Source organism: Mercenaria mercenaria, chromosome 5 (assembly GCF_021730395.1).
Source record: "Mercenaria mercenaria strain notata chromosome 5, MADL_Memer_1, whole genome shotgun sequence".
NCBI lineage: Eukaryota > Metazoa > Mollusca > Bivalvia > Venerida > Veneridae > Mercenaria > Mercenaria mercenaria.
Genome location: NC_069365.1, coordinates 96,805,997 through 96,878,085, shown reverse-complemented (window position 1 = coordinate 96,878,085; position 72,089 = coordinate 96,805,997). Strand labels below are relative to the sequence as shown.

General features: G+C 34.8%; 2 protein-coding genes, 1 long non-coding RNA gene and 1 pseudogene across 3 annotated transcripts; 3 read left to right on the top strand and 1 right to left on the bottom strand.

Moving 5' to 3' along the window:
* Positions 1-4,005, top strand: part of LOC128557230 (perlucin-like protein) — a 6,736-nt pseudogene extending 2,731 nt beyond the window's left edge.
* A 31,160-nt stretch (positions 4,006-35,165) lies between these two features.
* Positions 35,166-39,867, top strand: LOC123559262 (para-nitrobenzyl esterase-like). Its single transcript, XM_045351062.2, has 4 exons — positions 35,166-35,890; positions 36,241-36,559; positions 37,799-37,870; positions 39,130-39,867. The coding sequence occupies exons 1-4, from the start codon at positions 35,231-35,233 to the stop codon at positions 39,741-39,743; spliced, it is 1,665 nt and encodes a 554-aa protein (XP_045206997.2). The 5' UTR covers positions 35,166-35,230; the 3' UTR covers positions 39,744-39,867.
* Positions 39,868-41,090: 1,223 nt separating this feature from the next.
* On the bottom strand, positions 41,091-63,463 carry LOC123558699 (deleted in malignant brain tumors 1 protein-like). Its single transcript, XM_053544795.1, has 14 exons — positions 63,237-63,463; positions 62,453-62,552; positions 61,749-61,864; positions 61,014-61,169; positions 60,388-60,463; positions 59,356-59,462; positions 58,629-58,757; positions 57,554-57,671; positions 56,098-56,207; positions 44,416-44,565; positions 43,860-43,962; positions 43,093-43,217; positions 42,229-42,375; positions 41,091-41,647 (listed from the first exon to the last, which is right to left on the bottom strand). The coding sequence occupies exons 1-14, from the start codon at positions 63,295-63,297 to the stop codon at positions 41,091-41,093; spliced, it is 2,055 nt and encodes a 684-aa protein (XP_053400770.1). The 5' UTR covers positions 63,298-63,463.
* On the top strand, positions 46,449-50,173 carry LOC123543001 (uncharacterized). Its single transcript, XR_008371141.1, has 3 exons — positions 46,449-46,547; positions 48,804-48,893; positions 49,954-50,173. It is a non-coding gene; the product is annotated as an uncharacterized LOC123543001 (long non-coding RNA).
* Positions 63,464-72,089: the final 8,626 nt, after the last annotated feature.

The window sequence follows — 72,089 nt, the reverse complement described above, 5'->3', positions numbered from 1 at the left end:
TGTTCTCCGCAAGTAACTGCCAACTTCCCCACATGAATTATCAGAGGTGGAGGACTAATGAGTTCAGACATAATGTCGTTTATCAAATAGTCACGGAGAACATACGCCTCGCCCGAGGATCGAACTCGCGACCCTGCGATCCGTAGACCAACGCTCTTACCTACTGAGCTAAGCGGGCGGGCTATAAACCGGTTTAAGCTCCCCAGTGGTGTTTTTGCCACTGACCGTTCCAAGGCGGTGCCCCACTGTGTTCTTTTGTTTGTCCGTTTTGTCCTTGTGTGTTGACTTTGTGTGCGCGCGTGTGTGTATGCTTATTGTTCATCTTGTCCTTATGTGTTGGCTTTGAGTGTGTGTGTTTGTGTTGTTCGTTTTGTCCTGATGTGTAAGCTTTGTGTGTGTGTGTGTGTGTGTGTGTGGTGCACGCGTTTGCGTGCTGGGGGGTTCGTTTTGAGGAGGCTGCGCTTTTGGTGCGTGGCATTCCCTGTTTGATATTTCTCTTTGTTTTTTTGTAAATCATATACTAGTAGTACCTTGTTTGTTTGTTTGTATGTTTGGTTTGGGTTTAACGCCGTTTTTCAACAATATTTCAGTCATATAACGGCGGGCAGTTAACCTAACCAGTGTTCCTAGATTCTGTACCAGTACAAACCTGTTCTCCGCAAGTAACTGCCAACTTCTCGACATGAATCAGATGTGGATGACTAATGATTTCAGACACAATGTCATTTATCAAATAGTCACGGAGAACATACGCCCGCCCGAGGATCGAACTCACGACCCCGCGATCCGTAGACAAACGAGCTAAATGGGCGGGCTTTGTATGTTAATCCAATAATCGCGAATTAACTTGATGTTTGCTATTTCGCGTGATATTAACTCAAGCTGTCTTGAAAAAAGATCAAATTTAACGGAAAGAGTATTTAATACATATATACAAGAAAAGTGAGTAAAGTCTTGTGACAGTTTGCCAACGACATCTAGGTCACGTCGATTGTTTGACGAATGCTCCTTCATCTAAATGATTGTCTTTGTTATCGAAGATTGTTTGCAAAGGAGTAATATAAGTCAGTGTTGATGAAAAACCTAAATTATCTGTAAACTTTAACACCCATGAAAATTGAAAACAAAAACAAAAAACATTTGAGTCACGCCCTGAGAAAAACAAAATAGTGCGTTTGCAACAAGCATGGATCCAGACCAGCATGCGCATCCGCGAAGTCTGGTCAGGATCCATACTGTTAGCTTTCAAATCCTATTGGAGTTGGAGAAACTGTTAGCGAACAGCATTGTTCCTGGTCATACTACGCGGATGCGCGTGCTGGTCTGGACCCATGCTGGTCGCAAACGCACTATGTTGGTTTTTTCATGATGCAGCTCACTTTGCTACCGGAATGGTTATCTTCTACAATTACTTCAGTTTTCTTAACCCCCCCCCCCCCCCACCCAAACAAAACAACAGATTTACGAGAAAATGGGCATCTTTTGCTATATATTTAGGTCTTACATGAATGTTTTTACTTTCACAGAATTAGTGGTCACTTTTTCTTGTCGTCGACCACTGTGTCCATATTGAAAAATTTAGAACGGTTTACAACCTTAGCTAAACACTGAATGTTTCCATCCACATTAAGTTGTTACTAACACCGGAATCTGATATTTGTGTCAGTAATAGAATAATTGTAAAGAACCGCATGTATTTTGGAAAAAAGAATACTTTTTGATAAAAAAAAAAACAACACCACATATTTCACTCAATGTAGAGACGTTTCAGCTTTAAGCCATTTTTAGGCAAACATGAAGATATTCTACTGTAATCAGATTATAAATGAATCGGAAACTTGTTACACATTTATTGATCGTTCCTTCATTCCAAATATCTTAAGTTTGCACCGGGCTGGATGATGATATGGCACCCAATGGTAAAATCACTTTTCCAGTTAATCTATTTTAGTAACCTGAACAGGAATCTATATCTTCACCCTGTACTACTATCGTGACCAGTTCATAAATATTTGAATCAATCACATTTTCCCTTTATTTCAGCTTATGTGTAAGTGGCACAACAGCGATCTGATCACCATTGAGACACAAGGAGAACAGGATTGGTTTAGAAATCAGGCTCTGAAATTTAATTGTGAGTAGTGTGTTAAAAATCAAAGAATGTCTAAGCAAACGCCTTAATTTGCTCACATACATTGTAGCGCGATGGAAGAGGAATTTACCCGAATTTCAAATATAAAAGTTAAGGGTAAGTTAAGGTCAGGGTAGATTTCTCGGAAGCACAGCGCACCAAAAACATAGCCCTAGAGCCACGCATTTACATATTAGGCCCACAACAAAAAGAAGCTGTAATGAAAAAAATATTTCAGACGGGCTGCTTCAAACATCCAACAAGTATATATTAAATTATGCTAAATATTGATGGAGGGGAAGGAAACGGCAAGGGGCGAAATGGGGTCGGGGGTGGGGGTCAGGGGGAGGAATCCGAAGGGGTAAGTTGAACAAGGACAAATATACAAGGGAATGCCATGTTCTTTAAAAACAGTCGCACTACAGTGTAAACCACAACAGCGCAGACACTCATGTACCAAAGAAAAACACACAACTACGATCAACTAAATAACATAGAAAAACGAACAAGCAACACATAAGAAAACAGTAGGGCACCCTTATAGACTCACAAGCATACAAACGCACCCACACACGTAGGAAAAAACAATCAAGCACCGTCTTGGGATTCGGCTGCCAAAACAAAGGGGTGTCACGAAAACTTACTAAAAGTAAAGGGAGAGAGGATGCAAATGCAAGGGAAAAGAGAGGACAATAGGGGGAGTGGGGCGGAGGAAAAACGCTTACAACAAACAAGAAAACATACGCAACAGACAATACAAGACAGACAAAACAAAATAAATATTTACTGAAATTTGAATGGGTATGTTTGAAACTTACCTTCTTAAATTAGAATTTTGATGTGTTTGCAATTGCAAATATCCAGCTGGAAATGCGTTTGAAATATATCACTTTCCATTCTAAATTTCTATAATGAACTTGTCCGTCTCCAGTTTGGACATCACCATTAACTTTTAAAAGGGGTGCTTACAAAAAATGTACTGGCTGAATAGCGAACAGTGCAGATCGTATCCAGCATGGTGAGGAATAAACATCAGCGGCATATTTGATCATAAATATTTCATTACATACTAAGTGATAGAGTAAATGAACTGTAGTGAAAATGGAATAATTGATTTTGATGACAAAAGTAACTGCAAATTTCATGATAATGAAAAATGTCAAGCAAATAAACGTGATGTTACCTTTATATCTATATGCATTACTTACTAAAATAAGAAATAGTTGAAGAAAAAAGAAACCCGATAATTGACTTCTTTCACAATGGTGCAAGTTTACTGAATAGTACATAAGGGGATAAAAACAAATTATTGTGTGTTATGTATACGCTGTTACCAAGGTCACGGTCTATGTGCGATATTTGAATATGCGATTACTGTTGTCGTAGGGTAAAATGTAAACATATTTTCTCAATGGTCCTATAACCAACGACAGAATACATGCAATGTAACCAACGACAGAATACATGCGGTGTAACCAACGACAGAATATATGTGGTATAACCAGCGACAGATTGAAGAAAAATGAACGAAGCATGGATTTCAGTGACACCTTTATGAACAATTGAAATTTACCTGTGATTAAGTATTACTTGTCGTTGTACATTTTGTTTCAGACACAGAGAATGATGATGGTTTCTGGCTTGGTGCCACCGACTGGGAGAGTCGAGATACCTGGATTTGGGAACCAACAAACAGCCAATGACATATACAGCTTGGGGTGGTGCTCCTGCTCCTCAACCAAACAACAGAAACGGCAGTGAATACTGTCTAGCTGCATTGAAAATATTTGATTTTTTGTGGAGTGATGAGTTTTGCAACTGGCAAAGAGTTGGATATGTATGTGAGATGGCGTAAGTAGTAATCTGTATTTACATCTCTTAAATGAACATAGTTTGTTATCTATGTACACAGATGGGAACTGAAAAACGTGGTCTCTTAATGAAAGTTGCCTCCTCATAGACATGGCCTTTTGGGCAAGTTTGACTGTATAAACAAGGTTTACTGTCACTATATAAAAGTACAGTGCCACTTCAATACGGAGTTATAAGAGATGACAAACAATTACCATTATCACAGAACAAATCTGAAATCTCACAGCTAATCGGATATTATATACTGCTTTCTTTTAAACTATGCTTTTACTAAAACTATGATAGTAAAGCAGTTACTATAACGCATGACTTCAGAATTGGTAAATAATGTGAAACAAATTTCGCTTTTATCAAATAAGTGAATAGAATTAGCAGCGGTATTCCAGGCGAGATAAAAATGTACGTCACTATTGAACTTTAGTAAGAATTATTCATTTTCATGCTTACAACATTAATTATGAAAATATTTCTACGTAACATTTATAATTATGGGACTTGGTAGAAAAAGTAATTTGTAACAGGCTCTTTTGTTCGTGCGTTCTCATAACACGTGCTCAAAACTAGTTTTGCATTAGAATGATATTACAATTACTGCATGAGGAAAGTGGGTTGACAGTTTACGTTAAAAGGAATTTGTAATAGTACATGTGCCCTTACGGGTTTTTAGCATGATAGTGTAAGATAACAAATTTTAACAAATTATATATATGTGTCTTTGTTTTACTTAAAAGTAATCTTGCATAGAACCTTTTTCAGCATGATGTAAGCGTTTTATGTAGTAGAGATGGTACCAAAAAGTTCATAATAAAAGATATTGGCGAATTAAACTTTCTTGCAGGGCCTTAGCACAACTTTAATACTTGTCAGTGTTAGCCATGAGAAAAGTGTGCATATTGTATATCGAATACAAAGAGTTTTAAAAAATTGTAATTCATATTTTGTCTGCATGTTCAATTGTTGGGAAAAGGACCTGTTTAGTTTTTCTTCACTTTCCGTCACTGTTTATGATAGGCTTCAATTTATTGATCAATTTGTTCCACTTAGATTTTCTTGGGTAGGTACCATCTCTATACTATAGATGTTGTTGCAAGTTTGCAATTACATGTGTTGTCTACTTATTTGAGTAATTAAGATGATACTTTAATATAGAATGTATACAGGTGTGTTAAGAACGTTATAAAGTTATAGTTTTACAACGGTTTGTTCCCTTCCATCGATCAAAGGTTTATTTTTTTGTTTTATGAATTCTACAAACCACATGAAAATTGTGTAACGCAAGTACAGATGAAAATAAAATAAACGATCGTATTGTCAACCATTTAATAACATTTCCAAGATTGAATAATTCGATTGAATAATTCTTTTTATAACTGCTCAGTATTGTAATACATATAAATCGTTTTTCATTCCAGGGAATCAACAGCACCAATTGTCGGATAGGAAGTAGCTACCAGCTGTCGGATTGCAAGTAGCTCTCCTCCTTGTGCAATGTATATATTTAAAATCAATAAAGGTTTCCATAGCCGGATAAAGTGTTTCTTTTGTTATCTTAATATATTGATTATATTTGTCTAAAATATTTTTAAAATGATTCGTAGGCCAACTCGGAATTTCAACAACCGTTTTGAATTGCGAGAAAAAAAATTGCTGTGTCCCCTAAAATGAGTATGATGTTCTCTCTTCTATGAGTTAGGACTTAAGAAGGCTTCAGCTTGTCAGGCGTTAAATAGGGGTAACAACATGATAGGAAATTGGGTTCGGTTTTAATCTACAGAGACAAGAAAGATGTGTCCAGTTCTATCTATTTTATAATAATAATAACAATAATAATAACTTTATTTTAAGAAGGTGACATATTTAGAGTACATAGTATACATACAACTTATTTCCAATATGGCCTTCTACATAAATGTTAAAACACAGGTCTAATGTACACTTTTATAATTTCATATGATAACAGACAGTTTGACTAATTTATAATATAAAATAAATGTTAAGGTAGAAAATCTTATTTGACCGGAATGGGTCAAGTAAAGATCTGGTCAAGCTCCAGATTGGGTCAAGTTCTAAAGTGGGTTAAACTTTATGATAGATAAACTATAAAAATGGGTAAAGATATAGGATTTGTGACAGGTTAAAAGTTTATTTAACTTAATCGGGTCTGAACCGCCATATGAGGGTACATTTACAGCGTAGTAGCCCGTTTAAGCCTTCTAGTATTTTTTTTTATTTAACGTCGCACCGACACATGATAGGTCATATGGCGACTTTCCAGCTTTAATGGTGGAGGAAGACCCCAGGTGCCCCTTCGTGCATTATTTCATGACGAGCGGGCACCTGGGTAGAACCACCGACCTTCGTAAGCCAGCTGGATGGCTTCCTCACATGAAGAATTCAACGCCCCGAGTGAGGCTCGAACCCACATCGATGAGAGGCAAGTGGTTTGAAGTCAGCAACCTTAACCACTCGGCCACGGAGGCCCCCCAAAAGATGTTGAGTGGACTTAAATAGAATGAGAGCGGTGCAAGAATACACAACGTGCATGATAGCGCGGTCTACTTGGAACTCGTATAGCTCGATAAAACAAGTGAGTTAAAAGCTGTAATTGGTCTCAAAATGAAGCTAAGACATTATATGATCTATACCAATCGGTGATACAGATTGCCAGACAGAATTATGCGTGAAAATGGCGAAAACACTGGGACAACATCTGGATCACGAGACGCTTGTTAAAAAAGGTAAACAAAGAAAGTACAGCGCCCCGCCATTTTGTATGAAACAAAAACAATGTTCATAGCAATATCTACGATTAATTGGTCGTTAAGCTTCAACCTCATAATTGTTAAACTATTTACATACCGCTCTTTATATGAAATACGGAGATTCAATTACATGCAACCTAGCATTGTGGGCCTTACTGGATCCCGTAATTACTTGAGACAAATAACATAAAGTACAGGTACTCCCAATCCACAATAGCTGATTCAATTAAGCTGACTGAATTCAGCTGATAATTGTTTGTTCAGTCAAGATGGAACACAAGACAGTCATTGTTATGATTTAATGTTCCAAATCTGTATTGAGCGACCTGTGGAGTTTCCACTTTTTCTATTTTGTAAATAGTTAGCCGACAGCAAAAACGTTGATTAATCGGAAAACCACATAAGATAACTTAAACATGCATACTGTATCTTGCAGTCAAGGTTGTTTCAACATTTCAGACATATAAAGCTTTTCTTATCTTCAATGATGGACTAATTTGTCCTAATATCACAAAAAAATATTGATCATTACTCGTGGCAGCAGTTTGATTGGATATTGCTTTGTTCTCAGAGCTTCAAAAACAAGGATAAATATCAAACAGGGAATGCCACGTTCCAAACACGCAGCCTCCCTGAAAAGAAGATGAACACACTTCTAACACACGCACACGCACACACACACATAGCAAACAAGCGAGGATAAAACAAAAAACACAAAGGAACACGTGACCGCCTTGGAACGGTCAGTGGCAAAAACACCACTGGGAAGCTTAGAACGGTTTATGGTGCGCACCCAACCTCACACTTGCCCAAACCATGTTCCAAAGTCACGGGATGGTGAATCTCTAACACACGAAATGGAAACAAACGGCATTGCATGTAAAACACAAAAATGCTCCTGTATATGTAAAAAGCAAACCTTAAGAATAAAAAACATTTGTACTCAGTGCATTTGCAGAAGACAGAGCATCAAGAGATTCACCCTTAAGGGCCTGACGAAACAGACCAGACTTTGGAAATAATTTGTAGCTGTCATTTTGAAACAATTAGAAAATGATCAGAAAATACCATTCGGTTTACTACAAATAGTAATACTCATGCGACTTTAATCATTAAGCAATTACTTTTGTGAAGTTTGTGAACTTACTATAGTGTGGGTAACAGACAGCTCAAAATAAAATGTACAGGATCCTTCAACATGCACGGTTTGATTGAGTCTGTTTATGATAGGTGATGAAAAGAAAAACACACCTCACGCCCCCTAGTGTTGGCTTAAGAGGAATTCTATAACAGTGAAAATGAATATGATCCATCAACCAACCAGAAAATATAACAACACTGAGTCCAAACATTCAAAACAATCTGATATAAGTCGTTGGTACTGTAAACAATTAATTCGTTTTATTCAAAAAAGGCATATTTCATGTACCTAAATTTATAAAAGAAGCCACTATTAAGCCATTTCGTTTTCATGACATTTTCAAATCTTTATTTTTCCCGTAATATGTGCTACAATGTATCGGGGAGCATCCCAAAGTAACGCTTACATAAAACGAAAAACAGGACAAAAAGTTCATATTAAAAAAGACAAGGACAAATATTAAACAGGGAATACCATGTTCCAAAAACGCAGCCCCCCAAATACGACGCACAGAGCACGCAGACGTGCAGTCATGCATGATTGGAAGAAGGCATTGCAACAACATTTTAATCTATATAATGTATATTATAAATATGAAATATACTTCTGGTCTTTAATTTTTATTACCATTATTGCAAATACGTAAAATGCATAATCAGTTTAGTATGAAAGTGAACATCAGACACAAGGGATGTAATCTGCAAGCTCCATAAACAGTGAATGCTGAATATGGTGTCCTTCCTTCTCTTCCGAAATTGGAATTTAGGATATTATGAGTATACCTTTCCAATTGACTATCCAGTTTACACTCTTTTCTGCCAGAGTATTTTTCCCAAACAATGTCGCTATTCAGCAAATTTTAAACGTGGACTTGGTTTGAAGGGACACATCCAAGCATCACATGCCCATTTAGCATAAAATCTCTGACTGCCATTGTATCTATATACATTGTACTAAAAATTTGCAAAATCCGAGTAGAAATCTGAATTCAGTATAATCCAGGAAGTAAACTTAGATAAGCTCTTTGTGATTTCCTAAATGAAGAGCATCAAGGGGAGGTAATAAAAATAGCAAAAATGCCCCAAATCATAAAATTTGGCCCAAATCTACAAGAATGTGTCTGAATGACCCACTACGATTTATGATTCTTTTTGAAATATCATCTTCCCTTTATATAAACAAATATACTTTTCTGCTGAGACCTGTGCACGTTTCAAGATGCAGAGCACAATATAAACATATGTTTTGCTCCATAAATATATATTTTCTTGCAGATAAAGTCTAGATCATACAAGAATCAAATAAATTTTTAGAAATATTAGTTCGGTATGAAACCTTGTTCATTTGCCTTTAAAATTTGCAAGTACGAAAATAAAGGACACTTTCTAGTACTTTCCAGATAACAAAATAGGCATGCACCCCTACTTTTTTGAAAATTCAGCAAGTTGAGGATTTGCATCCGCGTTTCCATGGTAACCGGGACATATATTGAAAAAAGGAAAAACAGGATTTTCTTAATTTTGTACCCTCTTCAAGAAAAAATTGGTTTAAAGGAAATCTGTGACTATGAGTTTCCAACTTTTTTTGGTTCTTACAGAGAATTGGTCTTCACTTCTTTATATTTGAAATCATCTTTCAAGTTGCAAAGTATCTACACATGGTTCAATCGTTTAGTTTTCTGTGGGGCGATATTTCAAATTACATTGGTCATTTTCTTTCAAAGATAATAGAATTTATCAATGGAGAATTTACTCCAATGACTACAGTTCTAACCGACAAAATAGTAATTATTTTTCCTTTTGTTTAGTTAGATATCGTATCCATCAAATGCTGTATATTTCTAGATCAATTATTGTTTTCATTCCCCTAAACAGGTCTATTCAGTTAGTCCTCATCATCCTCTATGTAGCATATTTTATGCTACAAGATGCGCAGGCTGGTCTGGATCCATGCTGGTCACAAAGCCACTATGTTGGTTTTCCCATAGCGCGGCTCAAAACTGTCGTGTCAAAGATTAAGCATGATCTTCTACTGTTCTCAGGAAATATTTGGGAACCATGGTGTGTAGTGCATAATTAAACCTAAAGTGTACAAGGTGTCATTAATTGATTTACTCTTCTTGTTAATTGTTTGAATTACTGTGTCTGTGTTTCGGGCATATATGTCTTTTGTTTACATACAAAGCCGCGGAGTTCTGTTCATGGAGGATTCATTCTCGAAATTTGGAAATTTTCATTTACTCTTGATTTGTTTGGTATATACAAATGGTTAGTTCGTTTTTTAAGAAACGAAAGTACTTTCTACACTAACATTAACTTCAAATAATTCAACTGCTGGATTAACAATTAAAAATGGAAAATGAAAAATACGAACAATTCATGTTTATTGTAATGTTGTATTCTACTCTCGTTGATTATGCTAAGTCTGATAACACCATCGAGGCGCGCAAAATTTACTCGAGCCGAATACAGCATTCTAGTTCATGCTACTATTACAATACCGGTACCCTATTGTATCATATGCTACATATTTGCTATAAAATATGTTGAAATTGAACTAGTGAACTGCCTACTTCAAATGGGAGGTATGTAATATCAGAGAAAACTGTTAATAAGTGAATACGTAAATTGGTCAGGCAGACTCGTCCTGGCAGGCCAAAAACAGAAGTAACGTGATAGAGCACGTCTGCTTAATGAAGCAGCCAGATACACGGTGTCCGAAATAGCATCTTTTGTTTGCCTGATGGTAGCCTCGCATGCTAACCGAGGAGTATAAGGCCAATAGGGTTAAATGTGCTAATAGAATGCTGAAAAGGTTCTCAAATTTAGATGATCGTACAATGTCACAGCTTCTAACAAGAAATGAGACCTGGATATTTGTTTATGAGCCACAGCAGATAGTGGCTGCGAAGAGGTGACCATAGACCTGTAATTGCATAAAGAACTATAAGTGTCATAAAGATTTTGCTTGCTTTTCCATCTTCTTAAACTCAAGGGTATTGTTGTACAAATTCTCACTCCGTCAGGAAAGACAGTCACTGGAAAGTTTTGTAGAGAAAATCTGAAAGCTGTTCAACGAAATTACAGGAAAAGCATCCAAGAGCTGGTTTTCGCGGTCTCTAATTGATACATCACAGCACTGAGGCTCACAAAAATGCCATCATTCAAAGGTTTCTGAGAGAGGTAAAGTAGGTACAAATCAATCATCCGGTTTATTTACCAGATCTAAGTACGTGTAGCTGTTTTCCTCTTTTCAAGGCTGAATAATATGATGGCTTGGCACAAATATTCATCAAACAAAAGTATTTCAGTTACTTAAGACCATACCAAGGGGACACTACTCTTTAGTACTTATTTGACTTTATGGACGCGTTGTCATGGATAAGCTGAATGCATTTCTAACTCTTATGTGTCTAATCATTCTTATAGAATTCTCTGTAAGTATTTTAATTTGATAGACTTTACCTGTGGAATTCTAATTGTTAGGGAATGCTAAATTTCATTTAATGAAACGCAAAGAAATAAATATCGTATGTACGAGGGGCGTTCAATATGTAATGTTACTTCGTATGTAGTTCCGTAACCGCTGGATATAGATGCGGTTTTCGGCACATTATAGAGCAATTCATTGGGAGCACAATGCTTTAAATATTATAAAAATCGGCAGGTTCAAAGTAAAGATATAATTATTTGAGTGAGGTATAATCAGGTAGACCATAATTATAATCTAGGTTTGTCCTAGGCATCCAGAGTCTCAGAAAAATAAAATAACTTGTAAAATTACAAAATTCTATCATTTTTCTACGAGGTACAGCAATCTGTGATGAGTTTGTGCTTCTTTTAAACTATTTATTGCATTTTCAATTTTACAATACAACTAAAAAAAATCTAAACTCGAAGTTGATTCCATTTGGAATGTTTGTTTAGAGCGATTAAGTTGTAGGAATTAGTTTCACAATCGAGAATTAAGATACTAGTATCAACTTGAAATACAAGAATTTTTTAAAAGATGATTATTGCGCCTGACAAAATTGCAGAGGCTTATTGTACTCACCTTATCATTTTTCGAATAAAAATATACACACTCAATTTAATACTGTTATAAACTTTTTTATTTTAGTTTTCCAATGTTTTTGTGAAGATCATGATTTGTTTTATCTGTTTAAACTGAAAGTTGAACTATAGTTCTAGTTGTTGAATAGCAGAATCAATGAATTGCATATTACAATCTCAATATTTTGGACATAAAATTGTCCAGTATACCTGAGTACACTTCACTCAAATGATTATATTTTTACTTTGAATCTACCGAATTTTATAATTTATATAGCATTGTGTTCCCATTAAATTGCTCTATAATGTACCGAAATCCGCATCTAAAAATAACAAGCGGTTACGGAACTACATACGGAGTAACATTACATATTGAACGCCCCTCGTACATGTGTATATGCTTACCTTTTGTCGTGATATAAACGATAACGTTTTCTTATTCCTTCTTTTATTTCACGTTTATATAATTCCACCAAAGCCGTGACCAGGAGGCTGAGTTATGTTGCATGTTTCATAACCAATCTGCGATTTTTTCCAGAATGTAACTGTAATTGACTTTTCATGTTATTTTCAAATCCAATGGTTGTACTTTCCTTAAACACCTAAATAAAATAAAAGCTCTGTTCTGCTCTGTTATATTCTGTTCCCTTTTTTCTTATTATTATAAACGTTATCATTTTATATTCTTGGACTGAATGGCCAATTGTTGGTACATTTTGATTATGTAGTTCTGTAATTTAACACCAAGTAAGTTACAAAAAGTCTTTAATTTAAGAAATCCGCAATGTTTTAGTTTCATGATTAACTTTCACGTTAAATGGAAGCAAGAAGATTTTACCTTATCAAAGTTTTAAATAGGTTACCACAATGTCCATAAAGGTAAAAACACACACGTGTGCTAATAAGTTGTCATATTTGAGAATACATAATTTTATTTTATAAAGAGAAAGAAAATTGTAAATGTTAGTGATTTTCATTATATACTCAGTGTAAGTGCTGATGATACCAAACAATTGGGAGCCAGAAGAATAAACATATTTACATCAAACTGATAGGGAGATATTGATGTGTATCATTCCTACTAAACAATTCACAAATTAAAATAATTATTTGAAATTAACCATTGACAATTGTTTCCCTACATAATCAAATGCTAAAAGTTGTATCAATCGGGAAACCAATATTGATTATCGCGGACAACCTACTGTGGTATGCCAGTTCGAATATATCGAAAGCTGCGGATGCTGAGGAGATGTAAAGGTCTCATCAGTTTAGTTCTGCAGTTAAAGAAAGGGCATTCCTGGATATCAGACAGGATTATCCCCTGTTTTTGCCAATGCTTAAAAAATCTTCTTTCTACCCGGGGTGTATTATGGCGTGCTGTAATTCATGATTCAATGCGTACATTCATACGCAAGTATGATTAAAACAGTGTTTATACTTTACTTCTTCTATCAGTTGAAGAATATGACATGGAAGAAAAAATCGTGAACTTATATTCAACATAGTTTGTCTGCTAGCCTAAGACAAGGTCACTTAAGGCGAGGGGGGTGGGGGTGGGGAAGCATTTCATTGTTCAAGAAAGAAGGGCGCAGGCATATTCCTGGAGCATATATCAAAAGTCTTTATAGATTTTGAGCTTGACATTTTCGATATTTACATTGGTGTTTAAATAGTTTTGCGAATCAGACTTTACTCCGAACGATAGAACCCGTAATTAAGAAATTTTAAAATGAAACGATTCATTATTAAGGTATTAGATCACTAATAGAGAACCTCCTTTTTGAAGAGTATTCAATTCCTACCATAAATCTACTTTTACTGCAATTCTTAGGGGGGCGTAGGTTCAAGCCCTATTGGGACCAAATTTTTTTTACTTATTTTCCTTTTTTACTACTAAGTTTTTACTTCTTTCAAGACTTATTATTGATGTTTTGTACAAAAATGGAAAAATATAAATCTTATAAGCAATTTCTTGGTGTTCAAAGAGAATTTTCTACTAAAACAGAAGGGGTAGAGTTACAAATCTTTAAAAATTTTGAGTTACTCACGGTGAAAGTTCTCCATTTTGCTTTCACTCTTAGATTATATATTGTGGAAGAAATTTAGGTAGGTTTTACATCTTCCCTAAGGTTATTTTTAAATGGAGTAAGCAAAATTCAAAACAGAAACACATCATTCCACCTTATTTTTTCAATGTTGAAGTATGAATTCTGTCTCATTAAATCCGTTTACTTGAGGCACCATAGAGAAAATGATATTGACATTTTTATATTGTGTTTTATAATTGTTTATCAATAGTTTGATGTTTCTTCTATTGAAATTAATGGTAAAATGAGTTCTCTGCAAACGTTTTGGATAGTGGCTATCACTTTGAAATTTGTCTCGACTTTAGCTTGAGGAGATACCATAAGTTATTCAAAAAATTTTAAAAACGGTATGGTAAAAGTTGTTTAAAATTTGCAAAATAGTGCAAAACACAGTTACCTTTCAGAATATTCCAAGCAAAGGCCATTTTGTAAACATTACTATTAGTGACCTAATACCTTAAACGAACAATTATTCTTACACAATATCTATATCTCGTACATGTATTAATTTTTTGAAAAGTTCAACGTTTAACATTTAAGAGATACTCCGGTATTTTAATAAAAAGATAACTTAGTCTAATTAATTTATTTTATTTTACAAAATTATTAAAAGGAAGCTCAAAGAGGTCATTTTTACTGTAACCGTTCTATTTTCCTGGACTCAAAACAGTGTCAACCTAAGCTAATCCTGTTAAAATATCTGTGAAAAGATCCTTTGAAAGCAAAGAATGCAACCAAGAAGAATAATAGCAGACTCGGTTTGATTGAGTCTGTTTATGAGAGGTAATGAAATGTGCAACACCTCTCACGCACTTAAGATGCACTTAAAGAGCAATTCTCAAGTTTGCGTTAAGTTTCACACAGCATGAACCTTCCAACAATGCTATATCTAAAAGGGACAGATATTTCAATAGGGTGGTTACTACCCGTAGGGTTCGTAGACTGGGTATATTAAGTTTACTGGCAAGTTAGATCAACTAAAGACCAATTAAAACAAAATCATAAATATTGTAGTCTATTGAGTAAATCAAAAGATAGGGATCCACTAGGGAACCCACGGGTTCTGACTGAAGACGGCCGTCTGTAACTCAGTTTTTACGAGATCCTTTTGTAGGGTTATGACAGAATGTGGCTGTCTGTACCCCTATACTTTAGAGATAGAAAACTAAGTATCTAATAACAAGGATCCACTTGGGAACCTCCCTTAAGGTTGTGGCAGAAAATTGCTGTAAGAAACCCCGAACAAACATACTAGACGTAGGGTTTAAGTTGCTGCCCAACACCAAGTTATTTTCCAAGGTATTTATATAAATTTTCAAAGACGATCGGACTGCTTTGAAATTAGCATTATAAAAGATTTATAAACAGAAACAGTTCCTCTAACATCATAAATACAAATCTCTTTTATCCTAAAGATACATTAAATTGCTGTAAGAATTAATGTATTTTGACAGTCTATTAAATACGTAATTTTAACGTTTGTGAATAAAAGGGAACAAATTTATGCAATAAGAGTTACTGTATTTCTAATTAGCCTAAAGAAAAGTCAAAACCGTTTGATTACTATTGTGCCCGCTTTTTTCACTATTTTTGAAGTTGCGAATACATATGACAAATCGTCCGATCAAGAATTCGCTGTTGCTCATTGCAGACCTGGAGCGGTCCTTCGCGCATGCCTGGAAGTGATTATCAATTGAAGCGCATGGCAAAAATACGCAAATTATTGCATGTCCGCACGCATTTAGTGTATTATATGTATGATATACGGACTAAAGGTTAGGTTTAGTATAACTATGGTTACAAAATATATACATCAAATATTTTATAATTCAAACAGCCATCCAGCTGGCTTACGGAAGGCCGTCGGTTCTACCTAGGTGCCCGCCCGTGATAACATAATGCACAGAGGGGCACCTTGGGGTTTCCCCCCACCATCAAAGCTGGAAAGACCTGTAATTGTGTCGGTGCGGCGTTAAACCCAATAGAAAAAATATCATTCAAATTGCTTGAATCCGGTATATACCGGAGTGTGTAACACTGGTGCTCCAGGTCTACACAGTGAGTCACAGCTTCGAGAACTATGTTGACTTTCTATAACTATCTGACTGGTTCTAAAGATAGCTACGTAACAAATTTATAAACAAAAATAGTGTTCATTAATATCATAATTACAAATTCTTTCTATCTTGAAGATACATTATTTTAGAGTAAAAAAAACATTATTCCAATACTCTGACGAATTTACTGAGATAGGAACACAATATGAACGTCACTAAAAAGGGAGATAATTAATGCAACTGTAGTGTAATAGAGTAAAGGTCAGAGTTAGTCAAAATTGTTTCATTTAAAACATGTTCTTTCAAGAGAAAATAAATACAATTTCCATTCTAAATCAATGCATAACTATTTATTCTTTACTTCAGTATTTATTTATAATCGACATCCAGTCAATTGAAACGTGTACTTATATCAGCCCGCCGATTCTCCACAAAGCGTGGTCCTGGTACCGTGTGCCTCGTAGAATGGCACACATTTTTGCGCTTTTTGTGGTATGCGACAAGGTGGTGAATTCTGGTATCAATAGATTTTTTGGAACTATATATATTGTTAGAACAATGTACCGTCCAAAACCTGGAATGTCGATTTTTTCAGAATTAATCTCTGGTTCATTAACTGGAGCTCCGTTCAGTCGTAAGCCTTCAGTACCATAACACTCACTGATGTACACGACGACTGTGTTGAGGTACATGTAGATTGGAAGTGTAAACGAGAATTCACTTTCGCATTGGGTCAGGGCTGGTAATGCTACAACAGCAGGATCACCTATTTTAAAGAGATCAGATTGTGAAGTTTCATACTGGGTGACGAGGATACCCTGATCTGCAACTATTGATTGCAACGTACTATTTTTCTTCTGTTGTACGTAAAATTGACGATATTCCCCTCGATCTATACTTAATGTTTGTAAGATGTCCCCTGTTTCATCTCGAATCGTTACTCGAGTGTTATCATAAGCGCCAGATATACGATAAACGAACTCGTCACTGGGTGCAATAATGGATGCAATATAGACTCTTCCTAAAGTAGCAAGTGGTGGCATTTGTTCAAATAATGTCCCTTTACCGCTACGAATCAGACCGTCATAGTCGTTCCCGGTAAATACGGATATATTTTTATCAGCAGTCACGACAGCGGCTGCAATTTTATACGTGGCACTAAAAAAAAGTGTTTCACGTCTATCAATAATAGCGCTTATTGATTCTCTCGACGTTAAGATGGTTACACTTGTCCCAGGCTCAATTCCTACTACAGTGATTTCATCATATCCATAAGCGTCCAAATCGCTATAAGCGTCAATTACATACATATTTGACATACAGTTTTCTGGATAGACAAGTGTTCCATCAATTTCCTCAATAGCAATCTCCTCTTTTTCAGTATTTTTTTTTCACAAGATACAACAGCAACCACTGTAATTTGATTGTCACTTGTAATTTCAATGCCATAGTTGGTTACTTTTCCCCTCGAAAGTAATTCTGGATAGACATTTGCAGGAAAGACAACTCTTTCCGAACCATCAACTGATACGGTCAAGTTGAAATTTGGTCCCTCGATTTGTGTAGTTGTAGGCTGCATTGATGTTAAGTAAACCTGAGGCGTTAGATCATTGCATTCATTTTCAAGGGTAAGCAAATTGATGAAACCAACGAGAAATTTTCGTCCCCATGAACTACAACCTAAAAGAAGAAGGCATCAACTGAATAGTAAGAAGATGCACTAGAATTTAAGGTTCGTCCAGTTAAAGATTTTGAAGTGATGTGATACTTCAGAAATAATATAGATCTACATGTATACCAAACAATGATTTTATCGTTGACAATATCATTGTTTACAGTTCAGAGGCGAATCAATTATATCCAGAACAATGTAATAATACGCATCTGAACGACAAACATTGATATATTATTTCAATTCTAACCCGATATCAAGGATAACTCCTATATCCTTGACGGCACCACCAAATATTTACCAGTTTTGTGTAGTTTATTATTATTTCCAGCGCACCGCTATGACGTATGACGCCATGACGTAGTCATTGTGACGTACACATTGTTATTTTATTGCAATAAGATAAAATGAAATTACGCTTTTGAGTGTTTTGTTTGATATACGCCAATAAAACTTTCAATAAGGCATAAATGCCATAATACATATAGCGAACGGATGAATTTGAACGAAACAATTTAATTACAACAAAAATATCGATGGAGATGGAAATTATTCGGTTTAAATATGGTATCATACGCAAATGTGTGTGACGTGAACTTTTTCTGCTTTTAAATGCTAGTGAAATATCTTACCACAAGAATGTTCGTCCTGTCCTGAACATGGACAGTCCATTTGACCATCGCATACTTTAGAATTTGGTAAACAAGTTCCATCCGAGCAACGATATTCCGAAGGATGGCATGGAATTGGCTCTGAAAGGTTAATCATTTTAATCTTATTTGCATTGGAACCAATATGCAAAGACAAAGAAATTAAAGAAATGAAATCTGTTTTCGTATATGTATAGAATAAAAAATCTTGCAGGTCATCGGAAAATATTATATGGTTTTATTCAGCTCTATGAGATCAAAGGAATAACCAGCGAAGGTATACCTTTATTGTGATCAATTTAATTAATATTTGTGTTACAATATCTCTACATAAAACGCAATGGCTTGCAAACTGCATTTAATGTATAGGATGTAAGACGAAAACGATTCAATATGTAAAGTATTGTACTGTCCGAAGCGCGTTGTGTGTACGGAATAGCAATTTGATTTCATGGAGTGAGCTTCGAAAATAGTATTCTCACGAGCGGCGGAGCGAGGATAGAAATATTGTGACATTTGTTTTGTGACATTTCGCAAACAAATACTGGATTCATGGCAATGATAAAGTGATTTAGTTAATATACTGTTTTGGTGATTTATTAATTCAAAGACAGGAATATCTTCAAATTTAGTGCAAGAAGACTTACAGAACAGACCCTTTCACTATATTATCGAATACAGCTACTGGTAAATCCAGTCCATACTAAATGATACATTATTTTTTTTCTGTTAACACGCGGCACATAGCGAGACGGAAGCTAAAATCAAAGGAAAACTTAGTTTCAATATGAATCTGATATGTACACCCGAAATTACTCTTATTAAAGTTAGTTTCGCAAGGAGTTGATGAGTGACAGTATCCGAGGCACCCTAAGGAGAAATATATTTAATGTAGTCCCAAATGGAGTATTGTAAAATATATTTTATATTTTTAACTTTGATTTTATCAGATATATTTTTCACTTATATCTCCGTATTTCATCTTAAAGCATATGTTTAAATAGAATAAAACGAGTACAAAGTTCCAAAACATTGTGACAAAACTAAGGGTCATGTAACTTATGTGTTTAAAAAACTGGGGCACCTTATTTGCAGGTGCTTTTACTTTTCTTTTTGAATAGGCACTTTGAAAATATATAAGCAAATTCTTCAGACACAAGAAAGGAGGGCAATTTGTTACATGCAGGTTGCTATAAACAGTTATATTCTGAAAGAAACACGGAATTTCCCATTTTACGGAATGTCACGCATTTGATAAACGCACAATTTAATAGGTTTCTGTTTCAGCCGTTAAAGGCTTAAAATATGTTTGCTAGTGCATGCGGGCCAATGTTATAATTTTAAGGGAAGTGGTTTCTCTAGGAAGGTGTCGTTTAGGGAGTAAGACTACGTCGACGCATGCAAAAATTGCAAAATGTTATTTAAAACATTTTGCGATTACTTCCATATTGATTAGGCATCTATACATAAAACTTTGTTTTGATATTAATTTTTTTTTTTTTACTTTCAATACTTTATTTTAATATTGAACTGCTTTCAAAGGGTTACAATAATGTATTTGTATTTGTATGGAATCCAGATTTTGCTAAATATTGGACTACAAGAGTGAATTGAATGTGTACTATAACCGTTTTCCTCGTGCAGTCCAGTATCAAGTAAGCTGTCTAATATTAAAAAAGTATTGGACTCCACGTGGAAAATACAGTACTGAGTTCCACTGAAAGCAGTTCAATATTAAAATTACAGTACTGCGAGCACAAAGGAGTGACATCATGACAGTGTTTTAACTATTAAATATATCACGTGTCTTTGATAGATACATCTGTTTGATGGAATGCAACATATACCTTTAAGCACAGTACGTGCCCATGCCCTGTACTTCGTCACATCAACTCCAAGAGAAGGGTTGTCATAGCAGTTTTTAGACTTGAGTGTAAGTCCCAACAAACCCCATCGTTTGAAATTATAAGACAGTATAGGAGATCCAGCAACATTCTGAAACGAGCGCAAATAAAGTAGACTGATAGTGTTTTTCCATCTTTGATAAGAAAACATTATATAGACACAGTTAAAGATTTATTATGTCCAAATTTCATATTTTAAAATATGAACAATAACTAAATAACATGCTCGCTAATATTTATTGACTTAATATATTTTTATTCACTACAGTATTGCATGTACTTTGTTTGTTTGTTTGTTTTGGGTTTAACGTCATTTTTCAACAGTATTTCAGTTATGTAACGGGGACAGTTAACCTAACATGTGTTCCTGGATTCTGTACCAGTACAAACCTACTATCCGCAAGTTGTTGTAAACTTCCCCATATGAATCAGGGGAGGACGACGAATGATTCCAGACACAATATCTTTTATCAAATTGTCAGGGAGAACATACGCCCCGTCCGGGGATCGAATTCACGACCCAAAGATCCGAAGATCTATACTCTCCCTATTGAGCTAAGCGGGCGCGTTTATTGCATGTACATTTGCTAGAAATTTATATTAAGTAAACACAGTATGAATATGTAACGCCACGAAATGGAAATGTTTTCGTAAATGTCTGTTAGCAGATAAAATTATTATATATTTTTCGAAGTAAGTTTATACATTTAGTCAATTGAATATATCTGATGAAGATTTTTCGAAATTTAAATCAATGTCTAATAGAGAAAGATGAGCAAAGTATATCTTTAATTGTCGTGTAAAAATATATCAGCTCTGCGAGAAAAAACAATGATCTCGTTTCAGCTTATCTTTTTGTTACGAATAATTATTTTTGAGGGGAAAAGACGCTTTCGTTATTTCATTAGCGTACCAACTATTTTCATTTTCACGCCAGTGATATTAACTCCACAGACCAACCTCTTTAAAGCCAGCATGCATTAAGAGAATACTTATTTAGACGTAACTATACGATGAGTATCAGTTAAATCATTGAACAGCAAAACATTCAAAGCATATTGTGTATACTTAAGGTATGTTCCATTTTAGCAGTTTATGTTTTCTTACCGTGTTTGATATGTGAACTATACATAAAAAGAGATATTGCTAAGATACATACACAAATTAAGCAGTAAGCCAAGGAAGCGATATTGTCTGTCTGGTAGTTGCTAATAAAACAAACAGTTACCTTACTGACTGCTAAAGGCAAGTGATCACTTAATGCAGGTATCCGCTGCGATAAGTGTAACTTTATATTTCACTTGTACGTTTTAAGATATCATTTAAGTACACGGCATTTAACTGACAATTCACTTACGGAGCAACGCTTCTGCACATCAACTGGGTTAAAGCACAAATCCCGTCCCCTCTTTCTGTTGTAGTTCTTTTCTTGTTCACATTTCTTGTTAGGTATGATATCAATGTCGACTGAAAGTATATCCATTTGGATAATATAATAAAGATGTTAGTAGTAATATTATCAAAAGTTATTCATATATTTAAAGTTCAACAAATGGCGATAATGAAAACATACGATAGAATTTATAATGACAATTAAGATCAGTTGTCCCGGCCAAACAAATGTTCTTTTTTATTTCATTAGCACATTAGACCATCCCTTTTATTCAATATCATAATTAGTACAATTAATTTCCTGTTTTGAACAAAAATTAGTAACACTAATATGATTCTCTGATCCGTGCACATTTGTATAATATGTATATAACACTTTTATTTTGGAAAGTTTAAATGCTGTAAAATGTGTATAATGCGAAATATATAAGTGTACTTTTGAATGACATACGTATTTGCATTCTTTCGGTTTCATAGAATGTCGTCAGCTTAAAAGGTAAATGTGAGAGTATGAAACGTATTTGTCTAATATCCAATTTTTACCACAATGCATGTAAATATGAACGCAAACTTTGTGAATGAGGGTTGCGAGGATAGAGACTATTGCATAAACGTAACGTATCTTACACAAGTAAAGTAAGTTTGCTTTTGAGATATTAGAGAGTTTGAGATTTCAAACTTCGCCTTCCCCTTCAACGTCTCTCATATATATTTTGGGTAAAACGTCACCGATATGCGTGTATTTTATTTATATCACACGTTGCTACTAAAGTTTTCCATGAAATATCACGTAGGCCTAAGACTTCTCTTTGTTACTATGCGAAATAAAAAGCTTAGTTTCAGGATTTCTGCTTATTAAGATATTTGATTATCCATATATATAATTAGACTAAATTTGTTGCGAAACACTATCAATAGGTATAAGAATAATGAAGTTTTGTATAGCTAATGATTTTAACTAAATACATTGAATTGAACCTGGAAGTATGAAGTTATCAACTGATTTTGAGAAACTTTGAGATTTTGTTCAAACTTTAACTTCTACGGCATATTTGTGTCCCCAGGCGGTATCGATTATACCAGATGGGCCTTTTTGTCGTATGAAGTGAAGTTTTGAAAGTCAGAAGATGTAATATCACGAAAGTCGAAACTTCATTCTTTTTACATCTATTCTGTCCACATACTCGGCATAAAAGACTGAAATCTGGATGGAGGTACATGGCATGACAGTCATTTTACTTGAAAAATAAATAATTACGCGCGATTATCATTCGGTGGACCATTTTATTTTCACATCCAAATAAAATCTATCTGTTTCTGTCGGACACTTAATACGACAATTTCGTTTCAATTATAAACATAAAATGGTACTAGTAAGACGGAAAATTCTTCTGAAGTATCAGACAATTTCAGAACAATGATATCATGATGAGAGACGTTTCCTGTTAGCCATTCTTTAAATGCACGGAACCAGAGCCTGGCAGAGGGACATTGTGGGTTAATTCCCCCTTTGATTCTTACATTTTACAAAGAAAGTCGGTCTTGAAACTCGGTGTGACCCTACCCTACCCCCCTTCCCCCCCCCCCCCCCCCCCACTCCCACCCCTGAAATGGGTGATCCCCTGTTTAATGTTGGTGTGCCTCTAACCAAAATTCCTGAATATGCAGATGCTTTCCTTATAAAATAGTATATTAAAAACATATTGTGCTGTCTGAGAATTTGGCATTATATAGAGTCAAACAGAGTGTCATTATCACGTTGATATGATCATCATAGGTTATTAACTTTGTATGTGGATATATGCACGAGTTCTGCAGCGGTAATATTGCGCGACTTTAGGAGCGCAATATTGTCCGCGAAAGAACAAGCGCATATATCTACATACAAAGTTGATAACCTTTTTATTACATATTCACTATCAAATGATTAATGTATATCTAAATTATCGTTCTATTACGAAAGACAGGAAAAAATACGGAAAAATATTCTCCGAAAACGCAATAAACAAATCAAACTGACGCGCATTAATATTTTCCGCGAAAATGACGTCAACTTGTTGTCGCAACGTGCGCGTGGACACCATGGGCGTCACGCGATTCTTTCCATTACAACGTTAAGAAAATATTCCACGCGCTATATTAGTCCAACTCATGACGTAATTATAACTTTCATTTCATTTCAGTCTGATAAATTACTACGTGCCAGGAAGTAATAGGTCAGCTTAATCAAAGTGTAAAAGTAAACAAAATGTTGCATAAATTACAAATTAAATAAACACACAATAGCAACAAAAATCTAAAGAAACAAGATCCGCAATAGACGGACCGTCAGGGGAGTTAACTAGAGTCACGGATTGGGACTAGTCCGATATTAAAGCGTTCAAAATCAAGATATGGAAAAATATTGCACGATCGCGGTCCATTGAAACCCAATGGAAAATAATTTTAGGTATGTAATAATCATTTTTATTTCCTCTCATGTATGATTTACAATCGTGCATTGTATACTGACTATACTGACATAATTTAATATAAAACCTAAATGTCTGGAGCAACACTAACGAGTTTTTACATTGTTCAGATTGTTCTATCGTTTTTTTTGTGTGTGTTTTTTTTTTTTTTTTTTTTTTTTTTTTTTTTTTTTTTTTTTTGTTGTTTTTTTTGGTAATCGCTCTAATAGCCATGCGATGATTATATTAATTGAACTGTTTTTTTTATTTAATTTCATTTTTTCAGTTTTAAAACCTCTTGTAAAATTCCTGCCCTTTCGGACAATTGGTATCAAAATTCACGAAAAAAAACGATCATAATTACGGATAAATTGAATGGGCGGATTAAAAGAAGTAAGGTTCATTCTAATGTTTGAAATCTCAAGGAATTTTAATCGAACTTCAACTTCATACGTTAACTTCGCAAGAGACGTTGAAGGGGAAGGCGAAGGTTGAAATCTCAAACTCTCTAATTATTCCAGGATGTGCGCACCTGTTCAGGAATTTCATTTTGGCGGCTTTTGGTCTTGAGCGCCCAAATTAATCAGCGCAATCAAATCAATTGAAAATCGTCAAATAAAGTATCCGCCAATTTAAATACGTATACAGTAACTGAAAATCAGGAACAGATTTACCGTCGTCTCCAATAATCTTGGTCATACTTCCGGACAGCTTGACCTTGACTAATTCTCCAGGTTTTGCAATGACAACTGGTTCAACTTTAACCTTTTTCGAGAGGCTCAGAAGTGCGACACTGTCTCTAGAATCCATCTATAAATAAAAAATTCTTATGTATTAGCTACGCTTGTTCCCCTAAAATAGTCTATATTCAAAACATTGCTTTTTAAACAGCTTTACCCATAAATGCAACTGGTATAGCGGCCGGGTATAATGCTGTTAGACACAGTCGAGTTGAAGAGAGCTGGAATAATTTTGTATCGCTGTTCCTTCCTAACTGTCAATGCTGAAGTACAACCTGAAGCATATAGCACGTACGACACAACAAGTGCAAACATGTACCAGTACAGCCAATCAGACTATAATGACATAAAATCTGCTGATTTGTCAAATGTGAGTAAGACCTAGTATTACCACATGTTTCATAACGTGGGAGTGAAAAATGCATTTATATAAATTTGGTATTACTCTTGTGTATAAGTTTTGACCAACAATGAACAGGTTATATGGCGCCAAACAGAAGAGTTTGGTTTCAGATACTAGTATCCATGATCTCATTTACATCAAAATAAAACACACGAGGTATGAAATCAATTTTTTTATTCCTGCTAGAATCGCAGTGTATCAGCACAATCAAATGTTTAGACCCTATTAGTCGCCTCTTGCGACCAATGGTAAGACAGTTGTTCCAGTTATTTTCAAACACAGATCGTCGAGCCTTTCTTGTGCTGCTTTCACCAAAGTACGATATTAATATATTAAATTATTTTGGGAATAGATAATTATGCTTAAATTAAAAATAGAGATCACCACAAACACTGATGGCAAAAAGTGCATTTTAAGAAACGCTAACGGTGTAATAAAACGTGTTCTGTGATCGTCACCTGTGGTCAGTTTGTGTTAAATTGCTAATAAATATTGACAAACAGTTGGCAGAGGCGGAGGATAAGAGGGTGAGTATCCTGACACCAAGAACATGAAAATCTAAGAAATACACCAGTGGAGTTGTTGGCATTCTGTGCGAAACTGTCGTGCTGTTGTGCTTTTGCCCCGCCAATACGACAACTCGACATTGCAGAAATCAGTCACTTTAACTTTTGGTTAAATTTCGGGGCCAGTATTCATCAGCCATTTTAATTTCTGGTATATCAGGGCTAGTATTCATCAGCCGTTATAATTTCTGGTGTATCAAAATGGAGAAAAGTAGAAACTTCACAGGTCGCTCAACACGACAAAAACGAAAATGTTGCAGGCTCGGTTTGATTGAGCCTGTTCATGGACGGTAGTGGAAATGCATGCTACCGTCCACGCCCTCTAGCTCCGGGTTGAGCAGAACTCAACATTTACATATTCATCAGCTGCTATAATTTCTAGTGTATCAGAGCCAGTATTCATCAGCCGCTATGATTTCTGGTATATCAGGGCCAGTATTCATCAGCCACTATAATTGCTGGTATATCAGGGCCAGTATTCATCAGCCGCTATAATTTCTGGTATATCAGGACTGTACAAGATTTCGTATGTAGACGGAAAGAAAAATGAATCAACGCACTGTACATGTGGCTTACCATTTGTTTGCTCGTGATTGTCCGTTTAAATTTTCCACCAATTATAACACTGTATTTTTCAATTTTGCTGAAAAAATAACATAATAATTTTACTGTAGCTGACTGAACGGAAGAATATATAACATTAGATTTTGTAATTTCAAAATAGAACAGTACTTAGTATATATTCCTGTCATGTGAAGTCAGCACGGAGAATGTAGGAAAATTAAAACGGTGTATAGTTGAAATTGATATTGAAATATGATTACTATAAGATGTTGTTTCAATAATTAGATTTTCTTCATTTGAACATGTAAGTTTGTAATTGTTAAGGTTGTATTCTTACCCGCTTTCAATACAGTCAGACACTGTAAGCACCCACTGCGAATCAATAAGGACGCCACGACAGACGGTCTTATCATTTCTTGTGATATCAGCTATAACTTTACTTGGAGGGTTTTCATTTCCAATAGCCACAGATGACAATGCGACTACACAAGCTGCAAAAAAATCAATTATATTAAACATCCACACTTGTGTGTGTACAGAGACGTATAGTTTTCTCTTGTCTTTTATGTGTTTGTTTTTAGCCTTAATGGGGTCTTCTTTATTTTTTTACTTCTACTTTGAGTTTTTTCTGTATTACATACCGCCGCTTTTGAAAGCATTAAGTATCGCAGGGATTCTTATGGTGGGGATTATTTTTTTTGAAACGACCCTATTCTTATTAATCTACTTTTGTCCTATTTTCATTGTCTAGATTTCATATGACAGTGATCTGTTCTTGTTTTAATAAAATTTTGTTTAGGAAAAGGCCAGAATACTGTAACAGAATAAGCGAGTAAACAGCTCAGTTTTCTAAAACATAAATCGTACTTCGATCTGATGTAATTTTTAATACTTTCATCACCGAATTATTATTAGTTCATGTTTGTTTTCTCTCTCAACATTTTTTTCTTAAATGACGACTTTCCCTTCAGTGACACAAAACATACATCTTTCATAATAAATATGTTGAAATATACTTTTTCGAGAAAAAAAATCATCTTTTTTTTCAACTAAAAATATATTCTGTTCGCGGCCAAAATTAAGAAGTCAATTCACAGTTCACATTTGTTAGAGAACGATTGCAATTGCAAATACAAGAGTGCCGAACCTTCCTTCCTCCGAGCAAATATATTTTAAGCTTATAAATATTCTTCTTAATGATCGGACACTCATTTCCTGCATATTTTGACTAATTCAAATTGCCATAACTCTAGAGACTTCTTATCGATCGATCTTTGCCGAAATTTTATATTGATACAGTCCGTACAGGTATTCCTTTGCTTTATTTCCAAGAAAAGTACTCTAGTTATTGCGCAGACATCGTATTTTTTTTTCCGAATTTTGAATAATTTAAGTGCTTCAACTCCAGAGCGACTTAAACTCTATCTGATTATCTAACTTGGCTGAAGTCCTATGAGATATTCTCATGAATATTCTGACTAAATTTGATGTATAATGGGGAAAAAATTCTCAAATTAGATAGCGGGCAACTTTGTGGACGCCAATACTTACCAGACTTCCCGCGACCGCAGGTTATTCCATAGTACGACCCGCTTCACCGGCGCGTATAAGAAATAACGTCTTTTGCAACACTGGCCCCAGGTTCACAAAACAATTTCAGTCTCAGCCGAGTTTGATAATGAAACTCTATTTGTCATATATATCTAAAAAGCTTGTTTGAAATTAAATGTTATGTTAATGGCTATTTTTAAATAACTATTCAGAACTTATAGCTAGTCTCAATTGCAATTTAACCTTATTTTTTTTTAACATTGGGCCAGATAATTAAAATGTACGTATATATTATATAAAAAATAATTAGTGTCCCTGCTTAAGTGATTTGTTACGCCTCCGGCCAAAACGACTGGCGGCATGATAATAAAGTAATAATTGTTATGAAATTATGATAAAATCATCAAGTATTTGAATAAAAATGTGAAGAAATATACTAGAAATATAAAATTATAGAATGTCCCTATTAGAAATGAAATATTCAAACATGGTTTCATTTGCTGAAGGAAACCAAACATTGACTATTTAAAGGTACAGTGTATATAAGACACAAATTTCATATCTAAAACTCATGAACAATTACTTCATATAGTTTATGCAAAGATAAAGTTAACAAGTCTATGTGTATTTACATTAATGTGCATTAGGTTTTAAATTGTAAACACAATATGACGTGTTACATGTTAAGATAAACACAGTATAAATATGTACTACTACAAAAAAATACCTGTTATTTTTTTTCTTTAATAATCAACTATAATTACTGCATGCCATTTTATTATGTCTGTAGCTCTTTATGCAAATTTAATTTGTATATTTAGTAAAGTTAAATACATTTGATGAGTACTTCATACATTTAAAGCAGATATCGTAAGTTTAGATATTTTAGCGAAAGATGACCAGTGGATATCTTTAACAATCACGGTATTATTAGTTTTTGGAGACAGCGTATATCCCGTATACTGTCACCAACAAGCAGTGTAACCATTTTATCTTGCCGACTACCTTTTACATCCTCGCTGTACTGATTGACACAATTTTTATATTTAATTTAATAAAGCTACTTACAGTGCAGACCGGAATCCTGAAATCTTACCTGGTTTTCATGCTTTGATTACAGTTGATTAACACCAGCCATAAAATGAAAAATGAACTGTATTTTGTCAGAATCACAAAACACAGAAGCTCATTTATACAGGTTATGAACTGGTTTAATAGACGATGTCAGAAATGTCTTAAAACTTCCGCTTTAGTCCCGTTTCCTGTTAATTCCTTTATCTTGCAGGTAGATTAAATGATCCTACAACAAACTGCTGTCTTACAAATGTGTTAATTACTTTGCTTTTCGATGATTTTACTAAAACAACATTTCAACCTGTCAACGGCCAATCGCGGCCTTGCCATACAGAGTTACTGTTCTTCTATATAATTTCCACTCACTTCACGAACCTAAATTAGATAGGAAAAATAAGAGCGGCAAGAAAACACTATTTTTTTTTTATCTCGGAAATGATATCTATAGCTTGGGCTTATAATCTGACTTGTTTTAATTACCCTAGCGATGCGGCAGCCATTTTGTTTTTAATCAAAATTCATATCTGTAATGTTCTAGCAGGACTTGGAATATATCCTGTCTCCACGTGACGTCTATTGACCAATAGAAATGCAAGAATCTTGTAGGAGGCGAGATAAAGTCCGATATACCACGGCTAAGTTTTTGTTTGTTTGTTTTTGGTTTAACGCCGTTTTACAACAGTATTTCAGTTAGAGATTCTATCATTATTCTCATTTATATACATACATCATATAAAGCATTATGGCACATTCATAAAAATCACATGTATATAACCGCTCAAATTTTGAGCTATATGAGATGAGTATTTCAGTTATGTAACGGCAGGCAGTTAACCTAACTGGTGCTCCTTGATTCTGTACCAGTACAAGCCTGTTTTCCGCAAGTAACTGTCAACTTTTCCATATGAATCAAAGGCGGAGGACGAATGATTACAGACACAATGTCTTTTTTTATCAAATCGTCACGGAGAACATGCGCCTCGCCCGGGACCGAACTCGGGACCCCGAGATACGTAGATTTACGCTCTCCCTATCGAGCTTAGCGAACGGGCTTAAGGCTCAGAGTTCAGATGTGTAGGGGCGCTATTTACAAAATAAATATTAAGAAGGCCTTGTTTTTCTGAACCTTTCATCCTCAACCAAAAATGCTGATAAAACGAAAATTTAATATTAAAGAACTTATATCTCTAGTTTGCTTGTAGACGCAATTGAAGAGTGACAGGAAATGGAATTATTTTATAGTGAATCTTTGTATTGTTCAAATCTTGCATCTGTTGCCGTTTTTTCGCATTACATTCTTTTTTGTAAGTGTCTCTTATTTTCGCATACTATCGATAGTACCTCTAAATTAATCTATACCGACATTATGGCCAGACAGTGTTATTCAAAGTGAAGTTTAGGATTGAAATAAGATCTTTAAAAACTAAGCCGTTGTACTTTAAAGAAGCACACAGGATAGCTACAAAAACATCACACCTATTTCAGGCGAACTGTTTTTAAACATAACTGCATGCGTTTATTTTCCCTTATAAATGACATATTTTTAATTAATGATAATAATGTTAAAATTAAAACGAAATCAATTAACTTGAGATGACATGTTTTCGTTGAACTTTATTGAAAACTTGCAAATCAAATACAGTTTTGTTTTTTGTTTTTCTTTTTTTTTTTCAAAATAAAAATTATACTCCGTGACCAACGAGGAAATAGTGTTTGTCATGATCTTATGTTTTCATGCTGGACACGATTGATTCTTTCTTTGCGAACAGTAGATAGATCATGTTCAGCCTGTACATCCGTACATTCTGATCAAGATCTGCAGTGTTCACCATTCAGTCGATATCGTTTTGGTAAGCACCTTTTTAACAATTAATGGTACTGTTCAAATTGAAAGATGGACAAGTTCATTATAGAAATTTAGAAGGGTGTGGGGTAATTTATGTGACATTGTTCAACTTACCTAGGAGCAATATGTTCTCCATTTGTTTGTCGAATAGTCGCGGAATCTGATTTCACAACACGTACACTATATCCTGAAAAAAAAATATAAAATGCAATTTAATTGGAACGAAAAAAAATAGTAATCTTAAAAATCTTGAAGCCGATAATATGAAATGTATAATCGCTTTTTACAGATTTATGTTTACAGAAATGTATAATATACTTATTTTCCGATTAAAAAAGAACATGAAGAAGATAAATGTATTTGCAAGCGTACTGATCTGATGCAAGAAATTAAGGTAAATAAATATTTGAAAAATCTTAAAGACAAAATATTTATTAACGTGGAATATAATGGTGACCACACTTTAAGCACACATAATACATTCAGCCTACAGCAATTCTGTGACAGAGCTAAATCGTTTGCTGTTTCGTTTTGAATAACTAAGTCAAACCGAGTTTGCTACTGTTTCGCTTGGTTGCGTGCTATGCTTCATCGAGTTTTAAAGCTAGGCAGACTTTCAGTCAAAGAAAATATATGAGGTCATAATTGACACTTGATAATTTTAATTCAATCGAAATAATAAAACTCTGTTTAGTTATATTATTTAGACAGTGCAGTTTATATAAACTAAATAATGTGTTTCTAGTCGCTAAACCTTTGAATTGCAATTGCAGTTAATGCTTTTAACATCTAGTCCTGAGGAATGCCTGAGCAATTACTGTAATATGATTTCAAAAAGACTGTATTAATACCTTGAAAACTCTACCACAACATTGTAACCTACCAGTTCCCTAACAAGAACTTGATGAAACTCCTTCGGATGATACAGGCAGAATACAGGCCATCCCGAATTAATCTGTTTCCTCTTTATTCAGAAATGTACTCTATTATTTTTCCTTAGAATGATTTTGACAAGTTTATTTCCAGCCTCTCTAAAGTTTTGTCGTTTCGTTAAACCATGGCTGCTTAATTTCAACAAGTTGATTTTCAGCCTCTTTATAGTTTTTTCTCTTCATTAAACCATGGCCGCTTAATTTCAACAAGTTGATTTTAGCCTCTTTAAAGTTTGTCTCTTCATTAAACCATGGTTGCTTAACTTAAAAAACATTGTTATCGAAATCATCATATGCGTGTATAGCGAAAGATATTAGATGAACATTCATGTATCGAATTTGTAAGAGACTCGGCAACTGAATCAACATTTTCGTTATTACGTTCTTGCTCAATTATCATTTAATACGTACTTTTGGGAAAAAAATGCCAAAACTAGTTTTCATTTCTTTTTTTCCCCATTTAATCATGGTATTTTCTTAAACTGACAAAAAGTCAAAAAGAAAAACCTCCTACCTTGCTAAATGCAGCTGTGTGCAGCTAACCCAATGGAAAGAATGAATTTAGTTTTTTATTTTTCTTTTACAGAGCCTACCGTATATAATTACTTATTGATAAAATCATAATGGAATGTATTTAATTTTAATAAGTAATGTAGTTTTGTTTTCTTGTGTGTGTTTTTTTTTTAATTTAATTATTTTGTTTTAAGTTGACAAGAGTTGAGAAGAGTTAAAAAAAAACCTTACCTTTCTAAATGCAGATATGTGCAGCTAATTAAATGGAAATAATGAATTTAGCTGTCAGTTTTCTTATGCCAAGGCTAGTGTTTATAAATACTAAATGATAAGATCATAATTGGAATTGGAATTATGAAAGTATTTATTGCGCCGCCGGCTGCTAATACGACTGTAGATTGTAAAGATCGAAACTGAATGATAACATTTAGGTAATACCCGATTATAGTATAGTTAATAATATTGTTATAGATAATAAAATTGAACAAAACTGAACCTCGCATACAACAAAATACAAAATAATTTCAGGGTTCAAATGTGAATTGTGCACATAGTGTTATGGAACATTGTAATGATGCTAATTATGTTGAAAGCCACGCTATCATTAGTGCAATTATAGCAAAACTACAAAATCTTATGAACATAAATTTTAAAGAATTAGTGGACTGTTTGCACTTAGTACAAGTAAAAATGTTGAGTAGAGTATGTATAAAATAACTGTAAAATACTCAAATATTTTGATACTTGTATATTAATTATACCATAAAATATCTAAATAAGATAGTCTAGATATTAGTACAAAGAAATGTTTTCTATCTGTTGCATACAACTCTTTCATACTGTAAGTCTGTTAACAACTATTTAATGTCCGAGTTTTCACTTTCTTCCAATATATCTGAATCTGGAAAGCAGTCTCTCGCTGCCTTTTCACGAAGAATATCTCCGAAACACTGATAGAATTCTGAAGGTAGGGTTCCATCAGATACAAGCAAGAAGAAGTGTCCTTCTTTGCTGGAGCAATGGGAAGTTTCGCATTGTAGATACACAGGTTTTTTAGCTCCTTCCCTTGATGATTTAGTTTCATACAGTTGTACCCTCAAATAATTAAAATTGTATAAAACATATATATTTCAATGTTAATCTTTTTGAAATCTTATCAATTAGTTTGCCCAGTGGAACGTTTTTTAGTCCCTTTTTGACATTTGGGTGGAATTCATACGTTGCAAAACGCATTTATCAAGACAATCTCTCACTACTCTCACTAGTAAGTCGACTACAACGTATACATAGTATCATTCCCCCCCCCCCCCCCCCCCCCCCCCCCCCCCCCCCCACTCCCACCATTTTACTATCAATCTCCATTTGCATAAGTCTACTTTCTTATAACTTTTGCTCAATGGTTTTAATGTTATTGTAATTTTCTAACCCATGCACTAATGCTACAGCGATTTTCCTCTTCGCAACAAACAGAATCAAAACACACATGCATTACTGCCCTAGGACCGCATTTTATGTATGTCAAAAAGCAAGTTCCATCTTCAAAAGTTCACTAGAGCCTCTTTGTTTTTCAAAAACATTCAGAACATGGTATTGGTAAAGGAATATGGAACGATTCTTAATGATGTCTAAACTTTTTACCTTTCTCGCTCTATTTTTCAAGTATGTTCCTGATGAAACAGTATAAAGTGTTCTGTCAATAGCTACGCTTCTTGTTTGATTCTGTATACACTGGGCTTTTATTAGCACATAGACGGGGCAATTCTGATACTCATTAGTTATTACTCAATTGCTGTGTCTTGGTCAAATATGGACTGCTAGGATTTTGTTTATCGCTAGGATTTCTTACATTTTCTTTGCAAGAATTGTCAGCTTCGCAAATATATTCCTGTTGGTTATAAAATTAGTTTCTGCAACAAGCTTTACAGCAGTGAATTAGGGTGAATTTCCGTTTTCCATTTCATCAATGGATTGTTGCTCGGTTATCTTAGACACCAATTCCGAATCTTCTTCTAAAGTGCCATACTGAAATCAAGGCACAAATGTATATTTAAGCTGCGGTGGAACATGTTATACAGGTGTCCTCGGTTACATAGTATTGTTTGTTTGGTTTGGGTTTAACACCGTTTTTCAACAGTATTTCAGTTATGTAACGGCGGGCAGGTAACCTAACCGATGTTCCTGGATTCTATACCAGTACAAACCTGTCCTCCGCAAGTAGACATGAATCATCAGAGGCGGAGGACGAATAATTTCAGACACAATGTCCTTTATCGAACTGCGGTCCACCCGTACACAATGTATATTATTAATATTGATTTAACTCAATAGCTGAAACATGTTATGTTGAACGTGTGATATTAGAGTAAAATGCCATTCTTGTGTTTAGGCCTGTGACTTCTTGCGAATCGTCAAAGAAAGAATATCTCAATAAGGTATATACCAAACAAGCATTTTTACTTCTTAAAAAATAATAATAATAAAAGCAAGAACCAAGAGAGACGCATTGAATCATTATCAATAACTCTAAGACTTATCAGTAGAATATTAAATATTTGCTTTGTTTATGTGAGAAAAGTAAAACATATTGACTAAAATGATTTAATACACTTGAATTCTAAATAAAATATGTCAGTTTTTCTTTATCAGAGCATTATCAGTTATGTTTGTGAAATTGTGCGACCTACTTAATGTTTAAAGTGTTAAGACATTGACCCTGTGTGGTACAAGACATGTTCTCCAAACTTACCAGTACGATAGGCGTACTGACCTACTTTTGTATCTTGTATATAAACTTTCCAAATTTTGTTATCGCAAAACATGAAAATTATTTGAAAGTAAATACATAAAGATTTATCATAGTTTAAAACCATGGGGTCCAAGTTGAACTTCTTTGTCGTTTTGAATATCGTAGCATTTTTCAAAGAAATGAGCGGATTTTTACTGCAGCCTGATGCGGACACAACTGTTCATGTAAACTGCGGAAAAGTACGCGGTGAGTGGTCAACGACAGACAGTGGATTTTCGTTCAAAGGAATTCCATATGCTGTTCCACCCGTGGGACATTTAAGATGGCGGCCACCGATTCCAGTTCGCACGGAGAACAATAACTGCTGGACAGGAACTCTACAGGCTCGACAGTTTGGAAGCCCATGTGTCCAGAGAGATTCAGTGAACATTTCGAATGTAATTGGAAGCGAGGACTGTCTCTATCTAAACGTTTTAACACCGACATTGGATACCCATGCCAAACTTCCGGTAATGTTTTGGATTCATGGCGGGTACTTATTGTTTGGAAACGGAAACCAGTATGATATTGGATATGCTCCGACCCTGGCATTAGCTAAAAAACTAAATGTTGTCTTTGTCAGTATAAATTACAGGCTGAATGCTTTTGGTTTCATGGCGTTAGAGTGGCTAAAAAATGGCTCTTCAACAAACACTTCCGGTAACTATGGTTTCATGGATATGATAGAAGGACTGCGTTGGGTTCAGGAAAATATTCACAGTTTCGGTGGTGATTCAAGTCAGGTGAGTTAAATCTCATTCTTAGTCTGACATTCATTTACGAGGCAAAAATCTAAGGTCATTTTCTGTTCTTTAGCACATACTCCAGTGCATACATTTCATGAAATTGAGAGACAAAATGTTGATTTAAATACTAGTAAATGTATATCAGTAACCAACTCTTAAAAGGTTATAAGAGCGAAATCCAGATGAGGGTCTTTAATACACAATCGAATAAAGGTTTTGAGAAATTGTTGAAATGTTTTCAGACGAAGAGTAAAGTGTTTTCGGCTCATTAAATTATAACTATCTAAATCATTGTTCATTTTAATATTTGATAGGTACACTTGCGTGTTTTAATTATTTTCGTCTAGGTGACGGCTTTTGGCCAGAGCTCCGGAGGAACATCGCTCATAGCTCTACTTTCCTCGCCCCTTTGTAAAGGTCTATTCAGTAAAGTGTGGATGTTGAGTGCTTCACCAGTTATGAATAAAACAGCACCAGAAGCATTTAAAGATAATGAAATCTTTATAAGGAATGCAGGATGTGGCGACGTTTCGTGTCTTTTCAACCTGTCAGCTTCGAAAGTGATTACTAGCATACCGTGGGACGTTTATCCTTACTGGGCCATGGACGATTTACTAGCGTTACCTGAACGTGGGAGGTTTGACGGTGCTTTGGCCATTGTAGATGGTATGGCTTTATACATTCTTCCTCAAAATACACACAAACTGAAATCTTGCATAAAACTACTTTTTTTTCACAGGCTCCGCCCATGGATCCGCTCATGTACCGCCCATGTATTAACGGGAAAAATATCATGTATTAACAAGCGATTCACCTGCTGTTACTACCTGATTTTTACTTTGAAATGCCTTGAGAAAGACAAATATCTATTCCTGCGCGGATTCTACGTCTTCTTTCTTCCATAATAACGTCTTTCTCTAGCATAAAAGATGCATATTTTGTTGTATTAGTTCACTGTCCTCTCCTCTACAGAGCTCCTCCCTCAGTTTATGCCTACTCCCTTTTCAACTTGGCGTCTGTTCAGGTTTTGTCGATTACCGTGAGTGTATTGAATCGCGTGTTTAACGATTTTTTGTTCTCAGGAATCATATCAATAAATTTTAAAAGTATCACAAAATTCATGTAAAATTTGAAAGGTTATCAATGCGTTTGTAATCCTCCGTACTCAAAGTAAGTGTTCATACTAAAAATAACTCGACTTTGAAATTATTATTCTTGAAATTTTGTTCATGTTTACCGAATTTTAAGTTATATTATGCAAAACTAAGGGTAATGTCATGTTTGTAAGAGAAATAAAAAAGGCATTTTAAAGCCTTCAATATATGCTTTTTGGTAGTTTTGATGATTTGTGGGCATGGATATTTAAACATGTTGAACAACAGAATGGAATCATGAGGTCATCACATATGGAAACAATACATTTAGTCATCATGTCATGTTTTTATGTAAGGATATAGGCAATACATGTTTGTTTTGTAAATTAACGTCTGCAGAAGCCCTTGAAATATATTTTTGGCTGAGACCAAACTTCCCCGCGGGCTTCTGCAGACGTTAATATACACACGTCGATACTCCCTTAATCAATATTCATTTTATTTTGGTATAATTATTTGTGGTCATTTTAATGAAATTGAATCTCTGTAGACAGAAATGAGAGAGAAAAAAAAACACACACACATCTTCATCATGCACTGAATATATTTTCTGATGTGATATATTAAGACCTGGTTGTACTGGCTGCGGCCGAACAACAGCCACAGTGCCCTCGCAGAAGATCCTTTAATAACTGTTGAGTAGACATGAACTATTATGTTCATGTAGCATTATAGCAGCCTAATAGTAGCATATGTAACTGACTAACTTCAGAAAACATTATCATTTAATTTCATTTATACATTTCTTCAGGATATGTTCTACACGAGACACCATTCGAAGCTTGGGCACGGGGAAATGGTGTGGACGTACCAGTGTTGATAGGTTTGAACCAATACATTTATTAAATTTATTTGACATTGGTCATATGTTTTAGCATTTAAATTAAATACATTATTGTTTAATTAATCTATTTTGGTTAACCTCTCTTCCTATTTCAAGTGCGTAAAGTTGACGAGACGTTCGACTTTGGACAATTGAATAGAGAACGACCTTGGACATTCAACGCGTAAAGTTGGCGAGAAGTCCAATGTCGGTCTGGGTTTGAATGTTCAATGTAATTCTTGTTTTGAATATCCGATGTCGTGCTGGGTTTGAATGTCCAATGTCGTTCTTTTTTCGAATGTCCAATGTTGTTCTAGGTTTAAATGTTAAATGTCGTTCTGGGTTTGAATGTCCAGTGTTTTTTTTTTGTTTTGAATGTCCAATGTCGAATGTTTTACTTCTCGCCAACTTCACGCTTTGAATGTCCATTGTCGTTCTCTGTTCCAATGTCAAATGTTTTACTTCTCGCCAACTTCACACAATTGTATTTTACATTTTGTCTATCGGTAAAGTTGAGGAAAATATATATTCTCTCCTTCGACAACAATCCACGGACCCTATCATTCTGCTTGTCTGTGGTTGATTTATGTGTGTTTGTGTTTATTAGAATACACACATTTGCACTATTAAAATTATTATTGTACGACGCGATTGGTCTAAATTTACCTCATATAGTCACCAGTTTCAGATAATATATAATTAATTCAATGTAAGTTTTACACTTCATATCACTTCAGAATATATATTTTATATAAAAAAGAACTGTGTTTTACAATCCATGATAAATTTTTATCACGCCGAGCACTGGTTCCCTTTCCGCCTGTAATCAACAGATTTACATGTTCTGAAATAGATTATCTTCCAGAAAACATTAATAAGTGTATAATATGTTTTATCACATGTTTGACGTCGCGGGAGTGTAATAAAGCCATTAAATAAAAATGATAATACACTAGTGTAATAAAGCTTTGACGTCGACGTCATTTATAGTAAAGGCGACGTCGGTCAAATTGTCTTGTTTATATAGTAAAAGAAAGTCGATTTTTTGATGTTTCGACAAGAAAGGTTAACATGTGATAAAAAGAATATTACATTTTTGACTTTCCATATTGAATTTATTAAACTCGTTGAATAAAATTGATAAAATGCTCGGCAGAGCCTCGCATTTTATAATTTTATTCAACTCGTTTAATAAATTCAATATGAAAAGACACTCATGTAATATCCTCTATATATAAATTTAAATACATCTATTACAGGAAGCACGGCCCAAGAAGCTGACCAGTCGCCTGTTCCGGTTGAAGTTCTTAACTGGACATGGAGTACAAGCGAATATAGAGACCACGTTACAAAGAAACTGTGTAACTTCAGTGACATAGTGGCTAACGCAGCTTTGAATTTATACCCAGAAAATGCCTCTACGCCGGAGTTTCAGCTTACAACTATGATCAGTGATCTACGAGTCAACTGTGGTACGAACTACTTGGCAACTGTCATAGCAGCTGGAATAATGTCACCAGTTTATCGATACGTTGCAACGTACTATACGAAAGGTCAATCAGCGACACCGTTTGGTACCATGTATCCAGTAAATTATGCTTATCACGGTATAGACATATTTGGCTTTTTCGGCACAATGAATAATGTTTTAGCAAATGGCCGCGGATCAAATGATACAGTATGGGAAGATCGAGTGCAACGTGAAATTTCGTCCTTCGTTAAGACGGGAAAACCAGACACAGCTGACTGGCTACAGTATCCTGATAGTACAGCTGAACTTGATACAGAAACCAAAGCTTTTCGCGGTTACCACTCATCTCAGTGTGAATTTTGGCTTCAAAATGGATTTTTCTCCTACTCATGGATTAACTGATTTTCAGTCAGTATCAGACCACAATACAGATAAATGTTTCAACTGAAAATTTGTGCTAACTATCTATTTTTACGTTTTCATTCTTTATTTGGAGCAAAAACAAGTACATGTTTATGTTTTGTCATTGTTGTAGTCTGTATTTCTGATTTATTATGTTAAATATGTTGCAGACAAGACACAATATCTCCTTTTAATGAATTTAAGTCAGTTTCAGGTACGAATAAGAAAGAAAAAAATAAATGGTTAATATGTAGATTTCCCGGAAGCAAGGAACACTGCAAACACGACCAGAGCCGTGCAACACAAAATAGTCCCGCAACAAATAGAAACTAGTGAAAAGATATAGCGGACAGGTTGTTTCAAAAATCAAACAAATATACTTTAATTATACTTAGGTTCAACAGAGAGGGCATAGTAATAAGATAATGATAAAATAACTTGAGAAACTAGATGTACACAAACTGAAATGAGATGCGTCTTATAGATTTAGGAACAACATTCTTTCGTTGTAATTAATGAAAATATTGTCACAAACGAAAGCAAGAGGCACTAAACAAACAACTTAGGTGCTTTAATTTGAGACGCAAATACATGTAGATGAAAATATAATTACGCAAACATAAGGTAGTAGTAACTGTTCATATAGAAGCAAGTGTAACGCACTGAAAATACTTCAGTCCTGACCAGGATTTGAATCTGGAACCTCTCACACTTAAGACGACACTATACCACGTCGCTATAAAAGCTAGCTCATATAGCAAGGCAGTATAACCTACTACACAAGCTAAACACATCACAGAATCAGTTGTGATATTGGACATATATGAATTACAAATGACCTCCGTGGCCGAGTGGTTAAAGTCGCTGACTTCAAATCACCTGCCCCTCATCAATGTGGTTTCGAGCCTCACTCGGGGCGTTGAATTCTTCATGTAAATAAAGCCATCCAACTGGCTTACGGAAGGTCGGTGGTTCTACCCAGGTGCCCGCTCGTGACCTGGAAGACCTGGGGTTTTCATCCACCATCAAAGCTGGAAAGTCGCCATATGACCTATAATTGTATGGGTACAACGTTAAACCCAACAAAAATAAAAATAAAATAAATAAATGAATTACAAAACAATAAAATAAACACATATATAATGCTTTTCCCTGTCCGTGTTCAGTGAGAACAGAACGGCCTAATTTATATACATTGGACATTGACATGCAAAATTAAGTCACATTGTGTGAACACACTTTTCATAAAAGATTATCTTGTCTTTATCATATGTGTACTTTCTGTTACGGGAAAACGAGTTTACTGTGTGCCATCAAAATGTTAAACAAGTGCAGGAGAAAAACTGACTACCCATGCAGTCCAAGAGCCCTAGCCTCTGCTGGTGTTTTGTATGGGAAAGGTGGAGGAATCAGTGCAGACCATGGATCCGGCTCAGGAGGTGAAGGATCTGTATTCGGCAACTGGGTTATTGCTGGTGCTATATTCTGTTCCGGCGTTTCTGACTCCGTACCAGTGAAAGCCGGTGGAATATCTGAATCTGTTTCTCCTGGTGGTGGGTGCGGACTTTGTTCTCTTATGTTTATAATGGTCGTATCTGGTCCAGGAGCATTCGGTTCAGGATGATATTTGTTTCCTTTCCGTTTAATTTTCGGCTGTTTATCCTTTTCTGTGGTACCAGATCCAGTTTTCATCTCTTTCAAAAGGTCATTCGTTGTACGCTTTTTCAATGATGCTTTAGCATCGCCGACGCCGACACGACCTTTACCTTTACAGTACAAATATATAAACATCGATATTATAACTATCAGGATTACTACTATGCCTATGACTGGATATATAAAGTTCGGAACGCCTGTTTTACTATCTTCAGTTGAAGCGTTTGCATCTGGGTCTTGGTATTCACCTGCAATTATATTTAAGCATATTAAATTCAAATTAAACGAAATGAGAAAAAAAAGCGATAATAAAGTTTCGTCTGAAATATATACACTTTTGAATCTAAGATTATGAAATACTGTTAGTTTATAGATATAGAACAAAAAGGTTATTTAACATTGTTCTGTACAATACGGTAATATATTGTACGGTCACGTGTTGCAAATGAACGTTCACGATTGGATAGACAAAATAGGTATAGAATAATAGTATGTGAATCATTATGTACACCGGAGCTACATGTGTTCGGTTGCACTTTTCGAAAATGCGTCAAATAATTATTTCATTGGAGTTGAACGTATGTATTGTATTCGCATTCAAGTAATAACAGCTTCAAACTATCTTCTTCGTTAAAACATGATTTTGAAAGACTGGTGATTATTGGATGTTCGTCAATGAATAAATTAAATTACAACCAATCAGGCAACACTAAAACGAATTTCAATTAAGCTTCAATACATGAGCATTTCCTAATATGGTATGGTTTATGAGTAAAAACCATTGATTTAAAACAAAAACATTTCCTAATATAAACAAAAAGTAACTTGCCAATATAATGTATCAGTTTCCAGCCAGTTTTTGTGACAGAGAAATCAGTATGAAAGTGAATTAGTATATAAAGTCCTGTAGAGTCCTCGAATGTAACGGGTTGTTCACCACATACTTTCGCAAGTAACGGATCATTAGTGCATGCGCCTGAAAAAAATAGTTCAGAAGTTAAATCCTAGAGATAAAGTTATGTAAGAGTAAATATTTATAAAATCAAGCTACCCTACTGTTTCAGCAGTGTGACAACTTAGCGGCAGCATTTCTAAATAACGTCAAGATTTTTAGTCCTGAATTATATTTTATAGCTTTTACTGATCGTTTTATTTAACACATATTATTTTACAACATGTAAATTAAAAACTCATTATGCTTTCCATGTGATTAGTTTATTATAAGATTGATTCCCAGATTATATTGTATTATTAGATATTGGGAATTTATTAGATGTATACATAATATTCATTATTTGTTGAAAATATCTATTTATGCAATGAAAAAGAACCAACAAGAGGTACAAACTAAATTTAATTTCTTTTAAACATCAGAAACATAAATTAGCACATAGGTCCAATTTCTATACGAGCCGCACCATGAGAAAACCAACATAGTTCGTATGCAACCAGCATGGATCCAACCCAGCCTGAGCGTCCGCGCAGTCTAGTCAGGATCCATGCTGTTCGCTTTCGAAGCCAATTGCAATTAGCGAAACCGTTAGCGGCAGCACTGATCCCGACCAGACTGCGCGGATGCGCAAGCTGGTCTGGATCCATGCTGGTCGCAAATGCACTATGTTGGTTTTCTCATGGCGCGGCTCATATTACTATTTTAAGAAATAAAAGAAACGTTTAACTTGACAAATTTTACCGTCATATATGGAAACATAATCGTATACGCAGTCATTTGCAAGCTCAACCTTGAACACTCGAAAGTCTAGCACGATGTTGTCAGATTCTAAAGGTTTCATAATAAGCCAATACCTGTCGTCATTGCTATAAAGTAAAAGACATACCTAAAGTTACTAACATCTTTTATTTACATTGTAATGCAAGCTTCAAGCTTATATGAACCACTTGCTGGAAAATCAGTGAGAAGGGATGGTTGAGATCAACGTGGAGCATGGACCCACGACCTCTAGGTTGACCGACCTACATGGACCTACGACCCCTGGGTTGAGTGACCTACATGAACCCACGACCCCTGGGTTGAGCGACCTACATGGACCTACGACCCCTGGGTCAGGCGACCCAGTAAATTACATTGCGGACCTATGATATATTATGGCAAACGAAAGCGATTATCATACTAGATATATATATAATAAATCTACCAGTACTACATGTATCTATTTTAGAGATTTTAGTTTTTTGTTTGTTTTCTCACCGTGGTAAAAACAACGTCCTAAGTATGGGAAATACTTAAAGTAAAATACATGTGAGGTGTAATGAAACGAAAATAATACATAGTTTTTCTAAGAAAAAGTGCTTTTTCATTTCTTGATCATTGGACTTATTTCTTGCATTACACTAAGTTATTACAATCTTACAGCAAATTAAAATGTAATATAGCGATCATATTAAAAGGTTACAGCAAGTGATAGGCATAATGTCACAAAACCCGCATTGTTTACATACTTGTCGTAATAACTCGGATAATTTGGTGATAGTATAGTCTGTTCGGTGGCACTTGATGTAACATTCCAATCAAGTGTATAGCTCTGGTCACATGTAGGTGTTTCTGGAACAAATGATAATTTGAAACAAGACAACAAACAAGCAAATTGTTACAAATATTCATGATATAAATCATTGATTCATCCAGTAAATACATACAAATCATTCGGAGAAATATTGCTAAGATATGTCTATATGTATTTGAAGTACAGGAAAGATACTTGAAGTACAGGAAAGACGCTTGAAGTACAGGAAAGATACTTGAAGTACAGGAAGATACTCAGATTATGACGATTTTTTTTCTTCAAATCTCACTATAACCACTGATTGTTCGATTTAAACTTTAAAATCATTCAAGTTTAATCTAGATTGACACGTATTTGTCACTTTCCTCTAACAACCCTTTCTACTTTTTGTTTTCTTCTAGTTTTAGATCTAAAACACTAGAGCCAGCTGACATATTTATTAAGATCAGGCGACAACGGCTAAATTTGGCAAGCAGAAAGTGAAAACATACCTCTATCAACGCTGTAATATGTTAGCTCAAATCCTCTATTTTGACCATAGTCATTCGTATGAAAGAGCAGTGTTAGGCTGGATGCACTGCTTGTGAAGTTACTCCCTGTACTGATATCACTGCTGATCAGATTGTAATAGCGGTTTGGACCTGTAGTTGAAAAAAAAAACAACATATGTTTAAGGTAGTGGATCCGTAATGGCACTCGGTAATTTCCGTACGTTTCCGTATTTACATTAATTGATTCGGCATTCTTCGGTTGTTAAGAAGCGCAAATGTGCACATGGCTTTCCGTAAATAAGCGAAACATGCCGAAATAGCAAACGGAAATTACGAATACTGCCGAGGTTTTATTACGGGTCCAAAAAAATGTCTAAACCATATGATACTCTTACAGAAGTGTTGTACAAGTTATTCTTTACGAGATACAAACCCTTTCATATTTTCCCAAGTTTCTATCTTCTTCCAAAGTGAAGCCAGGGTTTGTTTTTTTTCAGGCCGATACCAAACCTTACATTAGTAATATCATGTATTACTATAATTGACATAAATATTGACATATAACATAGAACCGTCAGAGGTCTATGTAATTTACATTAAACTATTTATATTTTTTGAAACTATAGCATCGTTACAAATAAAGTTTGTAATAAAACAGCTAATATTTCTTGTAATCAAGTAGGTCAAATAATAAAAAAACCTTGTGACCTCTCTAGAGGCCATATTTTTCATGGGATCTGTATGAAAGTTGGTCAGAATGTTTATCTTGATGATATCTAGGTCAAGTTCGAAACTGGGTCAACTGCGATCAAAAACTAGGTCAGTAGGTCAAATAATAAAAAAACATTGTGACCTCTCTAGAGGCCATATTTTTCATGGGATCTGTATGAAAGTTGGTCAGAATGTTCATCTTGATGATATCTAGGTCAAGTTCGAAACTGGGTCAACTGCGGACAAAAAGTAGGTCAGTAGGTCAAATAATAAAAAAACCTTGTGACCTCTCTAGAGGCCATATTTTTCATGGGATCTTCACGAAAGTTATTCAGAATGTTCATCTTGATGATATCTAGGTCAAGTTCGAAACTGGGTCACGTGCCATCAAAAACTAGGTCAGTAGGTCAAATAATAAAAAAACATTGTGACCTCTCTAGAGGCCATATTTTTCATGGGATCTGTATGAAAGTTGGTCAGAATGTTCATCTTGATGATATCTAGGTCAAGTTCGAAACTGGGTCAACTGCGGTCAAAAACTAGGTCAGTAGGTCTAAAAATAGAAAAACCTTGTGACCTCTCTAGAGGCCATACTTGTGAATGGATCTTCATGAAAATTGGTCAGAATGTTCACCTTGGTGATGTTTAGGTCAGTTTCGAAACTTGGTCACATGCCGTCAAAAACTAGGTCAGTAGGTCAAATAATGAAAAAATCTTGTGACCTCTCTAGAGGCCATTTTTCATGGGATCTGTATGAAAGTTGGTCAGAATGTTCATCTTGATGATATCTAGGTCAAGTTCGAAACTGGGTCAACTGCGGTCAAAAACTAGGTCAGTAGGTCTAAAAATAGAAAAACCTTGTGACCTCTCTAGAGGCCATACTTGTGAATGGATCTTCATGAAAATTGGTCAGAATGTTCACCTTGATGATATCTAGGTCTTGTTCGAAACTGGGTCACGTGCCTTCAATAACTAAGTCAGTAGGTCAAATAATAAAAAATCTTGTGACCTCTCTAGAGGCCATATTTTTCAGTGGATCTTCATGAAAATTGGTTAGAATTTTTATCTTGATGATATCTATATCAGATTCAACACTGGGTCACATGAGCTCAAAAACTAGGTCACAATATCAAATAATAGAAAAAAACGACATCATACTCGGTTTAAAACTGGGTCATGTGGGGACAGGTGAGCGATTCAGGACCATCATGGTCCTCTTGTTTTTTAAAGAGACTCACTGGTTTGAGTAATCACAAAAAGATCGAATTTAAATTCTGTCTTTCAGTTATGTCAGATTTGAACTGTATTTAAGTTCGACATATATTCATGTTTAGCTGGTTTCTTTTTAGGAATCTTCACAAGACAAATCTAACGAGAATGACATTGAAGGGGACCAGAAATTGCCAGTGGAGCTTAATCATGTAAGTTGCAGTCTACACAAATGTATATGTTACTCAGTCTGTCGGTTTATGGTTATGAATACTGCATGATTTTTTATCCCATGTCTGAAATAATTTTTATACACAAAAGATAACTTACTCGAGTGATTTGCTTTTAAAATTACCTGATACAGACGATACAAAAGATCCAGTGGTATTTTTGAACTTTTACACTACATGAGTATTTGGAAATTAAAAAGAAATATACCTTTTGAATACAAGTTATAGGAGGGCTATATTTGCAAGTTAATCATGTTGGTTTGTCCATACATTTGTCTTTTTCATTTTCATGTTTCTCAGTAATTTTCAAACTGCTTAATGTTAAACATGAAACTCACTTTTTGAGTTATTCACAGAATGAGTAAAACCAAATTAAGTCCCAACAGTTATGAATTGTATTTAATATATTGTTCATATTTGGCTGGTTTCTTATGGGAAACTTCAGAGGACAATACTAAAAAGGACGACGACGAAGGGGGCCAGAAATTGCCAGTAGAGTTAATCAAGTAAGGGGTTTACTGAAAAATGCAGTCTACATAAATGTATGAATTTTTTCAGTATGTCAGTGTATGGTAATAAACCTACCGGATTTACGATACCATTTCTCCAAGCATTACCTTGAAGTCATAGTTCATTAACAATTTGGAAGACTGAAGCGAGTGATTTTAATAAAAAATTACCTGTTAAAATGATCCATTGATATTCTGATGTAATACATTGTTTTTTGTTTGTGCTAATGCACTGACTGGAGTTCACTACAAATGGAACAATATTAATCCCTAGATTATAAAAAACTTATAAAAGTTAACTAAAAAATGGACTGCTGCTCAAGTCATCCCGATAGGTTTCATTTTACTGTATAGTTTGTGCCCAAGTGGTCTTATGTTGTTGGCTGAATGCCTTGTCAGCATTGTGATTTCATTTTAAACCCTCATGTAAGGGGTTATCCGACTCTTGCCCAAATATATGTGATTCAATCAAGTAGTCAGCTGAAAATATCCTGCAACTCTTGTCATAGTGCTATGGGTACTAATGAACCAACTTGAGTTGACAGAGCTGGTTTTCAACTTAGTTGCTCTGTGTGAATCAGTACTTTTTTCTCGATTTATTTATCATTTATCATTATCAGCTCATCTGATTTTTTGAAAAAAAAATGATGAGTTATTGTCATCACTTGAGCGGTTGTCGGCGTTGGCGTCGGCGTCGGCGTTGCCTGGTTAAGTTTTATGTTTAGGTCAGCTTTTCTCCTAAACTATCAAAGCTATTGCTTTGAAACTTGGAATACTTGTTCACCATCATAAGCTGACCCTGTATAGCAAGAAACATAACTCCATCTTGCTTTTTGCAAGATTTATGGCCCCTTTTGTACTTAGAAAATATCAGATTTCTTGGTTAAGTTTTATGTTTAGGTCAACGTTTCTCCTAAACTATCAAAGCTTTTGCTTTGAAACTTGGAATACTTGTTCACCATCATAAGCAGACCCTGTACATCAAGAAACATAACTCCATCTTGCTTTTTGCAAGAATTATTGCCCCTTTTGGACTTAGAAAATCAGTTTTCTTGGTTAAGTTTTATGTTTAGGTCAGTTTTTATCCTAAACTATCAAAGCTATTCCTTTAAAACTTGAAACACTTGTTCACCATCATAAGCGGGACCTGTACAGCAAGAAACATAACTCCATCCTGCTTTTGCAAGATTTATGGCCCTTTTGGACTTAGAAAATATCAGATTTCTTGGTTAAGTTTTATGTTTAGGTCAACTTTTTCTTTTAAAAACTATCAAGCTATTGCTTTAAAAACTTGCAGCTCTTGTTCACCATCATAAGCTGCCCCTGTACAGCAAGCAACATAACTCCATCCTGCTTTTTGCAATAATTATTGCCCCTTTTGGACTTAGAAAAATCATTTTCTTGGTTGAATATTATGTTTAAGTCAACTTTTCTCATAAACTATCAAAGCTATTGCTTTAAAACTTGCAACAGTTTTTCACCATCATAAGTGGACACTGTACATCAAGAAACATAACTCTATCCTGCTTTTTGCAAGAGTGATGGCCCTTTTTAGACTTAGAAAATCATGGGTAGGACAATATTTCTATAATAAAAAAAAAATCAGATGAGCGTCAGCACCCGCAAGGCGGTGCTCTTGTTATACTGTACAGCTGATGGTATTTATGTCTTAATAATAAAACATTGCCTCACAGTTCGTAACAGTACAGTTATCTTGTAATTTGTTTAGGAAGTACAGTTCAAGATTGGCAGCTACACTGAGGTAGAGTATGAGCTGAACAGAGGAAGAAAGAAGGAATGTAAAAAATATGTTGGAGAAGTAAGCGCAATTACTACACTTCTGCAACAGTTTGTTATATTAACCCTTGTCATGCTGGACACGATTGATTCTGCCTTTGCGGCCAGTGTAGATCATGGTCAGCCTGCACACCCTTGCAGTCTTATCATGATCTTCACTGTTTGCTATACAATCAGAATCTTTTAGGTACGCATTCCTTTTAACAGTAAATGGTACTGTCCAAATTGAAAGATGGACAAGTTCATTATAGAAATTAAGCAGGGTAAGGATTAATCACATTTAAAGTAAACATGCTAAATTATAAGTATGAGTTTTGGCATGCTGACATTGTTAGCTGGAATTAGTGAAGTCTATGGAGCATTGACCTCCTGGCCCCACATTTATTATACGTCAGAAGGGACGTATTATGTTATACCCCCAGTGTCCATACGTCTGTCTGTCCGTTAACAATATTGTTTCCTCTCTATAACTCTTGAACCCCTTGAAGGATTTCAAAGAAACTTGACACCAATTTCACCACATTAGGACGAATTGTGCAGAGCGCATATTCTGGATGGCTAGCTTCAAGGTCAAGGTTACACTTAGGGGTCAATGGTCATAGGCTTTGTTTCCTGTCCGCTCTATAATCTTAAACCGATTGAATGATTTTAAAAAAAACTTAGCAAAAAAGTTCACAACATTGAGGTGACGTGCAAAACACGTTTGGATGGCTCGCTTAAAGATCAAGGTCACACTTAGGGGTCAAAGGTCATATGACTGTGTGTATATGTCTCTGCATTGAGGTGCTCTTGTTTTTGTATGGCAGATCCTTTTTTGTTCACTTACAATAATTTTTTATTGGAATTATTTCCCCTTTTATGTAACTTTAAATAGCTTATTTAGTAACTTTTTTATTACTGGTTTTGGGCCGAAGGAAAAACTGAGACCACACAATTGCAGTGTATCGATTGGTAATGAAAATAATTTCTTCAATGAACTTTCATGGCCATGTGTTTGTTTGGTTTGGGGTAACTTGTTAATCTGTTTCAGTTATTTGGATGAATTAAAATAATCATTTCCCTTTGCTTTCCTTTATTTTCAGATTATTGATGCGGTCGATGATGAACCATATGTTAGCTTTTTGGATAACTGAACTGTAAGAAACATTAAGAAGAAAAGACTGACTCATAGAAGATAAAAGCCTTAAAGGCACCATCACAAATTGTGAGACATTTGAATATTCCAGAAGAAATTATTCAAGGACGTGCGAAATGTTGAATATTCCAGAAGAAATTATTCAAGGACATGCAGAAATGTTGTTTTTTAAAAGATTCCCCTGTTTAGAGTTAAAAATAGAAAAACCCTTCAGCAAATTCCCATTATCAGCCAGCCCGATCTTTAAAAAACCTTGATCTGTAGCTCATTATAATGGTTCCACTTGGTCTGTTAAGGTTACTAGAGATAGATTGTGGGGGGGGGGGGAGGAACTTTTTAGAATTCCCCTTGTCCGTCAGCCCAAACCCAAAGATTGTGTCTTTTTCCTAAAATACTATTTGACCCAGAGTTATCAAACCTCACAGGATTGAAATTCAGCACGGGAAGTTGTGCCCCAAGGTTTCACACAGCCAACCAGAGTTATTACCCTTGACTTAGTAAAACATATGCAAAAAAAGGGGCCCAAAGTTTCAGCCGCATGTTCTCTAGAAGAATATGAACTTTCACAGAAAATTACTCAGCATGTGATAATGTGAACCTAGAGTTTTTGATAGGAGATATCACTTATCCAGCCTAGAGTTATTGCCCTTGATTTAGTCAAAAAACATTATAAAGACTAAATATTATGAGCATGTAAACCTGTGACTTTCGTTGTCCAATCTGTTCTTTAGTTAAGGTCCTTGATAAAAAATACATAAATGGGATACAAGATTGTAAAAATGTATCTCAAATGAAATTTAACTTAAAGGCATAAAGATTAGGGATGTTAGAAAATACAGTTGCGCACTGCGTGGCTTTGAGTTTTCTCTCAGCCAGCTGGATTACGGTCTGTGTCTAAGTGAAAGGTAAATAAATTTGTCCTATTAAAAAGCAAATAGTAAAAATAATTCTTTTCATATGTAGTATTACATATTTTAAGTGCCCACAATAAACTTTAGAGAAAAAACTGTAATTAAGGTACATTTTAATGAACTGTTTAAATCTTTACCAAACTTGGTCAGAAGAAAGTTCAGATGGTCAAGATCCTCTTAAGGCAAAGGACTTGTTTGTATACTGTTGCATCTCAAACTTGTTTCATATGTTTTTATAAGCTCACCTGTCACAAAGTGACAAGGTGAGCTTTTGTGATCGCGCGGTGTCCGTCGTCCGGTCCGTCCGTAAACTTTTGCTTGTGACCCCTCTAGAGGTCACATTTTTCAATTGGATCTGTATGAAAGTTGGTCAGAATGTTCATCTTGTGATCTAGGGGCAAGTTCGAAAACTGGGTCACGTGCCTTCAAAAAACTAGGTCAGTTTGGGGCTAAAAATAGAAAAACCTTGTGACCTCTCTAGAGGCCGTATATTTCATAAGATCTTCATAAAAATTGGTCAGAATGTTCACCTTGATGATATCTAGGTCAAGTCCGAAACTGGGTCACGTGCCATCAAAAACTAGGTCAGTAGGTCTAAAAATAGAAAAACCTTCTGACCTCTCTAGAGGCCATATATTTCACAAGATCTTCATGAAAATTGGTCAGAACGTTCACCTTGATGATATCTTGGTCAGGTTCGAAACTGGGTCACGTGCCGTCAAAAACTAGGTCAGTAGGTCAAATAATAGAAAAACCTTGTGACCTCTATAAAGGCCATATTTTTCATGGGATCTGTATGAAAGTTGGTCTGAATGTTCATCTTGATGATATCAAGGTCAAGTTTGAAACTGGGTCACGTGCGATCAAAAACTAGGTCAGTAGGTCTAAAAATAGAAAAACCCTGTGACCTCTCTAGAGGCCATATATTTCATGAGATCTTCATGAAAATTGGTCAGAATGTTCATCTTGATGATATCTAGGTCAAGTTTGAAAGTGGGTCACGTGCCGACAAAAACTAGGTCAGTAGGTCAATAAATAGAAAAACCTTGTGACCTCTCTAAAGGCCATATTTTTCATGGGATCTGTATGAAAGTTGGTCTGAATGTTCATCTTGATGATATCTAGGTCAAGTTCGAAACTGGGTCACGTGCGAGCAAAAACTAGGACAGTAGGTCTAAAAAAAGAAAAACCCTGTGACCTCTCTAGAGGCCATATATTTCATGAGATCTTCATGAAAATTGGTCAGAATGTTCACCTTGATGATATCTAGGTCAAGTTCAAAAGTGGGTCACGTGCCGACAAAACTAGGTCAGTAGGTCAAAATGAAAACCTTGTGACCTCTCTAGAGGGCCCCATTTCTCATGGGGTCTGTATGAAAGTTGGTCTGAATGTTCATCTTTATGATATCTAGATTTAAGTTCAAAAGTGGGTCACGTGCCATCAAAAACTAGGTCAGTAGGTCAAATAATAGAAAACCTTGTGACCTCTCTAAAGGGCCACATTTTTCATGGGATCTTTATTAAAGTTGGTCTGGAAGTTCATCTCGATGATATCTAGGTCAGGTTAGAAACAGGGTCATGTGCGGTCAAAAACTAGGTCAGTAGGTCTAAAAATAGAAAAACCTTGTGACCTCTCTAGAGGCCATACTTGTGAATGGATCTCCATAAAAATTGGTCAGAATGTTCACCTTGATGATATCTAGGTCAAGTTTGAAACTGGGTCATGTGCCATCAAAAACTAGGTCAGTAGGTCAAATAATAAAAAAACCTTGTGACCTCTCTAGAGGCCATACCTTTCATGGGATCTGTATGAAAGTTGGTCAGAATGTTCATCTTGATGATATCTAGGTTTAAATTTTAAAATGGGTCAACTGCGATCAAAAACTAGGTCAGTAGGTCTAAAATTATTAAAATCTTTTAACCTCTCTAGAGGCCATATTTTTCAATGGCTCTTCATGAAAATTTATCTGAATGTTCACCTTGATGATATCTAGGTCAAGTTCGAAACTGGGTCATGTGCGGTCAAAAACTAGGCCAGTAGGTATAAAAATAGAAAAATCTTTTGACCTCTCTAGAGGCCATATTTTTCATGAGAGTTCATGAAATTAGTGAGAATGTACACTTGATGATATTTTAGGTAAAGTTCAAAAGAGGGGCACGTACCTTCGAAAAATTTGGTCAATAGGTCAAATAATAGAAAAACCTTGTGACCTCTCTAGAGGCCATATTTTTCGATGGATCTTCACGAAATTTGGTCAGAATTTTTATCTTGATAATATCTAGGTCAAGTTGAAAACTGGGTCACATGAGCTCAAAAACTAGGTCACTATGTCAAATAATAGAAAAAACGACGTCATACTCAAACTGGGTCATGGGGAAGAGGTGAGCGATTTAGGGGCCATCATGGTCCTCTTGTTTGCATTGAAAATAAAATGTATATATTGTTAAATGATTAAGGCATGTATATCCATTAGTCAAAAAATAATTATTTTTGCTCTATTTAAAAAAATGTGATAGCTTTGCACAAGCTTTATTATTATTTAGTCATTTTCAGGGGTCACAAGGATTTTTATGAAAAATTAGGTATAGGTAAAACTGGACATGTCATGTACAAAATGGGAATAATAAGGTTTCTATGGTAACACATAGACGAAAAATATAACAAAGTTTGATCCTGTGATAATGTAAAAAGTACATGTGACATTTGTCGAGCCCGCTTGCGGCTGGAAGACATGGCTAATCAGTGTATGTGTTTCTGTCCGGATTTGTTTGCCCGGACCATAACTGGAGCAATCTTTTCATACGCCCAAAGACTCTGACATGTATTTTGAGCAAATTATGCCCCCTTTTGGACTTAAAAAATTCTGGTTAAAGTTTTATATGCAAGTTACTATCTCCAAAACTAATGCAGATATTGAATTGAAACTTCACATGTGTCTTCGGGGTTATAAAACTAGTTGATAGCAGCAAGTCCCATAACTCTGACCTTCATTTTGGTCAAATTATGCCCCCTTTTGGACTTAAAAAATTCTGGTTAAAGTTTTTCGTGCAAGTACATACAGCTATTTCTAAAAGGCATGTAGATTTGAAACTTATTTTTTCTTTTTCTAGATCAATTACCAACGTCACTTGGTCAAGTCCCATAACTCTGACATGTATTTTGAGCAAATTATGCCCCCTTTTGGACTTAGAAAATTCTGGTTAAAGTTTTACATGCAAGTTACTATCTCCAAAATTAATGCAGATATTGAATTGAAACTTCACATGTGTCTTCGGGTTATAAAACTAGTTGATAGCAGCAAGTCCCATAACTCTGACCTTCATTTTAGCCAAATTATTCCCCCTTTTGGACTTAGAAAATTCTGGTTAAAGTTTTGCGTGCAAGACATAAAGTATTACTAAAAGGCATATAGATTTGAAACTTATTTTTTCTTTTTCTAGATTTAATTACAAACCTCACTGGGTCAAGTCCCCTAACTCTGACATGTATTTTGAGCAATTTTTTCCCTTTTCGATGTAGAAAATTCGGTTAAAGTTTTTCGTGCAAGTACATACAGCTATTACTAAAATGCATATAGATTTGAAACTTTTTTTTTCTTTTTCTAGATCAATTACAAACCTCATTGGGTCAAGTCCCATAACTCTGACATGTATTTTGGGCAAATTATGCCCCCTTTTGGACTTAGAAAAATCTGGTAAGTTTTACATGAAAGAAAAATCTGGTTAAAGTTTTAATGCAAGTTACTATCTCCAAAACTATTGCAGATATTGAATTGAAACTTCACATGTGCCTCGGGTTTTAAAACTAGTTAATAGCAGCAAGTTCCATAACTCTGATATGCATTTTTGGTCAAATTAATGTCCCCTTTTTAACTTAAAACTCTTGATATTTAACCTTTTTGGGGAATATTTTCCTGCTTCTGGGACAATATTTCGAATAATCGAGCTTCGCTGTCTTACGGACAGCTCTTTTATTTGGCAGATCCTTTTTTGTTCACTTACAATAAAAAAAAATTTTAATTACTTCCCTTTTATGTTACTTAAATAGCTATTTTGAAACTTTTATAATTGGCCGTAGGGAAAAAACCGAGACCACTTTTTTTTGGTTCAACAAGATGGTTACCTCCGATTTTTAGGTATATTTTTATACATCCTGTACCTGGTAAAGATTTTTTTGTGGACTTAGAATTTTTTTAAAAATTTCTTCCCCTTTTTTGTTCCTGTCCTTTGGGCTTCAACAGTCAAGATCTTTAAATTTTGCTGCCATCCTCAGATGTAACCCTTCAGGCGTATATTGCCCCGCTTGGCGGAGCTCTTGTTTATATTTGGCATGAAATTTTAAACCCCGGTGAGATGGAGTGGCTTTCCCAAATTCCAGTCTCAAAGTTGGAGGTCAATGTCATGTCAGTCCTGTACGGCCCATAACTATGCCATGTGGAATCTTGTTTATATTTGCATGAATGTCAATTCTAGACGGAGCGTCCTGTGCAAAGCCCAGGTTACTATTTCAAAGGTCAAGGCCACAGTTAGAGATCAAAGGGAGGGCTCGACATGTTGCCCGTGGGCATTTTAGTTCATAAAATGTGGTTGGCAATGTAGAGGTTATGTACAGTCATCCTATTTTGTGGCAAAAATAGTCAAGAAATTTGAGAAAAAGATAAAAGTTGTAATAACGGAAAAATGATTTCACATGAAAACTGATTTGCAGTTTGTACAATAATCCAGATTAGAAGTTGGCAATACCTAGTTGATAAGATGACTCGTCTCATAAAAAGTTGATTTAAATACAAGTATATTAAATACAGCCCAGTCTGAAATTAAATATAACTCTGTCACATAAATTGTGTATCAAATTATAATTTGAAATATAAATTATTCTTTGAGATCACTTGTTTAAGTGTTTGCGGTAAATCAAGGGACGAAACTACTGTACGTAAACGGAACCGTGGTAGCAAAAATAGAGTTATCCCCCTCTTTAATTTAATTCAAGAAATGACTTATTTAAGTGATTGGTGAACTTTGAAGTGATCACTTATCTAAGTGATGTTGATCTATAAGTGAAAGGGAAACAAATCTTACAGCTAAACGAACGGGCAAAAAAATCACTGTGTTTAGTGATTTTTCTGATCACTGGTTTAAGTAACTCCCCTGACTGGTAATCAAGAGCAAAAAACATCTTACCGTCGTAAATTCCCAAACTGTCAAACGTAGCTACAGTGTAGTCGGAAATGTTGACAAAAACTGACTGGGAACTGTTGTCCGCCTCTATAGTAACGGTACAGTACAAATTACTGAAATATTATTAAAAAGAACTAGTGTTTTCTGTAAACGTTAAAAGTAACTGAGTGACAGTAAAGCTAACGAAAGATGCATAAACATTCCCGCGGGCTTATGCGGACGTTGATACACAAAAAACGTGTATTATCCCTATATAACCGCACGTCTAAAGATATATACATGAGCCGCGCCATGAGAAAATCAACATATGGGTTTTGCGACCAGCATAGATCCAGACCAGCCTGCGCATCCGCGCAGTCTGGTCAAGAACCATGCTGTTCGCTAACGGTTTCGCTAATTGCAATTGGCTTAGAAAGCGAATAACATGGATCCTGACTAGACTGCGCGGACGCTCAGGCTGGGTTGGATCCATGCTGGTTGCATACGAACTATGTTGGTTTTCTCATTGTGTGGCTCGTATAGAAATTAGACATATGAGCTAATTTATGTTTCTGATGTTTAAAAGAAATTAAATTTAGTTTCAATCTCTTGTTGGTTCCTTTTCATTGCATAAACAGATATTTTCAACAAATAATGAATATAGGCTTTGAAAATGAACAGCATGGATCCTGACCAGACTGCGCGGATGCGCAGGCTGGTCTGGGTCCATGCTGGTCTCAAAGCCACTATGTTGGTTTTTTTTTTCTTCTGTTGGCGCGGCTCATATGTATCACTATACTTTTAAATATATATATGAAAAAAACCGTACGTCTGAAGATATATTTGTAACTTTGCATATCATTTGCGATTTAAATGTTGCATGCTTTGACTGTGTTTGATACTGTTTTGGTTATAACACACTAAATAGTTGTTGTTCTTTATTCTATATAAAATTGACCTATTTCCAATGACCGCAGCACACATCAGGACCCATTTTAAATTTCTGTAACTTACATTTTCTTGAAGAATATTGTCAGTGCTAACTAAAAATCAAAAGAAAAGTGGGGGTCATGTTTGATGCAAGAAAATAAATTTCAGTCAAACACACAAACTGCAAAATCAGCTATAAAATGAGACCCCAAATTATACTGGTGGTGTATGATCTAAGTTTCCATGAAAAATTTTGTCATGGTGTTATTTCATGATCAAAATGCTATCTTCATGTCAAGCATAGATCTGTCATGTGATTTTACCAAAAAAATTGCAAAGAAAATAAGGAAAATAGCTCTACACAGCGAAAAAACTGAGGACTATTTGTATCCGCCATTATGCGACTACCATTTCTTTTCGCGCCATTTTTCTATTTAGTGTCTGTATGCCTTTTAATATAATGCATAACGGAAGGAAGTGACAATATACATAAAAATAGTTCTGTTGTTGTTGTTTTCTTTCTGGTCATAACAGAAAATATTTTACTCACTCTTCATACTGGCCAGGATAATTGGGCGAGTTAAGATATTGTGTGGTACTGGTTGAGGTTCTGTAACTGCGGTCGCACACAGAGGTATCGCTGGCTAATGTCGTTGTTTGAATGATTCCTGATAAAGACGATAAATTGCATATAGTAGTTATCAATTAATCAAGGCATAAGCATGGTTTATCGTCGTATATACCACGGTAAGAATGGTTTATTGCCGGATACACCACGATTAGCATGGTTTATCGATGTTACAATACACATGAATAAAAACATAGTTGTGTTAGACGAAATAGTTTAATATCCAAACATCAGCATCTATCCGACAATTGCCAAAACGAATTAAATTCATTCTTATTGCTCATATAATATTATGATAAAATTTTGATGAACGTGATAAAGACCCTGACGCTATACATATTATTTTGACATCACACGTAACCGTCAATTAATTTGAGTCATATTAGAATAAAATATGTATGCTCGAGACAAATTTAAAATTCCCTATATATGGTATACCATTCTTTCATTTTACGGACAAACATACGAAAAGCCACCCTCGGCAGATAACCAAATTGTTTAATATAAAATTTAAACAGTTACAGTTCAATATTCTAAGGCGTAAAATAAAATTGTTTGTTTCCGGTATCCCGACCTACCCTAAATTTTTGGCCCGACCCTAAATGTTTTTATGGCCCTGGAGAATATTTTTTTTTAAACTTTTTGACAAAAAGTTGCAAAACTGCATTTTTTAAGCCTTAAACATGGTCAGTGATGTTAGAAATCAACTTTCTGATGCTCTAAAGGCATAACCCCCTTATTTGTATTTATTTTTTGACAAAAAAATAATTTCCAAAAAGACTCCCTTAATAAAAAAAAAATCCAAAATGAATTTTTTTCCGACCTACCTACCCTAAGTGTTTTGAGCATGTTATCGGAAACAAAAAAATTTTTTTAGGCCTAAGGACATCTGCAAGTTTCAAGTAACATTTCGACTGGAACGTCGCCTAAAATGTGTGGGTTAGTCCCTTGAAAGGCACATGCACTTAGTAGCCTATAAGATTGACGCATAACTTACCCGTGACTGTAGAAAGAACTTGCTTATACTGTACGACAAAATCTGATCCCCACTCTCCTGTAACCTGTACGCTTGATGGATATGCAGCGCTTACGTACACAGAGTTCTGGGTGCTGTAGTAATACGTGCCTGTAATGATAATTGGTTTCTTAGATACGAAGCTATTTAACAGGATTTCTTAATGTTCTTACAGTATGTATTATTAAACTGTAACAAAAGGAAACAGATTTCTTTGTGTAATAGTAAATAAAATCGCAAGACATCAAAACTAGCCTATACTTGAATGGTTTGTCGGTCATCAAAACTATTGCCCGATGTCCATAGGTCCGACGGCTTATAGTATTAAAAGCCCTTGACCGCCAAACCATTCAGTAAATACTTTTTAGATGACATCTGAAATAGAATATCAAAGATGTTTTTCTCACAAGTGTTTTTTTTTTAATTTTTTCCATCACATGTGTCTTAAGCTACAGACCAGTTAATGACACAAACTATTGACCGTATGTACACAAAATGCTTATTAGGAAAAGGATTCAGATAAGTTACCTTGTAACATTTTTTCTTAATTCTATCTGTATTTGTTACAATGCTGTATATGTTACGTTTACTTGATTGAAATAAATTCTGTTGAAACTTTACTATTGACCGGCGTTTAACATAAGAATTCGATTAACAATTTACACTGAAAAAAAGGCCGATTTCTATATTTTGGCTTACAGATACTAACCTCCACCTTCCTCTATTACCACATAATTATGCACAAGCAGGATGTCTATCTGTACTGAGTACGTTCCTGTTGTGTCGGCTGGGGTGATAGTCCATGTGCATATAGACCTGGGAAAATGGTGGTTTAAATATTCATCTTCATACTTTGATATTTCATGTAAATATATATGCTTTGCTATTACATGTGAATATATATGCCTTCCATTATTAAAGTTTCTTAAAAAGCTGCAATGCCAACAAAAGAAAACAAAATTGTAAATTCCACATTTTCCAGAGAAAAGAAAATTCCTCTTCGAAGGCGCTTTCCCCTATGAAAAAAAAATGTTTGATTTAGTTTGGGAAATTATCTGAATATACCGCTAATATAATACTCAATTTTTCAATTACTTCTGTGACATGGTATCTGAAAACTTTGGAAAAAAATATATCCAACAATTTCATATACTTAATCTATTTTCCTAACTCTTATAGGAAACATTAAACACCAGAAATGTCAGTTTATATTTATTGTCGTTGAATTTGCCTGTTTTAGTGGTAGGTCTATGTGTAAAAAGTTAGTATTTCAATACAGCATAATCAACTGCAGATATTTTTTCATAAACAGTTAAAATCTAGTCAGAACTTTGCATAAGATGTAACCTGGTATATAAACCTAGATATTTTGCTTCCTTTCTCTGGATCCATATTACAGCATTTTTTTCCAGCTCGCTGCCCACGTGAATCCCATGCATATATTATAGCCAAGGAAGTGAGTGGTTAAAACCATATTTGATAAAATATCATACAGCGTACAGCTTAGGAATGAGAAGTAAGCTTTAAGTTCAAATTAAAACCTCTTTCTAGAGAATGAAGGCATTGAGATCAAACACCGCCTATCACTTAACTGGGTTGTAGACCTATACCTACTTAAAGACATGCCGTCTCTATACGAAGACCACGGAATATTCTAGAATCGAGGTATTTTTGCTCTTGATTGTGAATTAGATGTACTAAGTAAATGATTCTGTATATACATGAATGACTATTGTCATACCTAGACTGCGACGATAAGTGTACGAAACTTAGTTGCTGGTAGGAAGATGTTGCTGCTATAGAGCTTCCGCATGCAGCTGTAATATAATATACGAATATGACATATATGAGATTTGCACGATTTTTTCATGTCTTCTTATCAGGAACCTATTAAAATAACAGATTAGATTTATGTGTACATATGAAGTCATATGCAGAACATCAACAACTAAAACAACAACAATATCAAACAGTATTATCTAACTCATTCAATGACCAAAATGAATGTATTTGTTTGGAAATAGCATCCACATAAAACGCATTTTAATCATTTTAATCATCTGAAAAGTTTTCTTAAATCTTATACCAATCGTGATTAAAGCCAAACTTGAAAACATTCAATTGCAATACCATTTTCGAGTAATTCAAGGGCCCTAATCCAAGAGTGTCCGGGGCGATTTGGATGGTTATCGAACTTGGCCGAGATATGCCCACAAACATTTTCAACAAGTTTGGTGATGAACACTGTTCGACTCTGAGAGCGGACATTCTTTTGGACGCCAACCGCCCCGCCCTCCTGCCATGGTTCTTATATAATACACCCGCTCTTTCAGAGACGGGTGTATAAAATGAAAAACAAAATCTTACGTAAATTTGTTCTATCCACGGCGATATAACTCATCAAAAAACCACCATATGTTATTGAACCGTCTGTTGCGAACGTGGCTACCAGCGTATCTCCAGTCGTCGTGTAAATGTAGGGGGCGAAGTCACCATCCGAGTTGTACATTTCGTAGTTAGTTACTAAAAACATTTAAACATGTCAACTAAGAAATCCATAGTTTAACGTCATTTATCTGGTGCAACATAAGAAAAGTACAGAGTCCCTACAATGACATCCGAAACTTTTATCTTAGATATTGCTTTCTTCATATTTCGTAAAAACAAAATAACATTTCGAAAATAAAAATGGACCATTAATTTTGTACAAAGTTTCATCATTTCTTAAAAACGAATTATTATTTCGTTTTACGGCTTTTTTGCGTTCTTACGAACCATTAAGTCGATTATATAAATGTATTTCGTGTTTTACTGAAATATATTTTTTATCTTAGAATATTCTTACTGTGATTATTGCTTGGTATAACGTCATTAGACTTACAAAACGAAATACATGTCAGAAAAATGATTCATCCATGGTCAGTGTGAAAACGCCTTTAACTTCCGTTCAGTACGTAAAATAATAGTATACTGCTTCTAACATTTTGTGGAGGAATAATAATTTTCCCTACAATATCTTGTATATTTCTTTGTTGATATGCAAAGTTGACATACATATGTAAAGCAAGCATTTCAACACAAGATTACTAATTATATACATACCGTTATCCGAGTATATTTTCAGATGGTCGAATCTGAACTCGCACTCCTCGTACTCAACATAAAACAAAACCTGATCTGTACCGGAAGCTGTTATATCGTAGGTACAGTCTACATAACTGAAATTCAAACACAGAATGTCAGTCTATTTCTGCACTTAGAAATGAATCGGGGAAAAAGATATTCACACTAAGTACTGTTTTAACTACTTACTGATGGTTTCGGCAGTTTTGGGTAAAAAATTCCCAATAATAGAATGTGTTCAAACTTTGTATATGAACACAACGTTATGTTAGAAACAGAATCATGAAAAAAATCGAATGTGATTGTTGTTGCATTTTTCTGTTTCTAATTGTGTTCATATACACAGTTTGAACAAATTCTATTATTGGGAAATCTTTGCCCCATCTCTCATACAAGAAACTGCAGCAAGTGTCTTTAAGGTTAAAAATCAAAGAAAGCAATGCAAGTTCGCGTAGAAATGATAATGGCTGGTTACATGGCGGCATTTCATTGACCTAATCAAAAACAAAATACATTTTAATAAGATCCTTTTACTTCCTAAAACACTGATTACTTAACTAGGAAACTCACTACTGACGGAAAATGATGCTTCAATAGTTCGCTAAGAGAAATGAATTAGACTAACTGAACAGTACTAAGACTTGGAAAAAAAAAACAGCAAAACTGAAAAACGAGACACCTACTTTACGTAATGAGCTGGGTAATATATAGATGAAATCTGCCCAACGGAGCTGCTGGACGCTACAAGTGACAGCGTCGAGCCAGAGCACCACTGCCCGTTAACTGAAATATTCATATTTAGCAAAAATATTATAAAATCGACTACAGATATTTGAAATATATGGTGACACATTTCTTCCTTAAGATGATAGTGTTCAGGTTCGGGAACAGATTCGCGTTTGCTGGATAAATATATAGGGAAGCATCTGGCTATGTGGTAAATGTTTGCAATTGTTTAAATATGGTAAAACCACGATCAAAGTCCTCCAAAGAGAATAAAGAACGGCATAAAACATTTTTATAGTCGCCATCTTTAACCCATATAGACAACTTCCCTATTCCGTAGGGAATATGAAACATTTTCTTTTGTATTGTTAATATTAAATGTCTGGTAAAGCGGACATGGAAAAAATTGTTACTTAAAAGTAAAAAAGCAACATTTTAAAATTTTGAAATTTTTTTAACTTTAATTTTGAAAGTACTAGACAGTTTGAATTTTATATGATATGAAACCTTTTCTCCGCTGTAACTATTTTGAGAAGTTATTAGAAACACAATTATTCTGAATATCTACGTTTAAACGATATATTCCCTGATATATTACCTCTATATAACGCGTCTATCTACATGTTTTGAGCAATACTGTTGATATATGCTATAAAAAGTAATAGCTTACACGATATTACATTTTGTTTCAGGGGAGGTAACCGATTACTCTTCATCTTCAATATAAAAATAACATCTTACCAACTTCTGTGTTAGAGAAAGCTAAAATCACAGTTATTGTTATCCTGAGCAAATAATCCATGTTCCCGGAATTGTTCCTCTATCAATCCTGAATATAGATACAATATCATGATGCATGTGTCACCAGTTGTTCCAAAGCAAGACAAAAATTCTACCCGCCCACAGTTGAGGCGGGCAGTGTCAGCATGATCATTTCCACCCAGTTAGGCATAGAATGTTTATATTACACTAAAATGTGATAAAGTGAGTGAAATAAGTACTAGATATTGATAAAAGAACTTGAAAATGTTGATGTTCTCCAATATTTCAAAAGCGTTGCAACGTTAAACTCTCGTCTCTGGGCCTTTATAAGGATATACCACAAACATCATATGTCAATAAGTTTATACCACTGGTTACTTTCACATTACTCACATTTAATGAACTTTTAAGAGAAGAAAAATGTTTGCCTTAAAAGCGTGAACGAGTCGCTTTCTTGAAACAACTGTTCTTTTGCAGTAGTGTCTGGTTTTAGGAAAAGTAAGAAAATAAATAGTAGCTGAAATAAGTTCAGTCAATCGGTAAATCACAGTTGTAAAATATCCTGTGGAATTTTTGAAACTGATGTATCTTTTAAGCAGTCAGTAAAATAAGGCCAGTATTAGATGTTATGAAAGACAAAGAGTTTTGAAAGTAAAATCATATGAGTAAATCATCAAGAATATGTGTATTTACCAGATTTCTTAACACAGAAAAATTGTGTGGTTTAAGAAAAAACGATAAAATAACAGTATATTTTATGAAATATGGATAAAAAATATAATTGTTATTATCAAAAGAAGTGTAGGAGCTATTCCAAATAAGGCATTGATGTATGTTTGTCTAGAAGTTTGTCGTCTATGAAATCTTAAATGCAGTCATTGCAAAGAGAAGTTCTTTGGGCGGTGTAGAAATACTTGGATAAATGTTTGTAATTGTTTACAGTTTACAGACATAGCCCACCCGCTAAGCTCAGTAGGGAGAGCACAGATCTACGGACCGCGGAGTCGCGAGTTTGAATCAAGGGCGAGGCGTACGTTTACCCGCCGTTATATATCTGAAATACTGGTGAAAAGGCCAATAACACTTCTCCATCAAAAGAAAAACAAACCCGTCAGTTGACAGAAATAATGTATTTTGAATTTAGTTGTAGATGAATGAGTTATTTGTTTGTTTGTTTGTTATGTTTTTCAAATTTAGTCACTAATTTTTTGTTTTGAACTATTCTCTTAAGTTATTTTGGAGCAAACGTTAAATAGATATTCTCATTTAAAGATATTATGAGAGTGAAAAAAACTTGTACAATAATGAGTGTAAAAAACCTTTTGCAATACATAAACATAATTAACGAAAAGCACGTGTGTTCCGTACTTTTTCCAGCACAGCTGAATTCATAATTTGATATTATCCTGGATAAAAAATCCGCAAAAAAATGTGGTTATCCTATATTTTTCCTCAAATTTTTCACTCTTGCTAGCCTACTTTCAGACCGTAACGAATTGGTTGTTCCGAAAGATCAGATCAGTATAAAGATGTTTTTGTCTTTATTTTGTATTGGTCACAGTGCATCATTTAACAGTTAATAATAATGATAATAATAATAATAATAATAATAATAATAATTCACTCTTGCTAGCCTACTTTCAGACCGTAACGATTTGGTTGTTCCGAAAGATCAGATCAGTATAAAGATGTTTTTTGTCTTTATTTTGTATTGGTCACAGTTCATCATTTAACAGATAATAATAATAATAATGATGATAATAATAATAATAATATTAATAATACCTTTATTTATAGACACATCTGCCTAAAGCCAGGCTAACATATGGTCCTCTTAAATAGTAATTCAAAAATAACATCCTATAATACAGGTAAATGAGTCACAAATTGAAGATCTTAGAATGCTGAACGAACGAAAAAACTTGATAAATAAAAGTGTTATTTGTACTTTTTTCCCTGTTTTTTAATGAAAGTTTATTATGTAATCAGATACAAATACAGTACGTGATGAGGGGTTGGATCCTTTACAAAATTAGTTGTTTTAAAACTGACATTTTGTTTTTCAAATTCCGAAGTCAAACTAATTTTAAACCGTTTGCTTCTACTGTTAAGGTAAGTTTAAGGTAAAATACTATATCATTTAAGAGGTCCGTGAAGTTAGCAGTGGGACAGACATTAGACATTCGGATAGACATTCAAAACGAATGTAGATCTGATAAACATTAGACATTCGGATAGACATTCGAAACGAATGCAGATCTGATAGACATTAGAAATTCGGATAGACATTCGAAAAAATCAAGTCGAATGCAGATCTGATAGACATTAGACATTCGGATAGACATTCGAAAAACTGAGGCCGAATGCATATCTGATAGACATTAGACATTCGCATAGACATTCGAAAAAGATCAAGTCGAATGCAGATCTGATAGACATTAGACATTCGCATAGACATTCGAAAAAATTAAGTCGAATGCAGATCTGATAGACATTAGACATTCGGATAGACATTCGAAAAAACGAAGACGAATGCAGATTTGATAGACATTAGACATTCGGATAGACATTCGAAAAAAATCAAGTCGAATGCAGATCTAATAGACAATAGACATTCGCACAGACATTCGAAAAAACCAAGTCGAATGCAGATCTGATAGACATTAGACATTCGCATAAACATTCGAAAAAACGAGGACGAATGCAGATCTCATAGACATTGGACATTCGCATAGACATTCGAAAAAATGAGGTCGAATGCAGATCTGATAGACATTAGACATTCGCATAGACATTCGAAAAAATCAAGTCCAATGCATATCTGATAGACATTAGACATTCGCATAGACATTCGAAAAAATCAAGTCGAATGCAGATCTAATAGACATTAGACATTCGCATAGACAGTCGAAAAAACCAAGTCGAATGCAGATCTGATAGACATTAGACATTCGGATAGACATTCGAAAAACTGAGGCCGAATGCATATCTGATAGACATTAGACATTCGCATAGACATTCGAAAAAGATCAAGTCGAATGTAGATCTGATAGACATTAGACATACGCATAGACATTCAAAAATATCAAGTTGAATGCAGATCTGATAGACATTAGACATTCGGATAGACATTCGAATAAATCAAGTTGAAAGCAGATCTGATAGACATTAGACAATCGCATAGATATTCGAAAAAACGAAGACAAATGCAGATCTGATAGACATTAGACATTCGGATAGACATTCGAAAAAATCAAGTCGAATGCAGATCTAATAGACATTAGACATTCGCATAGACATTCGAAAATATCAAGGCGAATGCAGATCTGATAGACATTAGACATTCGGATATACATTATAAAACATCAAGTCGAATGCAGATCCGATAGACATTAGACATTCGGATAGACATTAGAATAAACGAGGACGAATGCAGATCTGATAGACATTAGACATTCGGATAGACATTCGAAAAAATCAAGTCGAATGCAGATCTGATAGACATTAGACATTCGCATAGACATTCGAAAAAATCAAGTCGAATGCAGATCTGATAGACATTAGACATTCGAATAGACATTCGAAAAAACGAGGACGAATGCAGATCTGATAGACATTAGACATTCGCATAGACATTCGAAAAAATCAAGTCGAATGCAGATCTGATAGAAATTAGACATTCGCATAGACATTCGAAAAAGATCAAGTCGAATGTAGATCAGTTATACATTAGACATTCGCATAGACATTCAAAAATATCAAGTCGAATGCAGATCTGATAGATATTAGACATTCACATAGACATTCGAAAAAATCAAGGCGAATGCAGATCTGATAGACATTAGACATTCGGATATACATTCTAAAAAATCAAGTCGAATGCAGATCTGATAGACATTAGAAATTCGGATAGACATTAGAATAAACGAGGACGAATGCTGATCTGATAGACTTTAGAAATTCGGGTAGACATTCGAAAAAATCAAGTCGAATGCAGATCTGATAGACATTAGACATTCGCATAGACATTCGAAAAAATCAAGTCGAATGCAGATCTGATAGACATTAGACATTCGCATAGACATTCGAAAAAATCAAGTCGAATGCAGATCTGATAGACATTAGACATTCGGATAGACATTCGAAAAAACGAGGACGAATGCAGATCTGATAGACATTAGACATTCGGATAGACATTCGAAAAAATCAAGTCGAATGCAGATCTGATAGACATTAGACATTCGCATAGACATTCGAAAAAATCAAGTCGAATGCAGATCTGATAGACATTAGACATTCGGATAGACATTCGAAAAAACGAGGACGAATGCAGATCTGATAGACATTAGACATTCGGATAGACATTCGAAAAAATCAAGTCGAATGCAGATCTGATAGACATTAGACATTCGCATAGACATTCGAAAAAATCAAGTCGAATGCAGATCTGATAGACATTAGACATTCGCATAGACATTCGAAAAAATCAAGTCGAATGCAGATCTGATAGACATTAGACATTCGGATATACATTCGAAAAAATCAAGTCGAATGCAGATCTGATAGACATTAGACATTCGCATAGACATTCGAAAAAAATCAAGTCGAATGCAGATCTGATAGACATTAGACATTCAGATATCCATTCGAAAAAGTCAAGTCGAATGCAGATCTGATAGACATTAGACATTCGGAAAGACATTCGAAAAAATCAAGTCGAATGCAGATCTGATAGACATTAGACATTCGGATATACATTCGAAAAAATCAAGTCGAATGCAGATCTGATAGACATTAGACATTCGGATAGACATTAGAATAAACGAGGACGAATGCAGATCTGATAGACTTTAGACATTCGGATAGACATTCGAAAAAATCAAGTCGAATGCAGATCTGATAGACATTAGACATTCGCATAGGGCTTGACATTCGCATTAGACTTGATCTTTTTCGAATGTCTATGCGAATGTCTAATGTCTATCAGATATGCATTCGGCCTCAGTTTTTCGAATGTCTATGCGAATGTCTAATGTCTATCAGATCTGCATTCGACTTGATTTTTTCGAATGTCTATCCGAATGTCTAATGTCTATCAGATCTGCATTCGATTTGAATTTTTCGAATGTCTATCCGAATGTCTAATGTTTATCAGATCTGCATTCGACTTGATTTTTTCGAATGTCTATCCGAATGTCTAATGTCTATCAGGTCTGCATTCGACTTGATATTTTTGAATATCTATGCGAATGTCTAATGTCTATCAGATATACATTCGACTTGATCTTTTTCGAATGTCTATCCGAATGCCTAATGCCTATCAGATCTGCATTCGCCTTGATGTTTTCGAATGTCTATGCGAATGTCTAATGTCTATCAGATCTACATTCGACTTGATCTTTTTCGAATGTCTATCCGAATGTCTAATGTCTATCAGATCTGCATTCGACTTGATATTTTTGAATGTCTATGCGAATGTCTAATGTCTATCAGATCTACATTCGACTTGATCTTTTTCGAATGTCTATGCGAATGTCTAATGTCTATCAGATATGCATTCGGCCTCAGTTTTTCGAATGTCTATCCGAATGTCTAATGTCTATCAGATCTGCATTCGACTTGATTTTTTCGAATGTCTATCCGAATGTCTAATGTCTATCAGATCTGCATTCGACTTGATTTTTTCGAATGTATATCCGAATTTCTAATGTCTATCAGATCTGCATTCGACCTCATTTTTTCGAATGTCTATCCGAATGTCTAATGTCTATCAGATCTGCATTCGTCCTCGTTTTTGCGAATGTCTATGCGAATGTCTTATGTCTATCAGATCTGCATTCGGCTTGATTTTTTCGAATGTCTATCCGAATGTCTAATGTCTATCAGATCTGCATTCGTTTCGAATGTCTATCCGGATGTCTAATGTCTATCAGATCTACATTCGTTTCGAATGTCTATCCGAATGTCTAATATCTATCCCACTGCCAACTTCACGGACCTTCATTAAAGCTGGTATTTAACGAAAACTCGTTTTAAAGAGTAGCAAAGTATTATTATATATTATATTGGAAAAAAGTATGTTTAAGCAATATTGAAGTACTAACGGTTGTTAGTGTGAAAACATATACTAGTAAATTAGATATACTTTTTAGATCGTCAACTCGAGTAGTTCACTTTATATTAGGTTTTAAGTGAAAAGGACAAAATCAACATCTATTGTATCTTGCATTGGTCATCGTTGGTTTGTTTTGTTTGTAAGTGCAAGTAAGTCACAATTCCTCAGCGGCAATCTGGCTTTTGACGGTCGTCGAAGACACCTGGTGTCCCTGCTCGTTCGGACACTTGGATAGAACCATTTATATTTCTTTTCCTGCATAGCTATAAGCCTTGTGATAGATTTGAACGAAATATCAGTGTCAAGCATTGCAAAGCGTGCATAAAGAACATGGGTTTTCAATGTAGAGCTTTGGCTAGATGACCTTCTTAAAATCTTGGATGGACGAGATTTAATTTATATATCAATTATTGTGAAACACTGAAAGTTCAAAAATTCTTTTGTGTTCTGTTTCGATGTATGCTTCAGCATTTTAAGTAATATGACCTGGTGAAGTTTGTAAAGTCTTATAGCTAAAATATGTTTAAAACAAAGCATAACATAATCAGACTTTATACATAATTCATTTGATGTATATTCCGAATTTTTAGCATTCGTTAGCATTTATAAATCAAACTTTACAGGCAAAATATACATAGTTATTGTTTTGATTTAATGATACTCTTGAAAAAGGCTTTTTGAAAGCTGAAAGCGCTCGGGCTTCTTATCTAACTTTTGACACCGTTTGAACATTTTTTTTCAAACTCTATCAAGATAACTCAAGCGGTTTCACTCGTTTCGGGATAATATGGTTTAAAACCATAAATGTTCTGGATTTCAAACGTATATTCTTAAAAAAGTTATACTTCATGTATAGAAATCGTATAGCAAACTTACAAGCTTTATTTTCTTACGTTTTGCATGTAAATATTTATCTTAATGTCTTACCTTTAGAATAAATCTATTTAATGATCATAATTCATTTAAAGTAACATTAATATATGATCAAATAATTCCAACACTAACTTACTTTGTAAGTAAATGTAACAAAACACATTGGATAAAATTATGAATCGATTCAATTTAATCCCATATTTAAATATTGTACACTTTCAATTAAAGCATTGCAAAAGAACTATAATACCTCTGGTATACACCATGTATAACACACTGACCAGTATAATGTTTTATGACCATTGTATTATCCCGATATAGATTTTGCCATATATATCGGGATAAAGAATATCCACTTTAAGGACGGGTCACTGGAACTTAAATTAGAATTCAAATGCGTTTATAGTACCTGGAGATATGTATACAAACAATGTGGCGTGTTACTGTATTGTAATATGTAATAGTGGATTAGTTATAACAAATACATTTACAAGTTATACATGCTATTCTCAAGATGCTAGTGGATTTAAACACGGACTCTTTGGGTCAAGACAACCTCCCCAACCTCCTCTTCCCCTGTCAACTGTTAGCCGGTATTTTTAAACATTATAAATTATTTTATACATAATTTATTACAGGTCGATTGTGAAGAAAGTTGTACAACTTATATTAATCACTCTCGACACCTCATTCATGGTGGAATCCATCGCCATGAGAGAAGAGGCCAGTTTCCCCATTAATGCTGAGCATCAAGCAAGGGAGCTACTGGTACCATTTTTTCAAGTCTTTGGCATGACGCGGCCGGGGATCCCACGAATTCCTGCACACGAAGCGGACGCTCTACCACTAAGCTATCAGGGCGGTTATAAATTAGAAATTGTTGTAAATTTTAATATTTGTTTCAATTTAACTACTGGTATCAAATAAGTATATGGCTAAACAGCTCAATCGGATAAAATGCAGGTACCAACAAAATCATGAAATCGTTTTAAGCGGGTTCGAATCCTCATGCAGATTTGATTTTCAGATAATTTGTCGTTTTGTTGTTGTTTCCTATCTGTTTTCAATTCTGTTCCCGTATTCTTCGTTCCTTTCTTTGATGGTTTGTATTTGCATATGTCTTTATATGACATTTGTTCATAATTCACTTTCTATTTAAATGTTTAAATGTTTAACTAATATTATCTTTGATATAAACTTTTGTTATCTTCCATGTCGACTTCAGGTATTTCTCTGTCGTTGTGTCATAGAGAAAATGAATGAATCTATTTCAATACAAACAACAGCAACAACAACTACAACGAAATTTTTCTGCCGTCTCTGAGTTTCGAACCTATGTAGCAAAAAATCTGATGAACATAAGCAGCATGCCTTACCTAGGAGCTACTCTGCAATTGGTATGAAAACTTGAAATATCTAGGTTTTGACAAGTTACAAAAGTGTTGAATTCCCTATACATGCTTCATTTAAATCTATTTATAGTTATGTTTGTAAATATCACGTTATCGTTGGCGCATGGTAAAGAAATATTTTAAAAACAAACAATTGATGGAAACTATGTTTAACCTGGATATGGATAACACACTTCTGCAAGTGCATCAACACGAAGATATGTAAATTTTTCTTTGAAAATTGAAGGTTTTAAAGGCGATTAAATGTTCGTAAGTGTAGCCCCCTGTATTCAGGTATTTGCCGGAATTCCGTTTATATGTATCTTCATGTAAATAAAAAATAATATATTTCTGCAAAAATGTATTATCCAATCCAAAATGCTCCGTATAAGATTGATAAGCAACGTGTTTGATAAAACATGTGAAAAGATCTGTTGCAAGCCTAAAACGCAA

What these genes read in the sequence shown, in the direction of transcription:
- LOC123559262 (XM_045351062.2), top strand. Translation starts at nt 35,231, where the DNA reads ATGGGGTCCAAGTTGAACTTCTTTGTCGTTTTGAATATCGTAGCATTT. An exon ending in TGCTTTGGCCATTGTAGATG is followed by an intron (nt 36,560 to 37,798) that starts GTATGGCTTTAT and finishes ACATTTCTTCAG; the next exon opens with GATATGTTCTACACGAGACA. An exon ending in GGACGTACCAGTGTTGATAG is followed by an intron (nt 37,871 to 39,129) that starts GTTTGAACCAAT and finishes CATCTATTACAG; the next exon opens with GAAGCACGGCCCAAGAAGCT.
- LOC123558699 (XM_053544795.1), bottom strand. Translation starts at nt 63,297, where the DNA reads ATGGATTATTTGCTCAGGATAACAATAACTGTGATTTTAGCTTTCTCT. An exon ending in TACCCAGCTCATTACGTAAA is followed by an intron (nt 61,865 to 62,452) that starts GTAGGTGTCTCG and finishes TTTGAATTTCAG; the next exon opens with TTATGTAGACTGTACCTACG. An exon ending in GAAAATATACTCGGATAACG is followed by an intron (nt 61,170 to 61,748) that starts GTATGTATATAA and finishes AAATGTTTTTAG; the next exon opens with TAACTAACTACGAAATGTAC.